At 35.8% G+C, this 69,897-nt stretch overlaps 9 protein-coding genes and 2 pseudogenes across 24 annotated transcripts; 10 read left to right on the top strand and 1 right to left on the bottom strand.

Moving 5' to 3' along the window:
• Nucleotides 1-1,265: 1,265 nt before the first annotated feature.
• Nucleotides 1,266-8,036, bottom strand: LOC127153930 (uncharacterized). 5 transcript variants are annotated; one of them, XR_007825379.1, is made up of 5 exons: nt 7,825-8,029; nt 6,855-7,164; nt 6,384-6,686; nt 6,180-6,300; nt 1,266-3,340 (listed from the first exon to the last, which is right to left on the bottom strand). XR_007825379.1 is itself a non-coding variant. In XM_051095247.1 (4 exons), exon 4 carries the CDS (start codon nt 5,581-5,583, stop codon nt 4,996-4,998), a length of 588 nt encoding a protein of 195 aa, XP_050951204.1. In that variant the 5' UTR covers nt 5,584-6,300; nt 6,384-6,686; nt 6,855-7,164; nt 7,825-8,029; the 3' UTR covers nt 4,936-4,995. The 5 variants fall into 5 exon arrangements, 1 of the variants encoding a protein (XP_050951204.1); XR_007825381.1 differs by lacking the exon at nt 1,266-3,340 and having other exon boundaries at nt 4,936-6,300; nt 7,825-7,921; nt 8,007-8,036; XR_007825380.1 differs by lacking the exon at nt 6,180-6,300.
• Nucleotides 8,037-10,329: 2,293 nt separating this feature from the next.
• On the top strand, nt 10,330-13,891 carry LOC127153922 (gastrula zinc finger protein XlCGF57.1-like). The gene is made up of 3 exons (XM_051095215.1): nt 10,330-10,365; nt 10,896-11,073; nt 11,771-13,891. Exons 2-3 carry the CDS (start codon nt 11,019-11,021, stop codon nt 13,327-13,329), a joined length of 1,614 nt encoding a protein of 537 aa, XP_050951172.1. The 5' UTR covers nt 10,330-10,365; nt 10,896-11,018; the 3' UTR covers nt 13,330-13,891.
• A 365-nt stretch (nt 13,892-14,256) lies between these two features.
• Nucleotides 14,257-20,213, top strand: LOC127153926 (gastrula zinc finger protein XlCGF8.2DB-like). Of its 2 annotated transcripts, none has more exons than XM_051095239.1 (2): nt 14,257-14,395; nt 18,760-20,213. In XM_051095239.1, the coding sequence occupies exon 2, from the start codon at nt 18,765-18,767 to the stop codon at nt 19,758-19,760; it is 996 nt and encodes a 331-aa protein (XP_050951196.1). In that variant the 5' UTR covers nt 14,257-14,395; nt 18,760-18,764; the 3' UTR covers nt 19,761-20,213. The 2 variants fall into 2 exon arrangements, with proteins under 2 accessions (XP_050951196.1, XP_050951195.1); XM_051095238.1 differs by lacking the exon at nt 14,257-14,395 and adding an exon at nt 14,892-15,026.
• LOC127153397 (gastrula zinc finger protein XlCGF8.2DB-like) lies at nt 14,896-32,745 on the top strand. Its single transcript, XM_051094454.1, has 3 exons — nt 14,896-15,026; nt 31,808-32,315; nt 32,400-32,745. Exons 2-3 carry the CDS (start codon nt 31,813-31,815, stop codon nt 32,743-32,745), a joined length of 849 nt encoding a protein of 282 aa, XP_050950411.1. The 5' UTR covers nt 14,896-15,026; nt 31,808-31,812.
• Nucleotides 27,329-28,784, top strand: LOC127153396 (gastrula zinc finger protein XlCGF7.1-like; annotated as a pseudogene).
• Nucleotides 32,746-35,557: 2,812 nt separating the features above from the next.
• Nucleotides 35,558-36,322, top strand: LOC127153398 (gastrula zinc finger protein XlCGF49.1-like). Its single transcript, XM_051094455.1, has one exon. It carries the CDS (start codon nt 35,558-35,560, stop codon nt 36,320-36,322), a length of 765 nt encoding a protein of 254 aa, XP_050950412.1.
• Nucleotides 36,323-39,953: 3,631 nt separating this feature from the next.
• On the top strand, nt 39,954-42,883 carry LOC127153399 (gastrula zinc finger protein XlCGF8.2DB-like; annotated as a pseudogene).
• Nucleotides 42,040-49,277, top strand: LOC127153400 (gastrula zinc finger protein XlCGF26.1-like). Its single transcript, XM_051094456.1, has 5 exons — nt 42,040-42,117; nt 42,870-42,997; nt 43,227-43,916; nt 46,758-47,514; nt 49,187-49,277. Exons 2-5 carry the CDS (start codon nt 42,946-42,948, stop codon nt 49,275-49,277), a joined length of 1,590 nt encoding a protein of 529 aa, XP_050950413.1. The 5' UTR covers nt 42,040-42,117; nt 42,870-42,945.
• LOC127153921 (gastrula zinc finger protein XlCGF57.1-like) lies at nt 48,412-55,223 on the top strand. Of its 2 annotated transcripts, none has more exons than XM_051095214.1 (3): nt 48,412-48,498; nt 49,187-49,365; nt 52,155-55,223. In XM_051095214.1, exons 2-3 carry the CDS (start codon nt 49,311-49,313, stop codon nt 53,942-53,944), a joined length of 1,845 nt encoding a protein of 614 aa, XP_050951171.1. In that variant the 5' UTR covers nt 48,412-48,498; nt 49,187-49,310; the 3' UTR covers nt 53,945-55,223. The 2 variants fall into 2 exon arrangements, with proteins under 2 accessions (XP_050951171.1, XP_050951170.1); XM_051095213.1 differs by lacking the exon at nt 48,412-48,498 and adding an exon at nt 48,505-48,776.
• Nucleotides 55,224-56,963: 1,740 nt separating this feature from the next.
• LOC127153927 (gastrula zinc finger protein XlCGF8.2DB-like) lies at nt 56,964-59,571 on the top strand. 2 transcript variants are annotated; one of them, XM_051095241.1, is made up of 3 exons: nt 56,964-57,034; nt 57,685-57,872; nt 58,519-59,569. In XM_051095241.1, exons 2-3 carry the CDS (start codon nt 57,752-57,754, stop codon nt 59,235-59,237), a joined length of 840 nt encoding a protein of 279 aa, XP_050951198.1. In that variant the 5' UTR covers nt 56,964-57,034; nt 57,685-57,751; the 3' UTR covers nt 59,238-59,569. The 2 variants fall into 2 exon arrangements, with proteins under 2 accessions (XP_050951198.1, XP_050951199.1); XM_051095242.1 differs by lacking the exon at nt 56,964-57,034 and adding an exon at nt 57,161-57,297 and having other exon boundaries at nt 58,519-59,571.
• A 3,313-nt stretch (nt 59,572-62,884) lies between these two features.
• LOC127153923 (gastrula zinc finger protein XlCGF8.2DB-like) lies at nt 62,885-67,639 on the top strand. Of its 9 annotated transcripts, none has more exons than XM_051095218.1 (7): nt 62,914-63,050; nt 63,532-63,711; nt 64,000-64,041; nt 64,362-64,403; nt 64,725-64,766; nt 65,078-65,119; nt 65,776-67,639. In XM_051095218.1, the coding sequence occupies exons 2-7, from the start codon at nt 63,636-63,638 to the stop codon at nt 66,813-66,815; spliced, it is 1,284 nt and encodes a 427-aa protein (XP_050951175.1). In that variant the 5' UTR covers nt 62,914-63,050; nt 63,532-63,635; the 3' UTR covers nt 66,816-67,639. The 9 variants fall into 9 exon arrangements, with proteins under 9 accessions (XP_050951173.1, XP_050951177.1, XP_050951178.1 ...); XM_051095217.1 differs by having other exon boundaries at nt 62,930-63,447; XM_051095216.1 differs by lacking the exon at nt 63,532-63,711 and having other exon boundaries at nt 62,885-63,050.
• The last annotated feature ends 2,258 nt before the right edge of the window (nt 67,640-69,897 follow it).

Here is a 69,897-nt window from a genome sequence, read left to right on the forward strand (position 1 = left end):
TCTGGGAAAAATGCGCAAAACTGAATGTGAGGCTATATCTCTGCAATGGTTTGGTGTATTGAAATCAAACGTGGTGTGTATTTTAACAAGCATGACCTGAGGCTACCTGCAGTGTTTCGGCGCAGTTCCACCTAGTGGTTAGGAGATACGAAAAATGGTTATTTTTGCTTATAACTTATCAATGCTTTGACCAAAAATCACAAAACTCTTTAGATTCGGTGTATCGTGCCAAGTCAAACCGTACCCAATTTTCCCATGTCAGCCATTTTGAATTTTGTCAAAATTTTTTTTTTTTTTTATGAACGCATTGCCTTTGTGTCTTTGGCACCTTGCCCTGACGGTACTCAAAAGGTTTGGGGGCAGTGCCACCCTGTGGCCAAAAGTTATTAAGAAATGCAAAAATAAAATGCTAATAACCTTTGTTTACATTAGCCTTTTGTAATGAAACTGCTCTCAAAACATTCCTTGTGTCATGCAACATACATACCAATTATACCATAGTTGGCCAAACTGTCCGCTATTTTGATTAATGTTCAAAACTTTTTCGAACTCCTCCTAGACTGTTGGTCTGAATTTAACCAAATTTGACTCAAATCATCTTCAGACTGTGCTGACAAAAAGTTATAGATTTCGTGTAGATAAACCGTTTTCATACGCCACTACAAATTTGAGGCGTGATGCTAAAATGATTCTGAGGCTGTATCCTTGGAAAGCTTTGACATAATGACACCAAACTTTGTGTGTGGCATTATCACTTCACATTGAACACACCACATCGATTTGATAACAGCACCACCTGTTGGCCAAAAGTCATAACCCATTAAATCATATTCCTAGTGGCCGTTTTTATGATTTTTCACCCATTTTGACTAAAATTGTCTTAAAATGGCTTCAATTAGTAATTGCTTCAAGTGCTCTGATGCTTGCTGCCTTCGTTATCTAGTGCTTGGCCCCGTAATTGCTGCTTGCAGCTATATTTTCTCTTATTATTATGTGTAAAGTATTTTAATACTCCCCAACACTTAATACTTCATCTCTCAAATACATCCTGTGAAACCAACAAGCTTATAACCACACTGTCAAATTAGTGCAGAGACAACAGTGCCATCATATGAGTTAAAAAAAAAAAAAAATTATTATCAATCTACACACAATGTTCATTTAGTCAGTCATCTCTGTAAGGACATTACTGTGGCATAAAGAGACACATATAATCAGATAAAAAGTTTAATTTTCAGCAAATACATAATCAACATGTACAGAAAAATACAAATGAACAAACTAGAGAAGCTAAAAAGGTGGCAGCCAATCAGTATAATATCACATCATGAAACAATCACTGATCTGAATTAATACATCTTAAGGTCATAAGGTCCTTCAATTTCTCAGAAGTGCCCTCTGGTATCCATAAACTAACTTCAACATGGAAACATTAAAGATGCAATACTGAAACCTGGGCATATCTGGTGTCTGAATAGTTTGGTTTGACTGTATTTGTTTGTATTCCGAGTTGCTCAAATAGCAAAACTCTGCGATAGTGTTTTGAGACAGATAACAGCAATCAGAGGAGAGAAAGACGTCAAATTTACTGTCACTCCCATAGATGCTGTATTAGAAACACCCTTGCATTTGCATTAACTAGTTTTTTGTAATTAGGTTATATGATAAAAACTACACTGTTCTATCTAAAATACAAATCATTTTTGCTTGGCAATAATTTTTGTTATGTCGAAATAAATAAAATAAAAATAAAGTACAATTTAAACTAAACAAACCATTAAGTTCAATAGTCTAGAGATGACATTAAGCTGCTATTAAAATGAATCAGCTGTCTCACCTGGGCAGGTACAAACAAGGTTAAGAAACACTGGAAGGTAAAGCTGCTCATGGATGTTTACTAATAGCCTAAGCTAACATAACTAATAAAACAAATAAATAAATAAAAAAAAAGAAAAGAAATTAATTTTTGGTGCAAATCGCACCAAACGATTCACGGTTCATGATTTGGAATGATCCAAGCTGTTTTTGAGTCGACAACTCCTTGATTCAAATGATCCATTTGGAGTGAGTCTCCAGTGAACTGAATTCACAAGTAAGAACCAGAAATCTTGTGAGCGCACGACTGATGCTGCAAAGAGTACGTTACTAATTTTAGGTTTAATTGTTGTAACTGAAAGTCATATTTAGGTCAAAACAGTCATAATAAAGTAACATAGAATAAATAAAATAACTCATGCACGTTTATATTCTCCGCTGCTGTAACGTTAGCAGTTGTATTAAAATTCTGTGCATTTAGCCCTATGTTACATCTGTTTTTATATTGTTCATCAACAGCATACATTTTCATATTGTTTGGATCAACTAGCCGAGTAGAAAGATATGAATGTTTATTCATAACCATACTGAGAACAATTAAATACCGTTAGGCTGATGTTAACTGTTTTTTTTTAGATATAAAGTCCAAATATTTTTATTCAACCAGAACATATGGTGAACTACAGTAAGTATTAAAGTGGGAAGTGATGCCCTCTGGGGGCATTTGGTCAGTGGTGTTTTTTCACCACAGACAAGGTTTGAGAAGAAAAAACATCATTATGAAAATATAATAAAATTTTTCTTAAAATGTTCTTCCTAACTTCAGGCCTTATTGTCATATATAACTGTGATGTGTTGCAGAACTACAAGCTTTAAAACACTTTTTTTTCTTACTGGTAAAAAATTAGATGGTAAAATCTATCAGGTACATCGCAGTGTAAGCTTCACAGTAAACATTACTGCATCACTCTCATCAAAGTAGTCCATATCCAAAAAAAAAAAAAAAAAAAAAAAAACAGATCTTAATTCCATAGCGGTTGTTTTAGGAAAAAACTTTTACTCGAGTAAAATTGGAAAAGTACTTTTACTTGAGTAATATTTTATTGTACGTATCTGTACTTTTACTCAAGTCTTTGATTTGTGTACTTTGTCCACCACTGCGTAAAACAGGAGCTGAATTTAGTTCCAACCATATGCGTATGTGAAAATTTCTGATTTAGATGCGCTAAAATGAAGCATCTTTGCGTGATTCATCTTGTGTCATCATCATAGTTTATAATGGCCATTTCACACTGCACTGACAGACACTGACAACAGTAACAGACAAGTTTGTTGCTGGTCTTGGAACATCTTAGAACTGATGTGCTATGCTCAGTCAGTGTTGGCCTGTGTCGTTCGGGACGGTGTGAGGCCTTAAGCAAAGAAATGTCAACAGTTAATACTTTATGCAATGGGGTAGACAGCTATGTCTCTTGGCTTTGTCTGATCTTCTCCATCATTCTTTTGTGGGAACAGAGACACTCGTCTGGAAGTCATAAGAGAACATTGGTGAAAACGTGAATAAAGGAGAAATATGTAAAAAAATATATAAATAACTGTAAAGGCATCAGTAGTATCGTATGAACACTGGAGCCTCATGATCACGTAAGTATAACTGCATTTTCTTTAAAAGTGTGTATGATGAATGTTAAATAGGGTTGGGTGATGTCTATCAAATTGGCATCAGAGGATATCAGTGAAACAATGTGATAAACGAAGAAATTGGGGGGTGGAGGTAAAAAATGGATTGGCATAGACGAACATCTAATGTTGTAAAATGTGTGGTAAGTACTGCTGCTCCGTAGAGTACAGAGTACATGTGATCACAAATCTTGAAAGTGAAAGTAAAAAGCAAGCGCGCATTCAAAAGTGTTTCAAGATTTCAATCCCCTGCATATTTACAGAAGACCTCAGATTCCTACAATTTATATACAGTATAATATCCTGAGCATAACAAACATATCTTACCATATCCTGAGCTCCCTGTTTACTAACATTTATATCAGCATTTTCCATCTCTTCCTCAGTCTGGGCTGTTTGATTGTAACACATTTCTGAAATTAAATGAACCTGAATCTGATTATAACAAATTGCTAGCACTGTTACAGTTCTGTCTGTTTGTTTTCTTGGTTTCTCCCATTGTCTCCCCCCGTCGATCTGTCTGATTTGGTTTAGTCCTTGTTAGCGTCATCTGGTTCACCTGTCTTTGTAATTAGCACACCCTTTATAAATCTGTCTTTGTCATTAGTTCCTTGTCGGTCTTTATTGTTGGTTTATTGTTTCTACGTGTGTGGATATTCCTGCCTGTTCCTGCTTGTGCTACCTGAAGATTATATTAAATATTGTTGCTTGTTATCTCGTCTCTCGTCTCGTTCCGTCCAGCACGCAGCGACTTCGTAACAGAAAGACCGACCGACTACAGTTTACCCGGCGTTATTCCCCTACGTTTATTTTTCGTCCTTTTTCTCGGTGTTTTGTTTCTGATTTATTATCATGGATCCCGCCGTTAAGATCATTATCCTGGAGCAGGAGAATCGCTCTCTCGAGGACCACAACAGAGACTTTGTGCACCTTGTGCCACACACACACTACCCGGACAGCTGCTTGTGCACGTTCTATCGTGTGGGACTGAACACCACCATCAAGGCGCAGCTGTCCGGGGAGGGTCCTCGAGAGAGCATCGCCGATTACATCGAGTGGGTGCTGGCGTCCTGTGGATCGTCATGGACTGTCGACATCGTCGAGAAGGACGTCAGCCCCACTCAAGACCCAGAGCCCAGCCAACCATCACCCCGACACGCGGAGTATGAGCCCGAGCCCACCGCAGATGAAGAGCCAGAGCCAAGAGCGACAGAGCCAGAGCCTGACACGTCTGACCAGGTGCGAGAGCCGGACACTACTTCCGCGAAGGTGGAGTGCTGCGTGGAGCAAGAGAGGGCTATGGAGAGCCCTGCCCACTGCACCACCGCTGGGGGTGAGCTTGAGCAAGACTCTGGGGATTTAATAGACTTCTTTACTGAATTATCTACCTGTTATGATCATCCTGTCTGCCTGGAATTCCCTCCCACCCACCCACCCTCTTCTGTCTACATCCATGTCTGTCTGGCCACCGCTGTCCCCTGACAGCCCCTCTGCTCACCCTCAGCCCACCACCTGTGCAGTGGGCTCGCCGCGGGTCTGCCAGCTTCCATCGGTGTCAACGCTGGAGGATCCCTCAGCTCCGCCTCCAGCCTCAGAGTCCAGAACTCCGCCTCGGCCCTCCGACCCTGCGGCTCCACCACGGCTCTCAGCTCCCTCGTCTCCACCGTCGCCCGTCGGTCCACCAGCTCCACCGGGCTCCCTCGTCCCTCCGGCTCCGCCTTGGTCGGTCGTCGTCCCGCCATCGCCTCGGGACTCCACTCCTCCGGCTTTGCCTCGTCGCTCCATCCCACCGGCTCTGTTGGGCTCCTCCCTCCCTCCGGCACAGCCTCCATCCTCTGTCGCTCCGGCTCCGCCGCGGACCTCCGGATCTCCGCCTACGCCTCGGTTGCCAGAGCCTAGGGCTTCGCCTTGGCCCTCCGGATCCTCGGTGTCGCCCAGGATCTTCGGCTCTTCGTCTCCGCCTCGGGCTCCTCCGCCAGCTGCTCCGCCTCTGTCGGTCGGCCCCATGGAGTCGTCAGCCCTTCTTCCACCATGGCTCCTCCCTCCATCGGCTCCACCGTGGGTCATCATGGCTCCGTTCTGGGTCATACTAGGTTCCTCCTGCTCCGGGTCCCTCCTGTTTCCTCCCTGGCTCCTCCCACCTTCGTCGCCCCCTTGGACTCTGTTGACTCTGGTTTTTGTCCCCCTTCCGGGGTTCCGTCCTCCGCCGAAGCCTCCTCCCCCATGGACTCTGGTTTTTCTGTTCTTTTTTTTCGCCTCCTAATCCTCCTAATTGTTTTGTTTTCTACGACGCGAGGACGCGCCTATTCGGAGGGGGGCGTAATGTTACAGTTCTGTCTGTTTGTTTTCTTGGTTTCTCCCATTGTCTCCCCCCGTCGATCTGTCTGATTTGGTTTAGTCCTTGTTAGCGTCATCTGGTTCACCTGTCTTTGTAATTAGCACACCCTTTATAAATCTGTCTTTGTCATTAGTTCCTTGTCGGTCTTTATTGTTGGTTTATTGTTTCTACGTGTGTGGATATTCCTGCCTGTTCCTGCTTGTGCTACCTGAAGATTATATTAAATATTGTTGCTTGTTATCTCGTCTCTCGTTTCGTTCCGTCCAGCACGCAGCAACTTCGTAACAAGCACATTTGAGCATATTTTTGCAAGATTATTTTTATGAGCTGTAAGTAATACTTGCACCTTTTTTTTTGTCGATTAGACTTTAAACGGCGACAGACCATCAGCACAACTACAACTATGAAAGCTAACAGCAGAAATACAGATGATGTCACTAGTATTACAAGTGAATGTTGGCGAAGTTCTGCAATGGATAAAGCAAAAGCATCATTAGTGTAGATACACTTAGTATTTATCAGGCAAAGAGATGCTACAAAAGGAACAAACCTGAACATGTCATACAGTGTTCAGTGATGCTGAGGTGTTTAGTCCGGTTGGTGAATGAATAAGCCACAACACAGCTGTATGAATCATCCAGACACTCAATCTCCAGAGGTAGAGAAGGACTGGTATTGAGTTTGGATACACTGACGCTGGACAATAAACTGTTTCCTTTGCACCAGGAAAGAGTCACATTTCTCACATTCACCACTGAACACAGCAGGAGACATTTTGGGACTGATGAGCATCCAGGTGAGGATGAAGAACAATGTGAATAGTCTCTGATGACATTGGGAATGGGAAGGGGAGCTGCAAAACATATCAGAAAAAGTAACATTTATCTATTATTTCATGTATTGTTTCAGTATTTGTTGGTCATTTCGGCTGCTGTATTGTGTATTTCAATTTGATTCTATAACAGAAACATTTCTACATACTCTGTTCAGATTAGAATTGTACATTTGTGATATGACTCACCATACAAAGTAACATTGAATCTCTTCAGTAAGACTTTTGAACAGCTGGTAAAGTCCACGATGTTCAGATCTGATGTTGCTGATGGTCAGAGATCCAGTTTTATTGTCTATATGTAGTTTCTCTTTGAATATCCCATCATTATTGACAAATACAAATTGGTCCCTTTTAATAATTTCTGCTATATGAATACTTCCAAATGTCCACAGAATCTGATCTTCTGTCTGTATTTTAATGTTGGTCTTTAAAGTGACAGAATCTCCCTGAATCACTGGCACTGTCTCTACTCCATGTATCTCAACACCAAATACACCTGAAACCGAGATTTAAAATAAATCAGTAAACAAAGCAAGCATAGCAAATTTGACTTAGCTGAAGAAGATTAGCAAATTTTTTCGGGGGGCATTTTTACGCCTTTATTAAGATAGGACAGTGTAGTTTGACAGGAAGCGAAGTGGGAGAGAGAAGGGAGTGGGTTTGGGAATGGTCCATGAGCCAGGTTTCGAACTCGGGTCGCCCGCAGCGCAATGGCACTATAGCATTTTTTAATTTTTTTTGTTAAGCCAAATCATCCTTTTTACAGACTGCAATGTCGCAATAATAATAATAACAATAATAATAATTTGTGTGTTTGTACAAACAAAATGTACGTTTATAACCATATATTACTCTTTAAAACTGATGTGATGGAATTTCTAAGGCTGATCCCCTTCCCTAAATTTTGTTATTTATTTATTTTTGGAAAGCTGTGAAATCAAAATAAGGAGCTTTTGCTGTTGTAGCAAACAAGAAAACGAAAGTAATATGTTTATGGCGTCTTATACAAATATATGGTTTTTCAAAGGCAACAGTTTTGCAACAGAAGGATTATTCAAATTGTTTCTAACTTAAAAAAACTGATTCGAGATTCAGAATCATTCAGAATTGGTGTCTCAACATTTCAACCGCATTCATGAAATGAAATTCGACTTACCATACAACAGGCACAAGTAGATCAAAACAGTCTCTGAAATCATTCTGGGAAGATGCCTGAACAATCCGTGATAAATAAAGCCCTCATAATGCACAGTCTTCTTATCATGGAAACAGAGCATAAACGTAAGATTTTATGAAAACATATAAACTGATTAATTTCAATATTCTGAAAATGCTTACGCCCCGTAGAAGGAAGAAGTAAACGCTGGCACTGACATACCTTAAGTAAACCTTGACTTGTTGCCAACTGAACTTTGCTTCTGTTGATTACCTCATAAAAGTGTGCGCTGAGGCTCTGCTGTCTTTCAGTGGTAGTCGTTGGAGATGACTTTTAAACAGAAGCACTTAAGCACTGTAAAAGGTTTTGCCACAGACTTAAAGGGGAGGTGGGTGGTATCCTGTGGCACCTGTGAGCAGACCAGGAACAGGCAGGAGAATCAGAGTACTGATTCAAACAAAGTATCTTTAATAAAGAAAGGAAAGGAAGTGATGTGTGGCCAAGAATGGTGATGCATACTCAGAATTTGTGCTCTGCATTTAACCCGTCCAAGTGCACACACACAGTAGTGAACACACACCCGGAGCAGTGGGCAGCCACTTTGCTATTGCTGCGGCGCCCGGGGAGCAATTGGGGGTTCGGTGCCTTGCTCAAGGGACTCACCTTGTGGTATTGAGGATGGAGAGAGTGCTGTTTTCCCTGCTGGACCTGGGACTCGAACCCCTACCAGTTAGGCCACGGCTGCCCCTAATAATAAACTCAATGAAACATATGAGACAGACAAAAACACTCTTTACCATAGACGAGAATGGAAAAACACAGGGAGAACTGAGGACTTAAGTAACAGACACAAATGAGGATAACTGAGACAACAGAATGAACTAATCAGAACACAGGGAAAACTAGGTTACATAGAAGAAAACAAAACCCTTTTGGACTGTTATGATAGTTATTGTTTAATCTGACTTTCCTCCCCCCTCATACATGATCTAGTACTTACACATTAACTTTTCTCTCTCAGTCTTTATAAAACAGGCTACATGACACAACCTCTGTGGGCCTTTATTTTTGATGAGTATTCTTAATACAGCACATTTTATAGAGTCTTTAACATGTAATATTTCCTACATTTAAACTCGTTTAACAAACGTGTTAGTAAAAATCTAATATTTAAATGAAAAGTCTAAACAACCAACTCTATCATCCCGTTTTGACCGTAACTGAGCTGGATGGAAATGTGAGCCTCAGAACGCTGCGTTTCACTTATAGCCCGGAAGATGCTGTGACTGATTCTCATTTGTTCATAAACAAATAATGCACAGCATTGAGAATATATTTTAAGTCATTAATCCCTTGCTTGCTTTTGTATTCATACTCCCTGTTCTGTTCATTTATTGTTTCTGTACTTTACTGTCAGACTGAACAACGCGACTAAGGCCAAGCTGTCAAGAGAAGGTCCTCGGGGGAGCTTCGCTGCATTTGTGGAGTGGGAGCCAGTAAACTGTGGATCGTCTTTTACCATTGGCCTAATAGACACAGTAGATTGATGAACCTTCCAGAGGATGATGACAAACATTTTATATCAATAAACGTAAAATCAAGAATATATTAGAAATTATGGTTTAAAAGGTTACATGTAATGATTACTGTTATGGACAATGAATGATTCTGAGAAACTGCCACAAATATATTAAAAAAGTAGCACATTAAAAAATAATTAACATTCACAAGCACAATGTTGTAGTTCACATTTAGGAATAAATATGAACCTCCAGAGTTAGAAGAAATCAAAGATGACTGCATAGACTACCCTCTTTGAAATATATTTATAGTACGTTTATTGTGATAATCACAGACTCTCTGTTCTACACTACTCTCTGATAATCATAGAAACAAATTTATTTTCTATAAAAGATAAAAGCTAGATTTAGTGGTTGAGGAACATCACCCGAGGTGCATATTTGGTAACAAACTTCATGTCAGAACTGGAGAGTTGCTCACAGACTGAAAATATTTATTTATTATTATTATTTAAAAACTATAATAAAGGCTTAAAACTAAACTATTGTATTCATGTTACTTGTTCATAGCCATGAGATGTTGCTACAATTATTGTTGCTCTCAACAATATATATATATATATATATATATATAATTTATGTTTAATTAAATGTTGCAATGCATATGTACTTTAATAGTTGGTTCTTTGCTAAATTACCATAGTCATTGGTTCATGTAGTTTATATAGGCTAGTATAATATCACTGATCTAAAACATTCTAATAAGCAACTGCAATTACATATGGAACGTGTCACAATAAGGTGTTGAGCAATAAAATGACTCTCCCACATAAATGGGAGATATATATTGGACTCTCCCATATAAATCAGGATGAAAACAACATCCACGTGTCACACACGTAGTGTCAATGGTCCATTCAGCAAATAGGTGGCGGTATTGCACTCATGTGTCTATGATCCGACGTAAAACAAAAAGACGACGTCACCACTAGCGTCATCAGTCAGCGTTGGGTGTCCTGAGGTAAGACGGTCAATACGCGGTGCTTCATATTACTGTACAATTATAAAAACAGTCTGTTAATGCAACATTTTACGGAGTCATTCTGTGTCTTTTTATGTGGTACAGCGCTATTTTTGCGTCTTTTCTGGCGTCTGCTGTCTGAAATAAACATTCAGCCTAGCAGACAACAATATGAGGAACTAATGCGAAATACATTTAAGATGTATGATTTTGTGTTTTTATGTTCGTATGTTTATTATTTTGATTATTTGGAACAGTAATGCTATTGTTTTTTGAATGCCACTCGATCAAAAATCAAAGTATGATCTGTGAGGGCAATTAAAGGGAGTCGAACTTGATTTGTTTTTAAACAAATTCACTTATTTTACGTATTTATTATTATTATTATTTTATTTTTTATTATTATTTACTTGCCTGTGGGTTAATTATTTTTAACATTATCTATTTTGCCATGAATAAGCTTAATTGTAACACTCAATTTTTTGATAAAAGCATTGATTTGATAGCTGATTTATTTTTGATTTCGGCAGTTCTGTTGCTCCCACCACACTGCAGTTCATCTACAGTTCACAGCGGTTCACCAATAAATGCTGGAATGTTCCTATTAGCCTAAAATGTGAAGAAGATAAAGTTTGTGAAAGAAAATTGAAATCATGAATGACCCAGAGCCCTGCGGAATAAAACAGGAAGATATTGAACAACAAATAGGTTGGTGTTTGTTCTTAATTCTTTAATAAGGTTATAATACTAAAAGCTGCAAAGCCCCTCCAAAAATGTAATAAAATAATATGAGCAGTTGATGTCTTTAACTGTTGTTCTGAAAAAACAAAAAAAAACAAAAAAGTTAAATGCAGTTTTGAAATATTAGTCTTTAATCTCTAATTCTGATATCTTGTAAAATTCTCAGATTGTTTAAAAATCATAAAAAGCTTTTTTTTTTGAAAATGACGTTTGCAAAGATAAATGTGATGAAATTAATTCAATGAAATAACCTTGACCATTTAAATTATAAAATATTATTATAATCTTACCATTTTACTCTTTTGAAAAGCTTTTTTAATCTGCAAAGTCAATGACTGATTGAAATTTTTGTTCAACATTTCAAATAAAATCAAACTTTCCATTTAAATGATAAAATATCTGTGTTGTTTTGTTTTATATTTATTTACAGCTGTTTGACTTATTTTACTCTTTTAGTAGTTCTCAAAAAAAAGTTCTATTCGTGCCTGCAATATTTAAAAATAATAAAAAATAATTCAAATGAATGCATTATAATGTTCATATTTCTAAAATTCAAGTTTTTTCCCTTTTTCACAGTTCTTTCTTTGATTATTTCATTTAATTTATTTAATTTTTTTTTTTATAACCTTTCAAAAAGTTTGAACTTTGTTTACTTTCATTTTAGACCTGATTGAAGAGAACAAGGAGATTGAAGAGCTCATTGAAGCGGGGGATAATCAGGTCAAAACTGAAGATACATCATGGAGTCCCTCATTGAAAAACGACAATATATGTTTCACTTGCCCTCAGTGTGGAAAGAGTTTCTCATGCAAGCAAAATCTTGACCTTCACATAAAATTTCACCGTGGAGGGAAGCCATATGCATGTGATGAGTGTGAGAAGATTTTCACAATAAAAGGAAACCTCACTGAACACATGAAAATTCACACTGCAGAGAAACCACAAACATGTGACCAGTGTGGGAAGAGTTACCCACAAAAACGAAACCTTGAGGAACATAAGAAAATCCACACTCTGGAAAGGCCATACAAATGTGATGAATGTGGGAAGAGTTTCCCATATAAAGGAAACCTTGATGAACATATGAGGACCCACACAGGAGAGAAGCCGCACAAATGTGATCAATGTGGGAAGAGCTTTGCACAAAAAGGAAACCTTAACGTACACATGAAAATCCACACTGCAGAGAAGCCATACACTTGTGATCAGTGCGGGAAGAGTTTCACACAAAAAGGAAATCTTAATGAACACTTGAAAGTCCACACTGGAGTGAAGCTGTACACATATGATCAGTGTTTAAAGAGTTTCACACAAAACGTGCCTTTTAATGATCACAAGAAAGCTGCAGAGAAGCTGCACACGTGTGATCAATGTGGGAAGAGTTTTTCACAAAAAGGAAACCTTAATGAACACATGAAAGTCCACACTGGGGAGAGACCATTTGCATGCGATCAATGTGAGAAGAGATTCACACACAAAGGTAACCTCAATGAACACTTGAAAATCCACACTGGGGAGAAGCCGTATGCATGTGATCAGTGTGGGAAGTGTTTTGCACATAAAACAAACCTTAACGAACACATGACAATTCACACTGGAGAGAAACCACACACTTGTGCTCAGTGTGGGAAGAGTTATGCACGAAAAGGAGCCCTTAATGATCACATGAAAATCCACACTGGAGAGAATCTGCACAAGTGTGATCAATGTGGAAAGAGTTTCAGAAAGTCGGGCGTTTTTAAAGTACATCTGCTTACTCATTCTAGAGAAAGAGTATTTAGCTGTGATCAATGCGGTAAAAAGTTCTTTAGGGCAGATTTCCTGAAGGATCACTTGAGAGTTCATACTAAGGAGAGGCCTTATGTATGTTCTTTGTGTGGAAAGGGTTTTAGACAGATGGGTACTTTAAAAATACATCAGAAAAGACACAGTGGTGTGAAGGATCATGTTTGCTCTGAGTGTGGGAAGACTTTTTTTACAGATGGTGCACTGAAAGTGCACCAGTCAGTTCACACTAGAGAAACACCTTACAAGTGTTCACACTGTGACAAGAGCTTCAAACGGTCTGAATATCTAAGAATACATGAGAGGATCCATACTGGGGAGAAGCCATATCACTGCCCACCATGTGGGAAAAGTTTCACTCATTTTTCTTCTCTAACCAGTCATAAAAAGAAATGCATGTCTGAAATTACAGCAAGTAGTTCGAGTTCTGACCTGTAAGACCACATCAAACAATTCAATTGCTAATTTATTTATCAAAGATTATTAATGAACTGATTGTTGATTATTTCAGATGAATATTTTTTCCTATTAATCATTTTATTAACATTATTATTTTGCAATTCTATATTTTAATATTTTTTACTCTTTTAGTTATTACCTTTCTCTCGCAATGCTTGCTATTGTAAGAGATAAGAGAGGTTTTTAACGTTGCAGGACAATGTTGCAAAGCAGTGCTCTTATTGTTTTTGGTATAATAGCACTTGTTGGATTTGTACTGGCCAGACTAAGTCTGAGCTTTTAGACACTGGCATTATAATAAAGTCTGAGCATTGAAACATACACAACTATGATTGTTCAATAAACTCTGGTCTTTGTATTGTCATCACTCTGTCTCCTGTTTCAGCTCTTACCTGTCTTTCTCAGTCAAACTTTCAGGCTGATAGAAGAGGGTTAATAAAGTTTTGGGTACCAGACAAATCTTTCTTTTCAGAGGTTTTGCTAGTTTTGAACACCAGACAAAATAAAATAAGATATTTTCTGACAGGGATCCGGCATCAGATCTAATATATCTGGTATTTCTAATGTCTTACACTGCTTTGCTTAGAACTAAAAAAAAAAAAAAAAAAAAAAAAAACACATTTCCTCTTTTATAATTCTAGATTATAGGGACGCATTTTACTGGTTTTACAGTAGAACATGTACTTCCAAGTTGAAAAAGGTATGAAGAACAAAGGAGAAACATGATGGAAGAATTAAGAGACGGGTTGTCTGGGACACGTATAAAAGATACACTGCAAAGTGGTGTGAATGGACGAGGCAGAAGGCATATTTTTAATTTCTTAATGAGAACTGGTCTGGGAAATAAGCAGGAGGGAATAAATCGGAGTAACATTTCACTAGAATATCCAGAGGGTGGCGGTAATGCAACGCTTTCGGATGCTCAAAGAAGAAGAAGAAGTCGTGATTGTATATGCCTGTGTGATCAGCATCTAAGGATCTGGAATTCCTGTCATTTGGATGCTCGTTCGTGTTTTGGTGTTCAATGTTGGTACATAACCATCAAGTAAGTTTTTTCAAACTCTATATGTTTTCAACCATGGTTTATCTTTGTACGTTTGTATGGGCAGGACGGACATGCAACGATTCACGTTTCATCGCATGATATAAGCAAGATGTACAACGCAAATGATGCTAAATACAATGTTAAATGTCACAGTTTACCTTGTAATCGGTCTGTCAGCTGTTAACTTTTGATACTGCAGAAGGACTAATCAGTATATTTGCCCATTGATGATTTGAGAAATTGCATTGTTTGTGAATGGACCTGGATTTAATATGTATTACTGCCAAAGTCATTTCGTGTGATCAGACCAGTTGTTATATTGTCTACAATCTGACTGTTATTTAAAGATGATACTGAACATGTTATTGTTCTCGATTAAGATGTGACTGATTTCTTTTGTGAATATATACTTTCACTAATGTTAGGTTTATGTTATTTTTAGACTAATATTCAATGCAATTTGGAAAGAACCAGTCTCATTCTTAGCAGTCTTGGAGCCTATAGCGTTCTTCCTGGGGGCAGCCGTGGCCTAATGGTTAGGGAGTCTGGCTTGTAACCGAAAGGTTGCAGGGATTGAAGGTGGGGGGAGTGAATAACCAGCGCTCTCTCCATCCTCAATACCACGACTGAGGTGAGTCCAGAGCCCCGGGCGCCGCAACGATAGTAATATGGCTGTGTTCACTCTGTGTGTGTGTGTGTGTGTGTGTGTGTGTGTGTATATGAGTGCTTTTGGTTTATATATCCTGGTGGGGGACTTAAACCTGAATACACACATACTAATGGGGACTTGTGTCACAATGGGGACCTAAATTGAGGTCCCCATGGGTACAAAAGCTTATAAATCATACAGAAAGAGATTTTTTGAGAAAGTAAAAATGCAGAAAGTTTTCTGTAAGGGTTAGATTTAGGGGTAGGGTTAGGGTAAGGGGATAGAAAATACAGTGTGGACAGTATACAAACCATTGTGCCTATGGAGAGTCCCCACAAAGATAATAAACCAGACGTGTGTGTGTGTGTGCGCGTGTTTGTTCACTGCTCGCTACTGTGTTTGTGCACTTGCAGGGGCGTCCCCCCATACGTTCTGGGAACCTATCGGGAACGTTCCCGGAACGTTCCCTGTAGGTTTCCAGAATGTTCCCCTAACCTACAGGGAACATTCTATTTACGTTAAGAAAACTTTCCTGGCTAACCAATAGGGAACGTTCTATTTATGTTCCTAGAAGGTTCCCTGAAAGTTCTCTGAAGGTTCCCAGAACGTTCTCCTAACCTCTTCACTCCGATACCGCTGCTGTATGTCAGCACTCCCGCATCCCGTAGTAAGTAGCATGGAAGACGAATGGATGTGGACCGCAATAATCACTACTACAAACCATGTCTTGTTTTAAACTATTGTTTAATCCGTACAGATATTTAGAGCACATTTAGCCATCATAAGGCGCATTAAATGACATCAGATTATCCTTTAATATCCTAGATTTGTTTTATTCGTTAATATATAAGATTAGAAGTACCAAAACCCAGATTTTGTTTATTAAAGTACCAAATAACACTGACTTCAACAAAATATTAGATTTTAAAAATGTGAATTTTATTTTTACAGACACTGAAAACGAATAACATTTATTTGACTTTACTTAGAATAATATTACATTCGTTTCTTACCACTGAATTAACGATGATGTGCTTCTCTCTTTTGGTCAGTACACAAAACTTCTCCGTTAACATCATGTTCTCTTCAATTGGACGTGTCAAATTTCCCTGCAATCACAATATTTACTCTCGTATATATATTAATTATAAGTAATTATTCATTAAAGAGATCAATCAACGAATGTTAGTCAGTCAGTAAAACGAAATGACCGTTAATTTTTAAATTACGCGAGTGCGCGGCTTTCTGTGGAAGGCGGGATTGAGCGCGTGCTAGAGAAGCGCGTGCAGATCAGAGGCGCGCAGAAAAGAAATATACAAACAAACCCAGTGTTAATGATATGATTTTCTGACTACGCTTAACCTTGGCTTAATTGGAATTATATTATAATTATAATGCGATTTGACCACTTTGATGTCTACACTTTATTAAACGCTTATTTCAGACATTTATTTTTCAGAAAAAATTGTTTGTTTATGATGAAAAAGAATACATTTCAGCATTAGAATGATCAGAAAGATCTGCTAAGTTTTTATTAGTTTACACGGATATGACAACTAAAAATAACCTGCAGGGAACGTTCTGGGAAGGTTCTTTTTAGGTTATAAAAATAAAACTTAAAAACAACCTGCAGGGAACGTTCTGGGAAGGTTCTTTTTAGGTTATAAAATTAAATAAAAAATAACCTGCAGGGAACGTTCCTAGAATGTTCTCATTTGGTTCCCAAAAAAAATAAAATAACCAAACGGGAACCATAGGGGAACGTTACAGGAACGTTCTGTGTTTGCTGAGTCGTTGGGGCTAATCATTTGGGGCTCGAGCACCGAAAGATTTTTCTTTAGAATGTTTTTGTATGGCTGTATGATTTCCGAGGAATTCGGAATGTATTTAAATGAATTAATCAAAAGCCGATCATTACACTTCGCAACACTTCGCGACATAGGCTAGTATCTGTAAATATTATGACGCAAAATACCATTTAAAAATAAATTATCTGCGTGTCTTATTATGAATGAATGGTGCAGACGCAGGCGAGGTTTCCTTTACTACACACAAGCGCGCGTCATGCTCGCGGTGATTTCAGCGTCTACCATAAAAAATGCAAGAACAACATCTCCAGAATTGCTCTGAGAGTACTTCGTAGGCAGTTCACTATTTCATTTGAGTAAACCAGGTTTTAATCACAGAAATATAAAGGTATTCACGGAAACCCGTCAAAATAAAAGTTCGGTTTAGCTTGTATAAAGACTGTGGCAGAAATATATTACTATCATTCCGTAGAATGTATGTACCTACCGTAATACTACTACTACTACTGTTGAAAAATTAATAAAACTTTGTTACACAATATTTCCATCAATTTTATTAGTACGTCCCCTTTATTTACAAAAATAAAATGTAATTTTCATGAATTAAAAGATAAATTAATATTTTATGCCTTTATTTTATAACCAGAAAAATTTAAATACACAATAGAGAAGACTGTTGAAGAAATAAATTATGCATTTAAATAAATAGACAAATAGACCACTACTAGCCACTGATGCTTTGCCACCAGCCCCAGATGTTTTCAAATCCTAGAAACGCCCCTGTGCAACTGGATGGGTTAAATGCAGAGCACAAATTCTGAGTATGGGTCACAAAGGAAGGGACATGTCATGTCCTTTCCTTTTCTTTTTTTCTTCCTTTCCAACAAATAGGCTTCAGTCCGCTTGTTAAGTCTGACATCACATGTCACTGCTACACTTTTACAGTATACACTCAGTATGATATAATACTACCAAAAAAAAAAAGATAATCCTCCCCTTTATACAGAAATTCCAGCCAGACAATGAAAATATACATATAAATAAATATAAAAATTATTTGTGTTTGGGACACTGTGAGGACAGAGACTGTAGTGAACACTATAATATACAGCATTCCAATTTATGCTGTTCAAACCACAGAAAAAAAGCATGTGGAAGCTGCTAAATCATATAGAGAAGGACTTGTCAAAATATTGCAACCTTACTTGCTAAGTTAATAAGTGGTAAAGATACATATGATACATACATGCATATGAATTAAGATGAAAGCCTTATATTTCACCTACCTGACCAGAAATGAATAGAACAAACACAAATGTTGTCAAGATTCTTGCCCTGGAAATCCTGGTTTAGTTTGGCCAACCACAAACACCTTTTGTTCCTTAGACAGTTTTTTGCACTCTTCTGCTTGATTTGTTATAACTTTTGGCAGTCTGTAGTACTCCAAATGTTTTTTTCTTGGTCTGACCGATTAGTACAGCCCAAAACATGACAATAACTGACCATCAAATTAGCAGCAATAATCAGCAAAATGTGTTATATGTTTCATTCAGTTCAGTGGCATTGTTTACATTCAGTACCGCAATATGACAGATTGATGACACGTCATGAAAACACTCTATACACTTTGTTTTCTCCTGATTTTCATTTCAGATAAATTGACTGTGTTATATGAATACTGGCCAAGTGTTTGTAGTCAGAATATTTTAGACTAAATGGGACAACAAACGCTGTGGAGCCCAGTAACCTAAGTAGCGCTACCCCTCATACTTAAACAGAGAAAACATCTGTGAAAAGAATGAGAGAAGTAGCTCCAGCTACAGTGTTCATCTGCTAGATGCATCCAGTTTTGTTTAATTACCACTACAGTGCCAAAAGTTACATATATCACTTCACTTTCATTTCAGACCTGATGGGGGAGAATGAGGAGAGTGAAGGCATGAGTGAATCTGAGGAGAAACATCATCATGTCAAAACTGGAGAAAAATCATTCAACTGCCCTCTGTGTGAAAAAACATTTGCACGCAAACAAGGTCTTAGACTTCATATGAGAGTTCACACTGGAGAAAAGCCATACACATGTGATCAGTGTGGGAAGAGTTTCACACGAAAGGGAAACCTTAAAGATCACATGAAAGTCCACACTGGAGAGAAACCACACACATGTGATCAGTGCGGGAAGAGTTTTTCACTAAAACACAACCTTAACACACACTTGAAAATCCACACTGGAGAGAAGCCACACACATGTGATCAGTGTGGGAAGAGCTTTGCAGTAAAACGTTTACTCAATGATCACATGAAGATCCACACTGGGGAGCAACGGCATACGTGTGCTCAGTGTGGGAAGAGTTATACCAGAAAAGGAGCCCTTAATGATCATATGAAAATCCACACTGGAGAGAATCTGCACAAGTGTGTTCAATGTGGAAAGAGTTTCAGGAAATCAGGCGTTTTAAAAGTACATCTGCGTACTCATTCTAGAGAAAGACTGTATAGCTGTGATCAGTGCGGTAAAAAATTTTCTAGGGCAGATTTCCTGAAGGACCACCTGAAAGTTCATACAAAGGAGAGGCCTTGGGTATGTTCCTTGTGTGGAAGGAGTTTTAGCCAGATTAGTAATTTAAAAATACACCAGAAAAGACACAGCGGTGTGAAGGATCATAGTTGTTTTGACTGTGGAAAGACTTTTGTTACAAATGATGAAGTGAAACAGCACCAGAGAATTCACAGTGGAGAAAAACCTTATACGTGTTCACACTGTGAAAAGAGATTCAGTCGGCCACAATATCTGAGAATACACAAGAGGATCCACACTGGAGAGAAGCCGTATCACTGCCATTCATGTGGGAAGAGTTTCACTTATTTTGCTTCTCTAACCGGTCATAAAAAAAAAATGCATGTCTGAAAGTACAGCCAGTATTGTGAGTTTTGATCTGTAAGACTGCATCAAATGATGTTGATAATTGATTAATAAAAGATTATTAGAACAATCACCTCATTGTTGAATATTTCAGATTATTTATTTTTATTTTTATTTATTTTATTGTTGTAATTGTTGTATTATTATTCTTCATTTGTCATTTTATGTTTTTTATATATTACATTACTTATTATGTTACTTACTACCTTTCTCTTGCAGTGCTTGCTATTGTTGTTTAATTTTACAGTTGAATGGTTTGTAAGAGATAAGAAAATGTCTTTGTTTCAAAGTTTTTATCGTCGCAGGACAACGTTGCGAAGCTTTGGTATAATAACAATTGTTGGATTTGTACTTGTTTGTGCTTTAAGACATTGGCATTCAGATGAAGTCCAAACATTGAAACATACACAACTAAGTTTATTCAATAAACTTTGGTATTTGTATTATCATCACGTAATCTGCTGCATCTCTTGTCTTTCTCAGTTTCTCAATTTCTGATGTCTAAAACCAACTGCTATAATAAAAATAATATCCCCGTTTTCAAATCGCACCAACAGAGGCCGCTCCCATGATAGTTGATTGACATGAGCGTCTTACCTCAGACCCGCCTTACATCAGCTGTAACAGTCAGACCTCCATTGTTTTGAATGCCGGAGCAGGGATGTAAGTTACACAAGAATATCTTCGATTGAGGTGTTGCGTTGCTGGATGTAATAATGAACATAGTGATCGTCATTTACTCCTGACATCTGAGCTGCTGAAGATGCAGTGGATTACGTTTGTTTGTGAAGGGAATGCACCTCCCGATCTACATAAATGTGTCTATGTTCATGCAAATCATTTGTGATCCAGCTTCACCTACAGCTGAAGTGAGTATAAGGGTTTTTTATGAATCTTTGCAATGTGGCCTTTCCTAATAACGTGCTAGTTAGCAAGTTTCGTGGCTAGATGTGTTAAATGCGGCTAAAGTAAACAATCTCAGAGCTCATACTGACAAGGTAAAAAGGGTGTTGTTTTACACTATCATTGAGAATTTTTAAACAAAGTATATTATAGACTTTTCCTTAAGACCCTAAAGAATCAACTTGTGGAAAATGGGCATCCGATGAACCTTTAATGATCTCCAGATGTGAGGGCAACTGTTTTTAATATAGATGGATCACCGAGGTTAACCTGTGACCTCCAGGATTAAATATATGAGATGTGATATACGCCATCTCTTTTTAATATTGGTGGATTACGAGTTTCGTTTAAATTGGAGCTTTGTTTAAATTCCGAGGTTTAAATTTAAATTAGCCGTGTCAAGGTTCGAAATTTTCAGGCATGTTTTTAAAGTTTGTACCCATACTTGTGGGTAGTACCTGGCTGAAAAATTAAATTTCAATTTAATTCTTAGAAAAAATAAGGCCAAAACATGATGTTATAAAAGAATCATGTTGACAAATATAGTTGCCCCCCACCCCATCCCTGCACGATAACACCATTCAGGAAGATTTCAAACTTTGTTTTTAATTTTTAGTTTAGTTTTTGCCCCCAAATCAAGCATTGTACATATTATTTGCATAACATTTTTTTTGTTTGTTTTTAAACAAATAAGACATGAGATTTGGTTGGAAAGGAAGTATGAATACACATGAGAGGATCCATCATGGAGGAAAGTCCTCTCGTCTAATCAGTTAAGGAACTTGTGAAAATCCACAATAGAGACACTGGAGAAAGATCATGTCTTCGTTGGGCAACATCTCAGAAGAACCACCTTAAGGTTCAGCCTCATGTGGATCTTGTGTGGACTTTTTTTCTTGCAGGGTGCAACAGAAAAGAGACAATGTGTGAAGGATGTTTTTTTTTCAGAAACTGCACAACACTGGAGAAAAACCTTATAAACATTCACATTGTGACAAGCAAAAACAGTTCTAGACCATAGTAATTCAGTTAAATGTTTGTTTCCAGTTGATTTGGTCAATTAGGCTGATGTTGCAATGTGATGTAATAATAAACAGTGATAACACTTCTAACATCCATGCCAGGGGTGCCTGATTATGACAAAAATCATAATTTCTGACCGCTTCACTTGATATTGTAATTGTGTTGATTACAACATGTCACACATTCAAATCAGAGACATAACGCAGATGTACCCTTAAAAAAATATTGTGAAGAATAAACTAAAAATGAATTCAAAACGCTTCTATTACACATGATATCTAAACAAAACATTTTTGTAACATCAAATTAGTTCACAGACATTAAAAAGATATTTAAAAAAATAATCATTTGACTTAACCCTCCAGGGTCTGAGAGTGTTTTAGGCACCTTTGACATGCTGACATTTGACATTTTTATCAGTTTTCTATAAGCATATGAATGGATAATACACCGTATTCAGCAAGTGGAGAAAAATAACATGTGAATAGCATGTATGCATAATTTTGTATTTTTGAGAAAACCTTTATTTGTGGTTAGTGAAAAAAAGTCACAGAAATAAGCCCATAAAACACATACAGAACATTTGTATACAATATAATATAATGATTTAACTCTACGTGAGGGAGTGTCAATGGCCATGAATATTTATGTGACACCTTAGAGACAAAGGACTCTCCCCTAATGGGCCATCAGTGTGTAATGTGACTGAGGCAGGTAAGAGAATGTGAGGAGATTTAATGGGGTTACTGGATATTTGCATTTTATTTACAACACAGCATGATCAAAAGAATGATGACACATTATTAAGCACACTAATGTAAACGCAGAGTCTTGAACAGATCCTGTTCAACTGTTCAAACAAGTAAATCATATTTGGTATTTTCCAAGCTGTTGCTTCTTTTTTCCATGTATTCGAGAGAAAAATTAACCTTATGTAATCATAGAATATCAGTCTAATGTAGTTTTATTGTAGAACATTTTATGTGGTATATTAGATTCAAATGAAAGTCAGGATTCATCTGTGGTTGCAAGTATGGTCAAATTAAAAAATAAAAATAAAAAGCATATATACAGTACATACACACACATGTTGTCTTTCCATGTTATATGGGGACATTCCATAGGCGTAATGGTGTTTATACTGTACAAACCGTGTTTTCTATCGCCTTACACCTACCTTATTGTTGTGAATTTGACGCATTAGTTCTCTTTTTTTCTAGCTTTTTTTCCTTTGTAATACATATCCCACAATTCTTAGTCAACTTCATTTAAGGTGAACTCCATATATGAAATACCACATTACCTATGTTCCCCTGCTTAAGGTCTATAAATAGACCTTACTTGCTTCCTTTGTTCCTTTCTCCTGTTGGTGAGGTGTGGGTGTTTGAATGGGCACCCAACCATGTCCTTTGAGTCCTTTCCTTTGGATGTGTTAAGTAAGTTCGTTTTGCATAGTTTGAATTTGTTTATTTGTGTTTAGTTGTTTAATCATTATGTGGACTATGTACAATATTGATGTGTATTGATGCGTTGTTTGTATGATTTTAATTTCTTTATATATTGTTTGTAGTGACCAAAAACCATCCTGTTTATCCTGGCCATCCACTCCATCATGTTTATCATGGTATTCCGGCATCATGTGAATTCCTGCATTGCATTTGATGTCAATGGCTAAAGATGTACTATTCTTCAATTAAGTGGTATTAAAGAGAGCAAAGGACTGTGTTTTTTCCCCCCAGTGTTTTAATCAGACACCCCACCAAGTTCTACAAGTTGTAACGAACTTTGGATATTTAACAACATATATCACAAGAGACTGTGTACACTTTTACTTTAAAAAAAAAAAAAAAAAAACTCATTCTGCATGATTTATAAGCCTGTTTCCTCATAGGGACCTCAAAAATGTCCCCACAAGGTCAAAATTTACCTGTATTCAGTGGCGGAGCCAGAGGGGTGTCCAGGGTGGCACTGGACCCCCCTGACATCCGATTGGCCACCTTGGGTGCCACCCCAAAATTTTATTTGCTGCTGGCAGTTCCTAATGCTGATTGACATCTCATTTGTCTAAAGAAGTTTTTGAATTTTGCCGGCAACGCTGCTCAAGATATTTTCAAATCAAAGACGAGCCGAAGACAAGGGCATGGTTTCAAGGTAAGCCGAATAATAAAACATCATATTTGAAATACGTTTTATAGTTTATTATAAGGTTTGTTTGCTGAGTAACGTTTATTATCCGCTGTGTAAGTTAACGAGGCGCAGACGATATTAGTTAACTTAATGAGATTAGAGAGATCAGTTCGCACTTTAGACAGTTAACGCTATACTTCATCTGTGCTAGTATTGCATGCACATACCATGTATGTAAGTTATTATATTAAATTTACGATGCCCAAATATTTTGCTAGTATGGGGAAGTAATGTTAGGCTAGCTGTTTGTGAGTTAAATTTAGTTGAAATGGAATAGCCAGCTCATATGCTTTCTTCAGAATAATGTTATTTAGATCGGTTGCTGATTTTAATGTGCAGGTATGATAATGGATATTTTTAATTAGGATAAATATTTTTCTTACTGGATCAGATGTAACCAGACTGTAATATTTTGCACAGGGTCAATTAAACATGAAAAGAAAGGGCGAGATATCAGACTTCTTTATAAAGAAGCACAAACAGGCAGATCAGGTTCAAACAGACCCGACCCTTTGCACTGGATCGCACAGCAGCTCCATACCTGAGACTAGTCAGAGTCAGTGTGGTCAGACTTCAGGTCCACCAGCAGGTCAGAGCATCTACTAGGCAATCGCATGTTTCAACCAATGTTAGAATTTAAGCTGAGCTTCAGGAAAGTTCAACTAAAAAAATCAAATCCTGTCATTACTTATTAACTCACAACAAAGTGAGTAGATGATGAGTAAATTATAATATTTTCATATTTTGAATTATATGTTGGTAATGAAATAGATTTGGGTTTTCTAAACACTTTCATTGTGTTTGTGTGCATCTTTGTGGCATATCAGGATACAAATTTGTATAATGGTATGAGTATGACAGGTATTTCAGGAGAAGGTGACTTATGAGGACATTGCCCATGCCCCCATTTTTCAAAAGGCTTATAAATATTTTTAAATGTTCCCTGTGAGGGTTGGATTAGGGCAATAGAAAATAGTTTGTAGAGTATATAAACAATGGAAACCTATAGAATGTCCTCACAATTCACAAAAACGTATGCGTGTGTGTGTGTTTTCACTATTCTATGGGAACTAATGGATTGTGTTGTAAATAGATGTATCAAGGGATGACACAGAGACCTCTGGCTCTGAGCAAGACAGTGACAGTCATCAAGCCCCTTCCAGCTGCATTAAGCACCAGATTTGCTGTTCCAAAAGGACCCAGTGGTAGGCCAGACCTATATTTTAAACTACACATTTTAGTTAGCTGCTGTCAGTTAGCTGATTTGTTCCCTTAATTGTGCAATTTTCTTAATTGTACATTTCCATAGAGATATGATGCATTTAAAATTATATTTTATTTATTATTTCAACTTTATGAGTACAGTGCGTGTGTGTGTGGACCCCCTGAAATAGCAGTGGCCACCCCCTGGCCACCCCATGTAAAAAATTGTAGCTCCGCCACTGCCTGTATTACTATCCTTGTGGGAACATTTGGTCCCCATAGCCTGGTAAATACTAGGTACACATACACACACAAACATGATCATCATTTTTAGTCACATTTGTAGAGTACAAAAACAGTTTTATATCTGAGAAATTAAAGCATGTTATATATTTGAGCATATTCTCGATCGCAAACAGAATATTAAAGTAGGATATCAGCAAATTATTCTTACGTCTGAATTGTACATTTTAGAGGGACATGCTTTTCTCTTTTTAGCCTGTAAAAAAACTTGTGGATTAACATCATGTTCTCTTCAATTATGCGTGTCAAATCTCTCTAAAAGCATATTCACTCTCATATCTGTATTAATTGCAAGTAATTATTCAATAAAGACACTGACGAACGTTATGTAGTCAGCCAATAAAATAAAATGACCGTTAATTTTTAAATCACGCTAGAGCGCGGTTTTCTGCTGAAGACTGGAGTAAGCGCCTTCTAGAGAAACGTGTTTAGATTAGAGGTTCGCAGTAAATTAAGATATAAGCGATCATAGGAATTATAAAACAATAAATTTCAAAGATTGTATCTTTTTTTGATGTGTTGTTTTATTCTTCTCAGATTGTGAGAAATAATGCTATTATAGAGCAGTTTTATAGCAAAATACTTGTGAGATGTATGATATTTCATCATGTAAGCAAAGTCAACAGCGTTTACAAGGTGTTTGGTTTTATTTCTGTATTTCTATATATTTATATATGTTTCTATATATATATATTTATATTTATATTTATATTTATATTTATATTTATATTTATATTTATATTTATAGTCAATTCTAGGGCTATGTTTAGACGTCTGTTAAATTTTCACTGACAGCCCAATGACAACCTTATTTTAGCCTAGACGTCTGGGCTGTGTTTCAACGGCTAATATACGTTTTTTAGACCAAAAAATTGCTTGCTGGGTGTGGTAATTATATGGTTGGTAAAAGAATAACAATTAAATGAAATGTTTAGATGATTAACAAACAAGACATAAGTAACTTATGTTATGTAACTTATGATTGCTTAAAAATATATATGTTTTAAAAGTTAGGTAATGCTGACGTTTGAAATAATGATTGTTAGATATCTTGTATCTATTGAAATTTAAGTCTCAGAGTTGTTGCCATCTCTGAAAAGCGTTCTTTTTTTTTTTGACTGGACATGACGTCATCATGCAAAGATGAATGTGATGAAATTAACATTTCCAATGAAATCCAACCTGACCATTTAAATGATAAAATATTATTATAATCTTACTATTTTATTCTTTTGAACACTCTTTTTTTTGTTAATGTACTAGGTCAATGACTGATTGATTAATTTTTATTCATTTCAAACAAACAAACAAAATTTTCTGTACTGCAGCTTTAAAGCAAATAATATCCAGGTAACTTTCCATGAATTGGGCACAAAATGGAACCTAATTTCTTACCAAATATTATCTAAATCTGTTTTGTTCTATATTTATTTATATCAACTTCACAATTTTTGGAAACATATCACTTAAAATTTGAACATTTTACATCCCTGATGAAAATATAGTTAATGAAATATATAGTTTGTGCCTTTAATGTTTTTATAAAGAATAATTCAAATGTATGCATCAGAATGTTCATATTTCTAGAATTTCATTAAGTTTTTTCCTTTCACGGTTCTTTCTTTGATTTAATTTAATTTATTTATTTTTATAACTTTTTAAAAAGTTTGATCCTTGTTTACTTTCATTTTAGACCTGATTGAAGAGAACAAGGAGATTAAAGAACTCATTGAAGCAGGGGAGAAACATCAGATCAAAACCGAAGTCCCTCAATGAAAAACGACAATATATGTTTCACTTGCCCTCAGTGTGAGAAGAGTTTCTCATGCAAGCAAAATCTTTACCTTCACATAAAATTTCACCATGGAGGGAAGCAATATGCATGTGATGAGTGCGAAAAGATTTTCACAATAAAAGGAAATCTCATTGAACACATGAAAATTCACACTGCAGAGAAACCACACACATGTGACCGGAGTGGGAAGAGTTACCCACAAAAACAAAACCTTGAGGAACATAAGAAAATCCACACTCTGGAAAGGCCGTACAAATGTGATCAATGTGGGAAGAGTTTCCCATATAAAGGAAACCTTGACAAACAGATGAGGACGCACACAGGAGAGAAGCCGCACAAATGTGATCAGTGTGGGAAGAGCTTTGCACAAAAAGGAAACCTTAACGTACACATGAAAATCCACACTGCAGAGAAGCCATACACATGTGATCAGTGTGGGAGGAGCTTTGCACAAAAAGGAAACCTTAACGTACACATGAAAATCCACACTGGGGAGAAGCCGTATGCATGTGATCAGTGTGGGAAGTGTTTTGCACATAAAACAAACCTTAACGAACACATGACAATTCACACTGGAGAGAAACCGCACACTTGTGCTCAGTGTGGGAAGAGTTATGCACGAAAAGGAGCCCTTAATGATCACATGAAAATCCACACTAGAGAGAATCAAGTGTGATCAATGTGGAAAGAGTTTCAGAAAGTCGGGCGTTTTTAAAGTACATCTGCTTACTCATTCTAGAGAAAGAGTATTTAGCTGTGATCAATGTGGTAAAAAGTTTTTTAGGGCGGATTTCCTGAAGGATCACTTGAGAGTTCATACTAAGGAGAGGCCTTATATATGTTCTTTGTGTGGAAAGGGTTTTAGACAGATGGGTACTTTAAAAATACATCAGAAAAGACACATGTTTGCTCTGAGTGTGGGAAGACTTTTTTTACAGACAATTCACACTAGAGAAACACCTTATAAGTGTTCACACTTTGACAAGAGCTTCAAACGGTCAGAATACCTGAGAATACATGAGAGGATCCATACTGGGGAGAAGCAGTATCACTGCCCTTTATGTGGGAAAAGTTTCACAATTTTTTCTTCTCTAACCAGTCATAAAAAGAAATGCATGTCTGAAATTTCAGCAAGTAGTTCGAGTTCTGTAAGACTGCATCAAACAGTTCTATTGCTAATTGATTTATTAAAGATTATTAATTAACTGATTGTTGATTATTTCAGATGAATATTTTTTCTTATTAATCATTTTATTAACATTATTATTTTGCAATTCTATATTTTAATATTTTTTACTCTTTTAGTTATTACCTTTCTCTCGCAATGCTTGTTATTGTAAGAGATAAGAGAGGTTTTTAACGTTGCAGGACAATGTTGCAAAGCAGTGCTCTTATTGTTTTTGGTATAATAGCACTTGTTGGATTTGTACCTGCCAGACTAAGTCTGAGCTTTTAGACACTGGCATTAAGATAAAGTCTGAGCTTTGAAACATACACAACTAAGATTGTTCAATAAACTCTGGTCTTTGTATTGTCATCACTTTGTCTCCTGTTTCAGCTCTTACCTGTCTTTCTCAGTCAAACTTTCAGGCTGATAGAAGACTGTTAATAAAGTTTTGGGTACCAGACAAATCTTTCTTTTCAGAGGTTCTACTGGTTTTGGACACCAGACTAAACAATATCAGATATTTTCTGACAGGGATTCAGCATCCGGCATCAGATCTAATATATCTGGTATTTCTAATGTCTTACACTGCTTTGCTTAGAACTAAAAAAAAAAAAAAAAAAAAAAAAAAACATTTCCTTTTATAATTATAGATTATAGGGAAGCATCTTACTGGTTTTACAGTAGAACATGTACTTCCAAGCTGAAGAAGGTATGAAGAACAAAGGAGAAACATGATGGAAGAATTAAGAGACGGGTTGTCAGGGACACGTATAAAAGATACACTGTAAAGTAGTGTGAATGGACGAGGCAGAAGACATATTTTTAATTTCTTAATGAGAACTGGTCTGGGAAATAAGCGGGAGGGAATAAACCGGAGTAACATCTCAGTAGAATATCCAGAGGGTGGCGGTAATGCAACGCTTTCGGATGCTCAAAGAAAAAGAAGTCGCTATTGTATATTCCTGTGTGATCAGCATCTGCGGATCTGGAATTCCTGTCATTTGGATGCTCGTTCGTGCTTTGGTGTTCAATATTGGTACATGACCATAAAGTAAGTTTTTTTTCGATTTCTATATGTTTTCAACCATGGTTTAACTTTGTACGTTTGTATGGGCAGGACGATTTTTACGTTTCATCGCATGATATATGCAAGATGTGCAACGCAAATTATACCAAATACAATGTTAAATGTCACAGTTTACCTTGTAATCGGTCTGTCAGCTGTTAACTTTTGATACTGCAGAATGATTAACCAGTATATTTGCCCATTGATGATTTGAGAAATTGCATTGTTAGTGAATGGACCTGGATTTTAATATGTATTACTGCCAGAGTCATTTCGTGTGATCAGACCAGTTGTTATATTGTCTTCAATTCGACTGTTATTTAATAATGATACTGAACATGTTAATGTTCTCGATTAAGATGTGACTGATTTCTTTTGTGAATATATACTTTTACTAATGTTAGGTTTATGTTATTTTTAGACTAATATTCAATGCAATTTGGAAAGAACCAGTCTCATTCTTAGCAGTCTTAGGCTATGTTCACACTTGGCGTCTTTTTCGACAAGAAAAGGTTGACAACGGCGCTTTTTTAGTAAAAAAAATAATCTGGCAGCGTTGCAACCGAGGGCGTCTTTTGTTGCTATAACAACAGCTGCAATCGTATGAACCTCGAGAAAAGAAGAAGCTCGCTCTTGCGCTGGTGTTTTATTTTTTAGCATTTTTGCCCTTTACTTGATAGGGCAGTATTTAGACAGGAAGCGATGTGGGAGAGAGGACGGGGTTAGGGAAGGATCTGCAAGCCCAGACTGGAAAAAGGGACGCCCGAAGCGCAGCGGCGTTCATGTTAACTTTAAAAACCGACGCGCGGCTCCGATAGCCTTGTGGGCAGCGCGTCGGTTTTTGAAGTTAACGGGGAGGAGAATGTCGGTTAACAACAATAAAATAAAAGTCTATCAACCTGCACCATCTCCATTTTTTTCTTGTTGTTATGGAAACGTCAGTTCTGACCAAGTGGCAACCTCCCGGTCTCCCTCTTGAAGCCAACACGTAAGTGACTAAAACTGCAATTCATCGACTGGCCGCTAGAGGCTGGCTGCAAAAGGGAGTCAATCCCATAGACTCCCCATGTTAAAATGCCCAACTTCACAGCAGAAAACAATATGTTTTCAGCCTGGTACAAAAAGTGATTTTGGTCTATATAGCTAATTTTGCCCTTCATGTCAACTCTGAGGGGGGTGAATTTTTTTATAACTCATCCGTTTAATTTATATTAAGCCTTAAAGTTCTGCATAATTTAGGGCGTGGCCACTTGAGTGACAGGTGGATTGCCGCTGCTGTCACCACCGTCGTGCTAGGCGGGCGTGGTTTCAGCAACCAGCTCCACCCACGTCCCGCCTCTTTGCCCATTTTCGATTATCCGGGAGTGACGTACAATGACGCGATTCCAAGATGGCGACGGCCGACTCCTGCCCACTAAGAGCTTCAGAAATGCTCTTCAGAAACCTACGAGTGACATCACAGACATTACGTCCATGTTTTTTACAGTCTACGGTTCTGACTACTCGCTTGTCATTGGTCAACTGTCAAAAAGGCGCTTGACGTAGGGCGTTCTTTTCAGAAAAGTTGAACTTTTTTCAACTTGAAAAGACGCTCTGAACTGCAGAAAAAGGCGCCGGCGGTGGCGTTTAAAAAAAGCGCTCATGACTTTTTTGAAAAGATGGTTTACTCCATAGGATTATAATGTAAAACAGACGCTGGCAGTTTGAAAAAAGACGCCAAGTGTGAACATAGCCTTAGAGCGTATAGCGTTCTCCCTGGGGGCAGCCGTGGCCTAATGGTTAGGGAGTCTGGCTTGTAACCGAAAAGTTGCAGGGATTGAAGGTGGGGGGAGTGAATTACCAGCGCTCTCTCCACCCTCAGGTGAGTCCGGTGCCCCGGGCTCCGCAACGATAGCAGACTGTTTACATTCAGTACCAGCAATATGGCCGATTGATGACATGTCGTGAAAAAACTCTATAGACATCGTTTTCTCCCAATTTTCATTTCAGATAAATTGACTGTGTTATATGAATACTGGCCAAGACTAACAATTTTAGTGTGTATTTAATCAGTTATGTGCAGACCCAAAGCACAAATGTAGCCTATATTTTGCTTGTCCGTGTTCCTCTCCATATCGGAGCACATGCATTAAACACTTTAAACTTTTGGTATGCCTACAATAAGTGTTTGTAGTCAGAATATTTCAGACTAAGTGGGACAACAACGCTGTGGAGCCCAGTAACCTAAGTAGCTCTACCCCTCAATACTTAAACAGAGAAAACACCTGTGAAAAGAATGAGAGAAGTAGCTCCAGCTACAGTGTTCATCAGCAAGATGCATCCAGTTTTGTTTAGTAACCACTACAGCGCCAAAAGTTACATATATCACATTACTTTCATTTCAGACCTGATGGGGGAGAATGAGGAGAGTGAAGGCATGAGTGAATCTGAGGAGAAACATCATCATGTCAAAACTGGAGAAAAATCATTCAACTGCCCTCTGTGTAAAAAAACATTTGCATGCAAACAAGGTCTTAGACTTCATATGAGAGTTCACACTAGAGAGAAGCCATACACATGTGATCAGTGTGGGAAGAGTTTCATACGAAAGGGAAACCTTAAAGATCACATGAAAGTCCACACTGGAGAGAAACCACACACATGCGATCAGTGCGGGAAGAGTTTTTCACTAAAACACAGTCTTAACACACACTTGAAAATCCACACTGGAGAGAAGCCACACACATGTGATCAGTGCGGGAAGAGCTTTGCAGTAAAACGTTCACTCAAAGATCACATGAAGATCCACACTGGAGAGAAACCGCACACTTGTGCTCAGTGTGGGAAGAGTTATATACGAAAAGGAGCCCTTAATGATCATATGAAAATCCACACTGTAGAGAAACTGTACAAGTGTGTTCAATGTGGAAAGAGTTTCAGGAAACCATGCGTTTTAAATGTACATCTGCGTACTCATTCTAGAGAAAAGCTGTATAGCTGTGACCAATGCGGTAAAAGATTTTCTAGGGCAGATTTCCTGAAGGACCACCTGAAAGTTCATACAAAAGAGAGGCCTTGGGTATGTTTCTTGTGTGGAAGGAGTTTTAGCCAGATTAGTAATTTAAAAACACACCAGAAAAGACACAGCGGTGTGAAGGATCATAGTTGCTTTGATTGTGGAAAGACCTTTTTTACAAATAATGAACTGAAACAGCACCAGAGAATTCACAGTGGAGAAAAACCTTATAAGTGTTCACACTGTGAAAAGAGATTCAGTCAGCAAAAATATCTGAAAATACACATAAAAAGAAATGAATGTCTGAAAGTACAGCCAGTATTGTGAGTTTTGATCTGTAAGACTGCATCAAACGATGTTGATAATTGATTAATAAAAGATTATTAGAACAGTCACCTCATTGTTGAATATTTCAGATTATTTATTTAGATTTTTATTCATTTTATTGTTGTAGTTATTATTCTTCATTTGTCATTTTATGTTTTTTATAAATTACATTACTTATTATTTTACTTACTACCTTTCTCTTGCAGTGCTTGCTATTGTTGTTTAATTCTACAGTTGAATGGTTTGTAAGAGATAAGAGAATGTCTTTGTTTCAAAGTTTTTATTGTCGCAGGACAACGTTGCGAAGCTTTGGTATAATAACAATTGTTGGATTTGTACTTGTTTGTGCTTTAAGACATTGGCATTCAGATGAAGTCCAAACATTGAAACATACACAGCTAAGTTTATTCAATAAACTTTGGTATTTGTATTATTATCACTTAATCTTCTGCATCTCTTGTCTTTCTCAGTTTCTCAATTTCTGATGTCTAAAACCAACTGCTATAATAAAAATAATATCCCCTTTTTCAAATCACACCAACAGAGGCCGCTCCCATGATAGTTGATTGACATGAGATCTTACCTCAGCTGTAACAGTCCGACCTCCATTGTTTCGATGCCGAAGCAGGGATGTAAGTTAGACAAGAATATCTCCGATTGAGCAATTGAGGTGTTGTGTTGCTGGATGTAATAATGAACATAGTGATCGTCATTTACTCCCGACATCTGAGCCGTTGAAGATGCAGTGGATTTCGTTTGTTTGTGAAGGGAATGCGCCTCCCGATCTACATAAATGTGTCTATGTTTGCGCTTTGTTTAAATTACGAGGTTTGTTTGAATAGGCCGTGTCAAGATTCTAAATTTTCAGGCATGTTTTAAAAGTTTGTACCCACACTTATGGGTAGTATCTGGCTTAAATATTAAATTTCAATTTAATTCTTAAACATAAGGCCAAAACATGATGTTATGAAAGAATCATGTTGACAAATATATAGTTGCCCCCCGACCCCATCCCCACACAATAACACCATTCAGGAAGATTTCAAACTTTGTTTTTAGTTTAGTTTTTCCCCCCAAATCAAGCATTGTACATATTATTTGTATAACATTTTTGTTTTTAAAAGATGAACTTGCTTTAAAGTGTGAATAAAAGGTTATCAAATGTAGTTTTATACCTGTTGTGTTCTGACGATGTCATTTACTTTTTTCCCTTCACCCATCCTTACGGCCTCTTCTTCCCTCCTGGCCATATGACTTAGAAGTATCAAGATCTCAAGTTACTATTAAAGATAAAGTACTGAAGGACAAATAACCAAACATTTTCGGACTATGCAGCTCACTCTCCCCGTTGGTTCGGCTATATCAGAAATTTCAGTTATGAGAATGAGAAACTGGCTCCGATATTCAATGGCACAGGACAGATTCTCAGATCTTTCTCTACTGCAAACAGATAACTGTTTGACTGAAAATTTATCAGAAGAAATAGAAAGAAAGGTCATCTACGCAATTCGTAAAAAGAGGCGGCTTTTCTACGTTAGGTATGTTTATTTTTTACTCTTAATTCTTAATATATTTTAATGTAGAACATATGGTACATAAATATATGAATGTAGAACATATAAAAAAGTGCTCGTGGTTCGCCTACCAGTGGACGCTCACCCACACATAAAAGTGAATATCCGCCTATGCTGCCAACTATTTGCCGGGGGTGGGAGGTTGGGGGGTCTATGCATCCCTGCCTCTCCTGAATAATTTTTATCCCCCTTGGAGATAAAAACATCCCGCGAACCCGCTCCTAAGTCCCGATTTAAATAATACGATTCGCGATACGCGCGTTGACGTCCCGTTCAGAATAAAATGATTCCCAATATGTGCTTTAATGTCCCGTTCTGAATCAAATGATTCGCGATCAGATTAGAGCGCTTCGAAACAGTGAATAATTTTGCGACGCAATGGTTTGATTCGGAATGTCAAAAGCTCAGTTGATACTGTGTTCTTTGTTCGCTTTTTCTATATTATTTATTCGTTGTTTGAAATGAAATGATTACAATTAATAGGCCTAACTCACAAGGTTTTTATTAAATTGTGATCACGTTAGACACAGTATCCGTCAGTACACTTCATGACATTATCAGATTACACTAGCATTAGGTTACTTACGCTTTTGCCTTACTGGAGTTGGGGTAACCTCCGCCTATGGAGAGAGAAAAAAAGTTTTCGAAAGCATCCCCCCTCTTCTTTTTTCGCAGATCGCACCCTGTAATCATCAATCACAAGGAGAAACCGAAACAAAGATATACAAGATAAACTCTGATATATAAAACGTAAACAAAGCAGCGCTTGCATACCATTTTGAATATCAGTTATGTTGCTAACTTTCTTCATTTTAATCAGTTTTGTTTTTATTCATACTTTTTTATACTTTTTATATTTGATTTTTTTTAATTGTATGATTGTCTGTCTATTTGTTCATATGGCAAATAAAGGTAATGGTAAAAGTAGATTCAGTTGTTTAGATTTGACTCATAAACAAAGCAGAAACTCTTAGAATCTTTACATCTTCATAGATGGATAAATAAAATACAAACACTGAAATTGTGTGGATTAATGAAACCATCAATTTAGTAACTGATTTATTATGGATTTTGGCAGATCTGCTTCAAACATGCAGCAGTATACCTTTATTAAATCTCCTCCCACAGCAGTTTACCTTGAGTAAAGCTCCTCCCATGGCAATTCACCAATAAATGCTGGAATATTCTCATCAGGCCACAAGTGAAGAAAATAGACTTCATGAAAGAACTTTAAGAACATGAGTGATCCAGAACCCTGCAGAATGGAACAAGAAGATACTGAAGAACAAAGGAAATACTCTGGAGAGAAGCCACACACATGTGATCAGTGTGGGAAGAGTTTTGCACTAAAAGGAGGCCTTAGGGTACACAAGAAAATCCATACTGGAGAGAAGCCGCACACATGTGATCAGTGCGGGAAGAGTTTTGTACAAAAAGGACAGCTCAAGGAACACATTAAAATCCACACAGGAGAGAAGCCACACACATGTGATCAGTGTGGTAAGAGTTTTGCATATGCCATCTCTCTTAAAATACATCTGCGTTCTCACTCTGGAGAAAGAACATTTTACTGTGATCAGTGTGGGAAAATGTTTGTTTCAGAATTACATTTAAAGAGCCACCGGAAAGTTCATACAGAGGAGAAGCCTCACATGTGTTCTTTGTGCGGAAAGAGTTTTAGAGAGCTGAGTGTTCTTAAAGTACACCTGAAAAGACACAGAGGTGTAAAGGATCACATGTGCTTTGATTGTGGGAAAACTTTTACTACACTCACTGAACTGAAACTGCACAAGAGAATTCACAGTGAAGAAAAACCTTACAAGTGTTCACAATGTGACAAGAGATTCAAATCGTCAGAATATCTGAAATCACATGAGAGGACCCACAGCGGAGAAAAACCTTACAAGTGTTCACACTGTGACATGAGATTTGGTTGGAAAGGAAATATGAATACACATGAGAGGATCCATCATGGAAGAAGGCCCTCTCGTCTAATCAGTTAAGGAACTTGTGAAAATCCACAGTAGAGACACTGGAGACTGATCATGTCTTTGTTGGGCAATATCTCAGAAGAACCACCTTAAAGTTCAGCCTCGTGTGGATCTTGTGTGGGCTTTCTTCTTGCAGGGTGCAACAGAAAAGAGACAATGTGTGAAGGATGTTTTTTTTTTTTTCAGAAACTGCACAACACTGGAGAAAAACCTTATAAACATTCACATTGTGACAAGCAAAAAAAAAAAAAAAAAAAAACAACAGTTCTAGACCATAGTAATTCAGTTCAAATGTATGTTTCCAGTTGATTTGGTCAATTAGGCTGATGTTGTAATGTGATGTAATAATAAACAGTGATAACACTTCTAACATCCATGCCAGGGGTGCCTGATTATGACAAAAATCATAATTTCTGACCGCTTCCCTTGATATTGTAATTGTGTTGATTGCAACGTCACACATTCAAGTCAGAGACATAACGCAGATGTACCCTTAAAAAAATATTGTGAAGAATAAACTAAAAATGAATTCAAAACGCTTCTATTACACATGATATCTAAACAAAACATTTTTGTAACATCAAATTAGTTCACAGACATTAAAAAGATATTTAAAAAAATAATCATTTGACTTAACCCTCCAGGGTCTGAGAGTGTTTTAGGCACCTTTGACATGCTGACATTTGATATTTTTTTCAGTTTTCTATAAGCATATGAATGGATAATACACCGTATTCAGCAAGTGGAGAAAAATAACATGTGAATAGCATGTATGCATAATTTTGTATTTTTGAGAAAACCTTTATTTGTGGTTAGTGAAAAAAGTCACTGAAATAAGCCCATAAAACACATACAGAACATTTGTATACAATATAATATAATGATTTAACTCTACGTGAGGGAGTGTCAATGGCCATGAATATTTATGTGATTCGCACCTTAGAGACAAAGGACTCTCCCCTAATGGGCCATCAGTGTGTAATGTGACTGAGGCAGGTAAGAGAATGTGAGGAGATTTAAATAATGGGGTTACTGGTTATTGGTTATTTGCATTTTATTTACAACACAGCATGATCAAAAGAATGATGACACATTATTAAGCACACTAATGTAAACGCAGAGACTTGAACAGATCCTGTTCAACTGTTCAAACAAGTAAATCATATTTGGTATTTTCCAAGCTGTTGCTTCTTTTTTCCATGTATTCGAGAGAAAAATTAACCTTATTTAATCATAGAATATCAGTCCAATGTAGTTTTATTGTAGAACATTTTATGTGGTATATTAGATTCAAATGAAAGTCAGGATTCATCTGTGGTTTTTAAGTATGGTCAAATTAAAAAATAAAAATAAAAAGCATATATACAGTACATACACACACATGTTGTCTTTCCATGTTATATGGGGACATTCCATAGGCGTAATGGTGTTTATACTGTACAAACCGTGTTTTCTTTCGCCTTACACCTACCTTATACCTAAACCTAGCCCTCACAGGAGACTGTGTACACTTTTACTTTTTTTAAAAAAAAAACTCATTCTACATGATTTATAAGCCTGTTTCCTCATGGGGACCTCACAAATGTCCCCACAAGGCCAAAATTTACCTGTATTACTATCCTTGTGGGGACATTTGGTCCCCATAGCCTGGTAAATACTAGGTACACATACACACACAAACATGATGATCATTTTTAGTCACATTTGTAGAGTACAAAAACAGTTTTATATCTGAGAAATTAAAGCATGTTATATATTTGAGCATATTCTCGATCGCAAACAGAGTATTAAAGTAGGATATCAGCAAATTATTTTTATGTCTGAATTGTACATTTTAGAGGGACATGCTTTTCTCTTTTTAGCCTGTAAAAAAACTTGGGATCAACATCATGTTCTCTTCAATTATGCGTGTCAAATCTCTCTAAAAGCATATTCACTCTCATATCTGTATTAATCATAAAGACATTGACAAACGTTACTTAGTCAGCCAATAAAATGAAATGACCGTTATTTTTTAAATCACGCTAGAGCGCATTTTTTTTTTTTTTTTTGACGTGTTGTATTCTTCTCAGATTGTGAGAAATAATGCCATTATAAAGCAGTTTTATAGCAAATATCCTAATTCATATAATCTGATTCTACTACAAACGCTTAAGCTATAAAGTGCGATTATTAAGATGAGATCTCTGCTCATGAGCTGGTTTAGTTGTGCCACTATTAACAGGCTAAAATGCTGTTTTTACTTCATTCATATGCTGATCTCTTTAGATCACCTGTAAATAGCCAGTTAAAGCTCATTTTGTTGGTGTCACATTGAGGCATGTGACTTGTCATACCTAGAAGACACAAATGTAATGAATCTATAATCTAATGCCAAAGCATTAATTTCTGTATAGCCTGTAATAAACCACGTTTCATATAAAAACAAGAAAACTGTAAAAACCTGTTGTTCTTCTGTTTTTTTTTTTTTTTTTTTTTTTTTAACATTATTCATAGTTTTTATATTTGGATTATTTTAATTGTGGTAATTATATGGTTGGTAAAAGAATAACAATTAAATGAATTGTTTAGATGATTCACAAACAAAACATAACTTATGTTATGTTACCTTTTCATAAATGAATAGATAAATACAAAACACAAATGCTTAAACTATGTGTAACTGATTCCGTAACTTATTTTGTAATTTATTTTAGATTTTGGCAGATCTGTATTTCCACCTTTGTGAAGCTCCTCCCACAACAATTCACCAGTGAAGCTCCTCCCACAGAAATTCCCTTATAAATGTTAGAATATTCCCATCAGCCTCAGAATTCATGAGTGAGAACATGAGTGATCCAGAACGAAGAGGTTGGTGTTTATTCTTGATTCGGCATTTATGATGCTGAAGAACATTAAGGTTATATATAACTTAATTTCAATTTGATATAGTGGTTGTAATTAAGCAAATCATAAAAGCTGTGAAATAACATTATATATAATAATATACCAAACACTTTTTGTGAACTGGGTAGAAACTAGAGCCTAAAACTGAATTTTTAAGCAAAGGATCAGTTAAAGGTACAAGCATTAATATTCATTGCGGACATCAGGAGGTCAGACAAAATATTATGAGCTCTTTATCTTGATTTGATAACTGGTTTACAATTTTTGCAACCAAGTTGCTAAAATTGTGAACACTTGGCAATACATTTTTACAACTATGACATTGAATGGTAGGGATTTTAGATTTTAAACAATGAAGTTTCATGAAGTTTCAAAACCATTGCAAATCTTTGGTTTTGAATCAGACATTCTGAGTGTGTATTGGATCATATCCGCATTTTAACACATATGATCATATGTATTGAAAAATTTGGTATTAACGCAAACCATTTTATAATGAACTACAATGCAAATAGTATCTGCCACTAAGTAAAAAATTGGATCCAATACTATTTGCTCTTTTGACTCTTTCTTATTTTTAAGGGTTTAATTGATAGAAGATAAATATATCCAATTAAAGTTACAGAGACATTAATTTATTTAAAAAAATCATCAAAACAATCAATATTTTCTATAGCAAATGTAATTTCTCTTTACATTTCTGTCTTTGAATTTATGATTTAAAATTAAACATTTATTTTCATTTATTTTAGACCTGATGGAAGAAAGCGAGGAGAGCGATGATCTGAGTGAAGCGGAGCAGAAACATGACGCCGAAACTGGTCATTTGAGTCGCTCACAGACTGAAAGCAATTTCTTACATAGAACAACAGCCAAAAAGCCCATTTGTCCTCAGTGTGGAAAGAGTTACGTGAACAAACAAAGTCTTAAAAATCACATGAGAGTTCACAGTGGAGAGAAGCCATATACATGTGATCAGTGTGGGAGGAGTTTCCCTGTAAAACAATGTCTTGAAGGATCACATGAGGATCCACACTGGAGATAAGCCATTTACATGTGGTCAGTGCGGGAAGAGTTTTGCGTACAAAAAAGTTTTAAAAGTTCACCTGAGAATTCATAGTGGCGTGAAGCCGTACACATGTGATCAATGTGGGAAGAGTTTCACACAGAAAATGAACCTTACTGTACACATGAGGACCCACACTGGAGATAAGCCATATACGTGTGATAAGTGTTGGAAGAGTTTTGCAAATCAAAGCAATTTTAAAAATCATCTGAATGCTCATTCTGGAATAAGACTATTTGTGACCATCAACTGTGATCAGTGTGGAAAAAGCTTTTCTGGGAAAAAAACCTTAAAGGACACCTGAAAGTTCATACAATGGAGAAGCCATACATGTGTTCTTTGTGTGGAAAGAGTTTTTCACAGTTGCAACATTTAAAAACACATCAGAAAAGACACAGCAGTGTGAAGGATCATATGTGCTTTGATTGTGGAAAGAGCTTTGTTACAGATGCTGCCCTGAAACAGCACCAGAGAATTCACACTGGAGAAAAACCTTACAAGTGTTCACACTGCGACAAGAGATTCAATCAGTCTGGATCTTGGAAAAGACATGAGAGGACTCACACTGGAGAGAAGCCGTATCACTGCTCTTCATGTGGGAAAAGTTTCACTCAATCATGTTCTCTATTCCGTCATACAAAAAATATATGTCTGAAATCACAAAAAGTAGTTTATATTCAGGTCCTGCACTTCAAGTGCAATACTGTGTCCTCATCAAACATGGCACAATATGTCGAGCCAGAAAAAAGAAAACAAAAACCCTCCATAAAATTTTCAAGTCAAGTCCAGCCACGAGCAACACGGCAAAGAAACATCCAAAGTTGTCAAAGCAAATAAAGTTCATCTTCAAAACCAACAGCTTCAAGCATAAAACTCAAATAGTGTGTTCTCCCAAAACAACATCTGAATTTTTTTTTTTTTTTTTAATTTTTTGTGTATATATAAAATTTCATTTATGATAGAAATTAAATCATTGTGCTTGTTATTGATTGTATCAACCATCTTTGATTTCATGGAGATCCTAAAGGGAAAAAAATGTGCTCTTGTGTTCATTTCAAGCTTATGTATACGGACTGAGTAGCTCCTACAGTTATTGCAAATTGTTCAGGAGTTATTAATAAAGCAAGAATTAAAACTTATCTTCTTGTATTGTCTATCATTTTACCAGTCTGGGAGTGCAGATTGAGACATTGCCACTGTGACTTACACAAGCACGTCGTATTTGTGAGGTAGGTAGCACTTTTAGTGCTGTCAGAGATCTGCAAATACAAGGCACTACCATTCGAGTCATCAAAAGCTAGTATATAAAATCCTTCACTAACTCTTAATCAAATTTTTACGTATAGCTATCAAAAACCTATTGTATTTTTACATATGCGTCCTCAATGTACACACAGGTCTTTTTTAAACTATTTTCCCACCATTGATAGAGTTTTTCTGTCATTTGTGACACAAGGCTTGATTTTGTCTGTTCAGATATTTATACAACAAAATATTTTGGGGGCCATGAAAGATTTGTGAAATAATCAAAAATGCTGCTGATATCTGGCAACTTTTTAAAACGCTGGTGGGGAACAAGTTATATATAAGATAAGATGTATGATAAGATCTTATATATGCTGACGCCTTCAAATCACCTGTAAACTGCCACTTAAATCTCTGTTGTCAACTATTAAACAGAATTTATAAAGTCTGTATTATGCATTTCATTTTTGCATTGAATGGTTTCGGACGACCTTTATTTTGATAGGGTTGTAATGTTTCCCGTTGTGTGCTTGTGTGCGTGTGCGCGCGCACTCTATCTTGTTCATGTTTTGTTACAGTCTGTGGTCCCTCTCATTGAAATGGTTGTAAGGTAATTGATTTTAACTCGCCATAAAACCAAGAAGAAGTAATTGATTTTAACCTTTCTCACCTAGTAATGATGTAAACTGCTTGTCATATTGGTTATTGCCTTTTTTCGTGTGTTTTACTTTATCTCTTATACTGTGTTTTATGTTGAGTGTAAACTTACCCATCCACCTTTTTCTTTAACGCTGAAGTATCCCTATAGGCGAGACTTCCGGTTCATTATCCGTTATAGGGAAATAACGAGTAGAATAACATTGTGCAGTAAACGGTAAAACTGTTTGCGCTACAAACCAGTGTGTTTATAGTTAAGATAATACATTAAAATAATATGATAAGACACAGCTAAACAGCTTGTACAGCTAAAAATAGCTGGACGCGGATGAGACTTGAAGCCAGACACACAAAATGCCCTCTTACGGGGAAAATGAGGTAGATTAAACATGTTTTAAAACATCAGTTAAGGAGTATCAGTTGTATGATGTTGCAGATGTTTCATGTGAAAACAGCAACAAAAAAATAAATAAATAAATACAAATCCAGCTAAATGACAAGTTAACTGTCAGTTGCTGATTTTGTTTACTTTTTAAATTAAATTTGTATTTATTAATATTTTTGTTTATCTCTGAAAATAAAAGAATGAAAATTGTTTAAAAAGCAGTAACTTTACATTTTGATAGATGGACATATAAGTAATTAAAAAAAATCATAAATGCTCAAACACCAGTTTTATTTCTGATTTATTTTTGATTTTGGCAGATCACTTTAAGTGAAGCTTCTGTCACAGCTGTGCTGGTATTTTCACCTCAGTCTACAAGTTCAGCAGATTGAGTTTATGAACAGCGCAAAGATGACTGATCCAGAACCCTGCAGAATGGAACACGAAGGTACTGAAGAACAAATAGGTTGGTGTTAATTCTTAATTCTCTAAAATAAATAAAAAATGCTCCAGAATTTTTACATTTTACAAACAAGGGTTTCTGTAATATGTATGTATCAAATTCATGGAAATTGATTTATATGTATTTTAAATAATCACAATTTTTTTTATTTTTTTTTTATTTTTGTCTTTTTTTTAAACAATTTACTGACAATGAATCCTTGCTTTTATTTTAGACCTGGTGAAAGAGAAGAAGGAGAGTGAAGATCTGAGTGAAACAGGGGTGACACATCATCATGTACCTTTCACCTGCCACCAGTGTGGAAAGAGTTTCTCATGCAATCAAAGTCTGAAGTTTCACATGAGAGTTCACAATGGAGAGAAGCTACTCACATGTGATCAGTGTGGGAATAGTTTTGTTCGAAGAGAAAACCTTAACAAACACATGAAAATCCACACTGGAGAGAAGCCGCACACATGCGATCAGTGCGGGAAGAGTTTCATTCAAAAAGTAACTTTTAAATTACATCTACGGTCTCATTCTGGAGAAAAGCCGTATAACTGTGATCAATGCGGTAAAAGCTTTTCTTATCCAGATTCTCTGAAAAGCCACCTGAAAGTTCATACACAGGAGAAGCCTTATACGTGTTCTTTGTGCGAAAAGAGTTTTCCACGTATGAGTGCTTTTAAATTACACCAAAAAAGACACAGCGGTGTGAAAGATTATGTGTGCTTTGAATGTGGAAAGACCTTTATTGCATCTGATAAACTGAAACGGCACCAGATAATCCACAGTGCAGAAAAACCGTACAGCTGTTCACAATGTGACAGGAGATTCAACCGGCCAGAAAGTCTGAAAACACATGAGATGAACCACAATGGAGACAAACCACACACATGTGATCAGTGCGGGAGGAGATTTACACAAAAAGGAGTCCTTAAGGATCACATGAAAATCCACAGTGGAGAGAAGCAACTTGCATGTGATCAGTGTGGGAAAACTTTTGCGCATAAAAAAAACCTTAACAAACATATGAAAATCCACACTGGAGTGAAACCATATGCATGAAATTAGTGTGGGAAGACTTTTGCACAAATAGCACCCCTTAATGTTCACATGACAATCAATGCATCGCAAACGCATCCTGTGCATTCATATGCGACAATACCACCAAAGATCATGTCATATGTTATGGGCTAAAATATTAATAATAAAACGTTCAATTAAAGTTCCTTACCTGACTCATTTTTGTACAATTGCTACTGAGTATCCAAATCAGCAAAACATATGCTAATTATGACCGATCATTGTTTACATTATCAGTCATCGCTGTGACTTCAGAAAACTTGTGTGCGAATCCCTATTTTTATTATGTATGTAGCTAGTCGTGTTGTAATGCTTAAATATAACAAATAATTTGAAATAACCCAATAAATTAATTAAATAAATCTTACTATTTGGGAATTAAGACAAATCTAGGGCTATCTTAACTTTGAGAAGTTATTTACGATTACGATAAAAAGATTCTTTTCAAGAATTGGAATTCTTCTTAAATTTTGACTTAAGAACAAACTTTATAAAAAGGATAAGAATATTCTTAAGAAGAATTTTTGGGAATACAAAATATACTTAACTTTTTTCTTAAGATTATAAGAAGAAATTGGCATTTAAGATGAAATTTCTTCTTAAAAATGTTTCGTGAATCCGGCCCCAGAAGGGACTTATAAAGGGACAATTGTAGAGAGAGCAGAAGGAACTTTTTCTTTTTATTGAGAGTGTTGTTTCCTAAGTTATGGCCTTTTCATTTGATAGCTGAACAATTCAAACACTGATTCTGTTGAAATTCATGCAAATTCAAATATAAATACCCTTTGAGATCCCTTGATGGTCCTTAGTAGTTTCTGTTTTCACTTCATTCATTATGCTGATGTCTTCAAAATCAGATTACCTGTAAATTGCCACTTAGCGCTCAATGCACTGGTGTCAACTGACTGTGAGACACACTATGCCAAACTATAATTGAACGTTAGGGAACAAAAGCTCAGCTAAATCTGTATGTTTGTTGATTGTTATTTTTCTTATTTGGATTATTTAAATATGATATTTTTGATATTCTCTTTATTTCTCTATATACTCGTTTTTTCAATCATGAAAATATAAAATAAAGCTTTAACGTTTATATCTCTTGTTATTGTTTTCCCTCCTGAATTATAATGTGTCCTGCATTTTGTAACTGAAAAAAGAGACTATAATACATTCTTGCTATTTCAGTAGCCTAAATGTCAGTATGTTAATCATGCAATGTTAGTTATGATAAATTACTAATGGCCTCAAAATTTAACAATATACAGTTTTATTATATGTCTTCTCTGTTTCCCAGCTTTCCAACAATTTTCCGCTTTACGCTCGAATCCAGTAGGTGGCGGGAATGTACTATTTAGGTTGTTTTGCTAACGGTCGCCTTCTATCGGCAACTTGCAGCAACTTTTCTGAAGTTAGAGCGCTTCGTGCACTTTAAAGTGTTACTGCCAATTCTTAATATTGAGCTCTAGTAACTACACGGTACGTTTTAAATCCATTATCAAACGTCAATTCGTATTATAAATGAGATGCAAGTTTGATACAGAAAAATATATAGCTCCATCGAGCTCGTCATTTTTTAAGTTTTATTTTCCTTTATTGAGATGGATGTAATTATTGGAAACTCGTATGGACACATACTGCGTTACAGTAGTTATTTAGTGGTTACTAAACGTCCTCCAACACAAAAAGGTAGTATGGGGAAAAAACCTAACTGAAGATGAATAACATTAAGTATTATTGACGTTTTATTCCTCTTAGATTGTGAGCAGTAATTACAAGAGTTTTATACTCTTTTTAGCAGCAACTATTGTAACCCAATTAATCAGTTTCTACCACAAACGCATAGTGATAATCATGTAAGGCTTGTTTCTCTATTAACAGCTGCTAAAACGCCTCTTTATTCCATCTCAGTAGTTCCTTTTCACCTCATTCGTTATGCTGATGTCTTCAGATCACCTGTAAACTGCCACTGAAATCTCATTTCCTTGATGTGTCATTGATTTCAATGATTAAAGCATATGTTCAAAATCTGATATGTGGCAGATCTGCACTTTTCACACATCAATTTACCTTCAGTAAAGCTCCTCCTACAGGAATTCACCTATAAATGCTGGAATATTCCCATCAGTCTACAAGTGAAGAAGACAGTTCATGAAGGAACACTGAGAACATGAGTAATCCAGAACCCTGCAGAATGGAACATGAACATGCTGAAGAACAAATAGGTTGGTCCTTGATTATTCATTAATGATGCTGATGAACATTAATTTAGCAGTTCATTAGTGGTAATGGTGAATGCATGTTTTGGTTGAACAATTTTGAAAGCTGTGAAATAAAATAGTAACACTTTCTATGAACTGGACACAAAAATGGATTGCTTCAAAGCAGCTACAAAATAGTAACATTTTCAAATTCTGCTGTAAATTTTGTTTTTATGTTCTTCCCCTTCACATTTCTCACTTTATTTTTGTATGATTTACTGAAAATTAAACGTTTCTTACTTTAATTCTAGACCTAATGGAAGAGAATGAAGAGAGTGAAGAACTGAGTGAAGCGGAAGAGAAACATCATATTGTTAAAACTGGAGAAAAGTCTTTCAGTTCCTCACGGATTAAAAATAATTTATTGAAAAGAAGAACCAAAACATCTTTAACCTGCCCTCAGTGTGGAAAGAGTATTGCAAACAAACAAAGTCTTGAAGTTCACATGAAAATCCACACTGGAGAAAGGCCGCACACATGTGATCAATGTGGGAAGAGTTTCGCACAAAAATCCACACTTAAGGAGCACATGAAAATCCACACCGGAGAGAGGCCACACACATGTGATCAGTGTGGGAAGAGTTTTACACAAAAATCCAGACTTAAGGAGCATATGAAAATCCACACTGGAGAGAGGCCACACACATGTGATCAGTGTGGGATGAGTTTCATAAAGGCAGACACCTTCAAATTACATCTGCGTTATCATTCTGGAAAAAGACCATTTACCTGTGATCAGTGCGGTAAAGATTTTTTTAGGACAGATGCCCTGAAGAACCACCTGAAAGTTCATACACGGGAGAAGACTCACGTGTGTTCTTTGTGTGGAAAGTGTTTTACTGAGTTAGCTGATTTAAAAATACACCAGAAAAGACACAGCGGTGTAAAGAATTATTTGTGCTTTGACTGTGGGAAGACCTTTTTTGATAGTGCTGAACTGAGACGGCACCAGAGAATTCACAGTGGAGAAAAACCGTACAAGTGTTCACACTGTGACAAGGGGTTCAGTCAGTCAGAACATCTGAAAACACACGAGAGGGTCCACACTGGAGAGAAGCCATTCCCATGTGATCAGTGTGGGAAGAGTTTCGCACGAAAAGGACATCTTAAGGGACACATTAAAGTCCACGCTGGAGAGAAGCCTTATGCATGTGATCGGTGTGGAAACACTTTTGCTTGGTTAAATTCTCTACTCAATCATACAAAAAACAAATGTCTGAATTCAGATTATGCAGTTTAACTTCAGATCTGGCCTTTTCAAGTGGAACGCTTACATTAATCTTATAATCTGTAGTTTATAATTATGAAATTGCAAATTTTGAAAACTTTTTGGTACTGAAGCTTGTAAACGCCTAATAAATGACATTTCACCTTACTGACTGAGATTGAAAGAGATGCCTGTCTGTCTGCATCATTAACTGTTTTACCTTTCAAATCCAGTATTATGTGAGAAAATTGGCAGTTTTATTTCTTTACAGAACTCTCCAGAAAATTTTGGGGCTTCATTACAAAAGGGGATTTTTCAACTCTTTTAAACGAGCAGCAAACTTATAATCCAATTTCTTTGTATAACACTTATATTTAAATTGAAAGAATTTTGATTATGACAGATTCAGTAACCACTTCACAATCATATCAACAGAAAATTTATTCCAGCATTACGTTTTTAACAGATGGCGTTATACAATGTTAAATGAAATTTGGTCTGATCTCTTCCACACAAATATCTATTGACAACAAGACAAAAGAAGTCATTTTGAAATATTACATTTAGTAAGAATATTTAAAGAATATTAATTTGGGAACAAGCACTTTCTTTGACAGAGGAGACAATTATCTTTTTTGTAAACGTACCATCTCTCAGAAAAAAAACAAAATGACAGAATATATAAATGCTTTTAATGTTATTTTTTATTGATCACAACTCAAATTCGCGTTTTCAGTATGTTTTTAATCTTTGGAAAATTTTTGTCTTTTTTATTAATAGTCCCTATGTTTTGTCTTTAATGGGTATAAAGAATGAAAATGTTTGTATAATTTTTGTTCGTTAGTTGTAACCCCCACTTCCCTCCTCTCCTGGCTTTTGGTTTTTGTTATTATCGCCTCACGTTGATGACGTCACCGCTAGCGCCATCACACAGCGTCGAGTCTTTCTGAGATGAGGTATGTAGTTCACGGTGTTCCGTTTGTTTATACTAACATAGCTTTTTAAAGTAACGTTCCACAGAGTTATTTCTGTATTGTTTTCATCTGGTGCAGCGATATTTGTGCGTCTTTTTTTTGGCGTCTGCTGACAGAAATAAACATTTAGCCTAACAGATGTGAGGAATTCGAAATAGATGCAGACCTGTGATTTTGTTTGTTTACGTTTGGAGCAATAATGGTATTGTTCACGAGTAATGATATTCATCACACCGGACCTTTTAAAACCACCACAAAAGGTACATACATATTAATATATAGAAAAGCATTTTGGAGGTTATAAAATATATGTTTTTTTTGTCGTGCTCTTAAAAAAAAGAAAAGAAAGAAAGAAAAAGAACAGTTTCTGTCTGTACAAAAGTGTATTTTACTATATGCAATGACTGTAGTTGTAATTTGACTATATTTAGGTTTACATGTCCATGATAAGGGTAAAAGGGAGTGTCACAATTACCTGCTGGTCAAAAAGAAATAATAATATTACAAAATAAACAAGACAGACAAAATATGTAAAATATGTGAATTTGTTTTAAAACAAATTACTTTAGATTTCATCAATTGGATATATAAAAAGACAAACTGCATGTTTAAAGTATGTGAATTAATGAAAGCATCAATTTGATAACTGACTTATTTTTATTTTCGGCAGTTCTGCTCCTCCTACCACACAGCAATTCACCTTTAGTGTAGCTCCTCCCACAGCGATTTACCAGAAAATGCTGGAATATTCCCACAAGTGAAGAAGACAGACTTATCACAGGAACACTGCAAAGATGAATGGTCCAGAACCCTGCCGAATAAAACAGGAAGATACTGAAGAACCAATAGGTTGGTGTTTACTCTTCATTTTTCTTTAAGGTTATAAAATGTTGAACATGCCATCAGATTTAGTGGTTGCAGTTAGCTGTGAAATAATCATTTAAATGGGGGCTTTGGCACTGCACTGATATTTGAACTTAGTGTAGGGGGAATTTACAGTCATACCCCATTAAGAGACTAATCTGCTTAATGAAGACCAGGAGTCAAAATGGAAGTTCAGTACGTTGAATTTACTGAAGACAAAAATCTTCACACTTCCATATGTTGTAAAGAATGAGTAAGAAGATTCAGTCAAACTTACTTAGAAACACATAAATACTACACCATGTTCTGTATACATAAGGAACTTTAGTAAGGGTCACAGGTGTATGGGATTATTTTTGTGCCAATAAGAATGAACGTAACTTTATAAAACTGAACGTAACTTTCCAATAAACGATCAAAAATATGCCACCGCAAAAGAAGAAAAACACAATGAAAATGAAAAAATGAACTCAGTCGCACAAATTTAACATGCTCTTCAAATATGCTTCATTCTTTGTTAATGATTTTCAAAGAATCGTTTTCGCGAATCATGGATTCTGAATGCGTTGCCACAACTTTCGCTTACGCTTCGCAAATTTTCGTTTGCTGTTTTGGCACAAACCTCTCGTGGGGGCGGGCTTAACAGCGATCTACTGTGATTGGCTAATGAGCTTTTGATGGACAGTTGCTCTCTGAACCGGAAGCACGGACGGTGAAGTCAGTGGCGCAATACGTCGTGCTTTGTTTATAGAAACTATCAGAACTGTTGCACACTGTACATGAATAAAACTTTTATCGATGTTATTGATTAACGTTACTTTAGCAACACGAACTTACTTCAAGCTGCCCTGAGGGACAAGCTGAGGTGGAAGATGATGCTGCTCCGTGTCTTTCCTGGGAGCTCATCTTTAGAAACTAAGAGACGACCGTAGGTGAAATACTAATAACATTAATACTTAATATAAACAAAGCACGACGTATTGCACACCGCAACAACTTTCCAATATGTGCGCCACTGACGTCACCGTCCGTGCTTCCAGGTCAGAGAGCAACTGTCCATCAAAAGCTCATTAGCCAATCAGAGTAGATCGCTGTTAAGCCCGCCCCTACGAGAGGTTTGTGCATATTTGAAGAGCATGTTAAATTTGTGCGACTGAGTTCATTTTTTCATTTTCATTGTGTTTTTCTTCTTTTGAGGTGGCATATTTTTGATCGTTTCTTGGAAAGTTACGTTCAGTTTTATAAAGTTACGTTCATTCTTATTGGCACAAAAATTATCCCATACAGGTGAGTCATAAATTCCAGAATGATCTCCAGATGAGGGAAGGTGAGGAAGATTACATTAAGCGTATTTATTAAATAAAAGTAATTAAGGTAATTCAGATGAAGAGAGATAAACACAAACTCTAACACAAGCAATACCTGGCTGACTCTGAACAAAAGAAAATGAGGAACTTAAATACACAATGACAATGAACTCATAGGTTTGATCAGAATGAATAACTGTAGCAACTAATGACTCGCAGGAACAGGAAACAGGTAACTAAAAACAACACCTAAATGTCCATGAAAATCAAAGTAAACACAGAGTGAGTCGTTATGAGATAGTGGTGTGGGGAATAATAGGTGTGGGGAAAAATTGATTCACATATGAATTGCGATTCGGTCTTCTGACGCGATTTGCATCAATTCACAAATTTCAAAAATTGATTTTCTAGTTAATATAATAATAATAATAATAATAATAATAGCATGATGTTGTCAGAACAAAACAGCAACAGCAGTGGACAATTTTCAGCAATAGGTTTCAGCAATAGTTCATTATATTAATTAATGATCTTTTATTATGGGAAGTATTCGGAAAGGGGCAGAAAATGAACAATGTGTTCTTCAGAGCCACTAAAGGAACATGGTTAGCTGCATAGTAGTAGCCTGTTACATTAGAGTACATAATATATATTTCACTTACCACATAAACAAAGAAATGTGAGATGATTGATAGGATGATAGTGAATGAATTTCAGATCATGAGCACCACTAACAAACAACTAATCTTGTAAAATATGTTGTAGTATAAGTAGGCCTACCACTGCTCCGTGTGAGTGGGAATCTCGAAAGTGAAAGTAAAATGCAGGTGTACATTCAAAAGAAGTTTCAGTGCCCCGCATATTAATAACGGCTCCCTGATGCCCACAATTTATGTACAGTATAATTAACCAATGATGTAATTGCAAGAGAAAGCATCGAAATATATTTTTTTTCCTCCCATCTCACATTTAGGGGTTTTGTAGTGTATGTAGTATTCTTTTCTAAAAATGGTATGATCAGATTCGGACACATCCCTAATGGAAAGTGTCAAATATTTTTGACTTATTTTTGTATTAAAATACTGGTATGATTGATGTCAAGTGTGCAAAATTGTGAATCGTGATTAAAAATAAAAACATTGTGAATCTTTTTTTTTTTCTTTATTATTATTATTATTAAATCGTGACCCCAAAATCGTGAGGTACTGAAAGATTCCCACCCCTAATTAATACGATTTTTTTTTTACATGTGATTTATGCCCGTATTGAATTAAAAGTAATTGGATGATCAATGTACCTGAATTCAAATGAATGCATTAAAATGTTCATACTTTTTAGTATTATGTTAGGGTTCACGTGTCCTTTCCATTTCAGGTTTTTAAATTATTATTATTATTATTATTATTATTATTTTTAAATGAAAATCACACTTTTGAATCCTTTGAACTTTTTTTGCTTTCATTTTAGGCCTGTTAGAAGTGAAAAAGGAGATTAAAGAACTGACTGAAGTGGAAGAGAAACATCAGGTCAAAACTGAAGAAAATTCCTTGAGTCCCTCAGTGAAAACAAGCAACAACATATGTTTCACTTGGCCTCAGTGTGGAAAGACTTTCTCATGTAAGCAAAATCTCGATCTTCACATTACATTTCATAGTGGAGGGAAGCCATACTCATGTGATCATTGTGATAAGATTTTCACAATAAAAGGGAACCTTAATGAACACATGAAAATTCACACTGCAGAAAAGCAACACTTCTGTGATCAGTGTGGGAAGAGTTTCCCACAAAAACAAAACCTTGATGAACATAAGAAAATCCACACTCTGAAGAAGCCATACACATGTGATCAATGTGGGAAGAGTTTCCCATTTAAAGGAAACCTTGACGAACACATGAGAATTCATACTGGAGAGAAGCCGCACAAATGTGATCAATGTGGGAAGAGCTTTGCACAGAAAGGAAACCTTAACGTGCACATGAAAATCCACACTAGAGAGAAACTTCATACATGTGATCAAAATGGGAAGAGTTTCACACAAAGAGCACCCCTTAATGAACACATGAAAATCCATACTGGAGAAAAAACGCATACATGTGATCAGTGTGGGAAGAGTTATGCACGAAAAGGAACACTTAATGATCACATGAAAATCCACACTGGAGAGAAGCCATACACATGTGATCAATGTGGGAAGAGTTTCAGAAAATCAAGTGTTTTAAAAGTACATCTGCTTACTCATTCTAGAGAAAGGCTATATAGTTGTGACCAATGCAGTAAAAAGTTTTTCAGGGCAGATTTCCTGAAGGACCACTTAAAAATTCATGCAAAGGTGAAGCCTTTTGTATGTTCTTTGTGTGGAAAGAGTTTTAGCCAGATGGGTGCATTAAAATTACACCAGAAAAAACACAGCGGTGTGAAGGATCATGTTTGCTCTGAGTGTGGGAAGACTTTTTTTACATATGGTGCACTAAAAGTGCACCAGACAGTTCACACTAGAGAAACACCTTACAAGTGTTCACACTGTGACAAAAGCTTCAAGCGGTCTGAATATCTGAAAATACATGAGAGGATCCATACTGGAGAGAAGCCATATGCATGTGATCAGTGTGGGAAAACCTTTGTGCATAAAGGAAATCTTAATGTACACATGAAAATCCATACTGGAGCGAAACCATATATATGCAATCAGTGTGGGAAGAGTTTTGCACAAAAATCACCCCTTAATGATCACATGACAATCCACACTGGAGAAAAACCACACACGTGTGATCAGCATGGGAAGAGTTTCAGAAAATCAAATATTTTTAGAGTACATGTACATACTCATTCTAGAGAAAGACTGTTTAACTGTGACCAGTGCAGTAAAAAATATTTTAGGGCAGATTCCCTGAAGCACCACCTGAAAGTTCATTCAAAGGAGAACCCTCATCTCTGTTCTTTGTGTGGAAAGAGTTTTAGTAACATGGATACATTAAAATCACACCAGAAAAGACACAGTGGTGTGAAGGATCAGGTTTGCTCTGAGTGTGGTAAGGCTTTTTTTACATATGGTGAACTGAAAGTGCACAGGACAGTTCACACTGGAGAAACACCTTATAAGTGTTCACACTGTGACAAGAGATTCAAACGGGCAATATATCTAAAAATACATGAGAGGATCCACACTGGAGAGAAGCCGTATCACTGCCATTTGTGTGGGAAGAGATTCACTCAATTATCTTCTCTACTCTTTCATAAAAGAAAATGTAGGTCGTAAATTACAGTAAGTTTAAGTTAAATCAATTAATGAATGATTATTAAAAACAAATAATGGATTGATAATTGCTTATTTCTGAGATTAAACTTCAGCTTTTGCAGTTAGTTAAAATGTTGAGTTATACCCATTCTAACTAATAAATAATACAACGAAACCACTCAGTTTTTGAAAATGTCTTTTTAAAATAAACTGTGTGTGTGTGTGTGTGCGCCTGGTATTCATCACGTTATGGGGACCAAATGTCCCCACAAGGATAGTAATACCAGTAAATTTTGACCTTGTCGGGACATTTGTGAGGTCCCCATGAGGAAACAGGCTTATAAATCATGCAGATTGAGTTTTTTTTGAGAAAGTAAAAGTGTGCACAGTCTCCTGTGAGGGCTAGGTTTAGGTGTAGGGTAGGTGTAGGGTGATAGAAAATACGGTTTGTACAGTATAAAAACCATTACGCCTATGGAATGTCCCCATAAAACATGTAAACACAACATGTGTGTGTGTGTGTGATATGTCAGGATGTAGGACCAGCAGATCTTAAACAAATTCTTAAATTTCTTATCCCACAATGGACATGTCTTCACTCCCTAACCAATGAACTCTACTAAAACTCTTTACAGGAAACAGAAATGAGCTACTACTAAATATATTGTTTAAACTAAGTTTAAGCTGCTTTGCAACGTTTTTTTTTTGTATCGTGAAAAGTGCTATACAAATAAACCTGAGTTGAATTGAAAATGATTAGTTCACCTCACGAGGCTTTAGCTCAGAGTCGTTTGTTTATCTCGTAATAGTCTCATGGGCTAAGGCTGTACAGTCTGCACTGGAAACTTTGGGTCTTAGTCATTCTTTTGTAATATGATGTGACGGCTGTATTGAATGCAGAAATTAGTTAATTCCTGATGACTGTCCGGGCTGGTTCAGAACCAGGATCTGGGCACCAGCCTGGGATTTTTTTGAGTGGAAAAGCACGGCCCGGTTTCCAGTTTGGCTCCAGCTCTTACATCAGCCCTGGTGGAAAAGCGGTATGAGTCTTCACTTTTAAGTTTCCTTAACCATACTCCCACCACTAATGATGACTTAATTGAGATCACCGTAAATTGCCACTTAAAGCTCATTTCATGGTGTCTACAAACTGAGGCAAGCTATATCACCATGAATGTTTAAAACCAAAACCAAAAAGCCAATGAACAAAAAAAAAAAACTAAGCGAAAATTAAGTTGTATATCCTTACGTTTTTCTCAAGTTTTTAATTTGGATTTTGTAATTATGGTATTTATAAAAATATATTATATCCAGAGTTCTGTTATTAAACTCTAGATGGCTCAGTCTGATTGTCTGACTCTATCTGACATAATGTCATCATCAAATGGTGCAGCTGATTGGTTCTCCTTTGTATCAGCAGCCAGATACTCGACTAGAGCTTGCTGTAGCAATTACAACATACCTCAGAAACCCTCTACCTTCTCCAGCTCCACCTGTATAGATCGACTACAGGGTGATTCATGTGCTTTCAGCATCATTAATAAAGAATTAAGAAGAAACACCAACCTCTTTGTTCTTCAGGATCTTCACGATTCAGGATAAAAAAATTTCATAACAGGGTTGAGTTAACAATGCTAATGTGAACAAATTGTTAATTGAAATTTAATTAAACCTTTTTAGCTACATTGAGTCAAAGACACGAGTGTGTATAGCTATGTTTTTAATGTTAACATTAAAATAATATTACATAATTTTGTAGTTCATCAAACATTTCATAGTTCTCACTACAAAACAGGGATTCTATCATTTAAAATAAGTTGAAGATCAGTGTACTGAATTCATAGAAACTAACAGGTTTCCTGAAGGTGTGTTCCTGTTTTCACTTCATTTATTATGCCGATGTCTTCAGATCACCTGTAAACTGCATTTAAACATTTAAATGGTGTCAACAGACTGAGACAAACTACATCATTACTAGACATGTTTTAACTGCTAAACCATATTCATGTAAAACAACCAAAAACCATTGAACAAAAACTCAGCTAAAAGTTAAAGTCTTTGAAGCTGAAGAACTCAATTGTAGTGTTATTTTTGGATACAGATTCCACACTTATTTCTAAATTTGTATATTCCTGTTTATATATACATATATATATATATATATATAATTTTTATTCTGTTTGTTATACTGTTAGTTTTTTATATTAAACATAAAATAATGAATGGAGAGACATCAAAACCAATGACATCTGACAAAAGCTGTCTCATAAATGTTGTTCCTTATGCTCAAACAGCATTAAAAAGGCAGCTCACTTGTGTCTAATGAAATAAGACAAGCAGTTTACAGTGCCTATATACAATTACTGCTAAATACACTATACTGAGCATATGAGAAGCCACAGGAACCTTTAAATCCATCACAGGTAAAAGCATGAATCTATAGCTAAATCTGAATTAAGTTTGACACAAGAAACATTAAAACATCACTTTGTTATTGTATTTTAATTATCATGGCAACATAAAACTATAATTTTTTTATCACTATGAATTTAATTACTAGAAAGTTGAACTATATTTAGGTTCATATGTGGTGATGTTTCACATGGTGAAATTTTACCTTTTTATAGTTTTTTTTTATAGGTTCTATATAGATACCATAGAAGCTGGGTTCAAGTAATTTCCAAAACTTTTCCAAGAATCACAAGTAAAAGTCACTTTGCTGTGGTAAAACACTTATTTAAATCGTTGTACATGTCGTAAAAGGTACAAAATTACCCAAAGGAACACACAACACTTGCAAACATTTGAACATTAAGTGTATATCTGTTCACAAAACATCACAGAGTGCAGGCTATCTCCAATTATTGTCCTCTTCTACTACTATTTATAATACATAACCAGACACAGTTCAGAACTGTAACTTGTAATTTTGTGTTCTAAACTTGTAGTTTTATTTCACGCTGTCACCGTGCGAACTAAATGAAGGTAATGAATAGGGTTAATATGAAAATGGTGCCGGTCCCTTTAAGAACGAGCGCCCATCAGAAGCACTAAACTGCTTCAATCATAACACAAGCAGACTAACGTTGCTCCGAAGAGGACCGTAGCTTGGTAAGTTTTCAAGTTTCAGTTTTAGTTGTTTATCAAAGCCATAGACTCTGAACTTTCAATCACCCCTTGGATGTTTACATAGCACGACTAGTGTACATTGTAGCTTGCATTTAGCATAGCGAGCGCAAAGCGCACATGACTGCCGTCATTGGACTCCTCCTCTTCGATCCTTCATCTCTGGATGTGAAATAGCCCATTATAATATCGTTTAGGACACTGACATCACCAGGATAGAGCAGTTTGAGGCGAAGGAGATCATTTAAGTGAGCTAATTCAGACTTCGATGTTCCGTTGCGCTCCGCAAAGAAAAAGAAAAACTTTGCATGTCGTAGTTCAACACAGGACTGGCGGGAAATGTGTATTGATACACCTTTATTAAATACGTTAACTGGTGTATTTTGATAGGTTAACTGTCTTTGCAGTGTTAAGGGAAAGCACCTCCGTAGCGCGTGTTATCAAACTAGAGAAAAACGGTCTTTTCAGCTTGCCACAATAAATCGCTTTTTTCCGGCACTAAACAAGTGAATTTTGCTAAGATATTTTCAGAGACGATAGACAAGATGTCATAGAATAATAATGTAACGAAACCCCAATTTTGACAGCAAATAAAATGCGTGAAAACATTAATAATTTACTTTTAATTTTGGCAGATCTGCTCCTCCTACCACACAACAATTCACCTTCACTGAAGCTCCTCCCACAGCAGATCAGCAATAAATGCTGGACTATTTTCCCATCAGCCTACAAGTGAAGAAGAAAGAGTTTAGGAAAAACATTGAGAACATGAGTGATGCAGAACCCTGCAGAATAAAACATGACGATACTGAAGAACAAATAGGTTGGTGTTTATTCTTGATTCTTCATTGATGCGGAAGAACAGCAGTTCATCAGAGTAGTGTAAAAACAAAACTAGGGGCTGTGAAATAACATGGCTAAAGTAAAAATTATATACAAGATACTTTCCATCAGCTGGATGCAAAATGCAACCTGACACATGAGTTTCTTTTTGTTTAGTTAAAAGAGAGATTTAAGAAAAAATAATCAACATCAGTAGTTTTATTTTATTTGGTTTTATTTTATATCTGGTTCACAATTTTTGCAACCATTTTACTAAACTTTTGAAAATCTTAAATATTTAAAATATTTTATAATCACACAACTGCGATTTTATTAATTCCTAAACATTAACATAAAATATCAACATTAAACAAAATGTATCAAATAAATAAAATTTGCTAGAATGGTTAACATGTCTGCAAATTTAGTGTAAATTAACCAAACTCTCATTTATAGTTACAGATAATTATTATTTTTTTTAATTATAAGATATTTTATTAAGTTAGAACTTTAGTAACAGAGTTGATGAATGCACTCAATGCTACACAAATGTTTGTATTCAATTGTCTACTTCTTGTTTTTACATCAGGGTTCACTCTCCTTGATTATGATTTAATGAAAATTAAATCTTTTTACTTTCATTTTAGATTTGATGAAAGAGAATGGGGAGAATGAAGCAGAGGAGAAACATCATGATATCAAATCTTTAAGTCACTCACAGACTGAGAATTTTTTTTCCCAGAAAAGAAGATCCCCCAAATCTTTCACCTGCCCTCATTGTGGGAAGAGCTATCGACATAAAAGAAACCTTAGTGAACACATGAAAACTCACACTGGAGAGACACCACACTCATGTGATCAATGTGGAAAGAGTTTTAGACATAAAAGAAACCTTGGTGAACACATGAAGATTCACACTGAAGAGAAACCACATACATGTGATCAGTGCGGAAAGAGGTTCAGACATAAAAGAAACCTTGGTGAACACATGAAGATTCACACTGGTGAGAAACCACACACATGTGATCAATGTGGAAGGAGTTTCAGACATAAAGGACACCTTAATGATCACATGAAAATCCACACTGGGGTAAAGCCACACACCTGTGATCAGTGCGGGAAGAGTTTTGCACATTTAAGTTCTTTTAAATCACATCTGAATTCTCATTCTAAAGAAAGACAATATAAGTGTGATCAGTGTGGTAAGAACTTTTTTTGGGCAAATTCCCTGAAGGACCACCTGAAAGTTCATTTAAAGGAGAAGACTCATGTGTGCTCTTTGTGTGGAAAGAGTTTTAGTCAGCTGAGTTATTTAAGAAAACACCAGCAAAGACACAGCAGTGTGAAGGATCAAAATGTGCTTTGATTGTGGGAAGACCTTTATTACAACTGATGAACTAAAACAGCATTTCAAGCTGTGACAAAAGGTTCATTTGGTCAGGAAACCTGAAATCCCATGAGAGAATCTACAATGGCGAGAAGATGTATCACTGCCATCCATTATTTTGTTCACCACCTTTTCATTGTCTACATTTGTTACTCATTTGCTAAACTTATTTCATTGTCCAGTTTTATTTAGAGCTCAGTATTTCATACTTTAAAATATATTGAAATACATGAAGTATCTGATTTGTTTTGCGCCTTTCCGTGTTTAATTTTTTTTCGACAGAGCTGCCTAATAAATTATGATTTATTCCACACATCAACACATCTGCATTAACTCTATTACCTTTATCACAATCCAATATCGCATTGTAATCCAAAACTGGATGTGCGCCATTAATTCTAGTGTCTGTGACCTGATTAAGTCAGAATAGTTACTATCCAACTCCATACAGCTTTTGCAAACTATATTGCCTTTATCTCACAACCTCCATAAGCTTTACACAACCAGAAAAAAAGAGTAGGCCGAATAAATATAAGCAGCTTGACTCAGTGTGCAGCTATTTTTGTTTTATATGCATATAAGACACGTTTTATGTTTTTATCGTTTAGAAGAGGAGCATTACCGCCACCTACTGTAAATCTTTCATCTTGCAACAAAGGTAAAAATGACAAAAAGTAAAACAAAACAAAACAAAAAAAAAGTTACACAGTGGACTAACAGCACTGCATCTAGAATAAAATTGTATCCTAATGTACCTCCCAAACGAAAAGAGTGTTCGAAAACGGTTTCAGAATTTTCAAAATTATTCAAATTTACTATGAACTCTCAAACTCCACTGTTGTGACGTGCCATTTGAAGTACCAGAAATTATCCAACTATGCTAAAACTATGCTAAAACAAAGTTTTGCAGTATGCACCTGTTTAAGCTTTTAGTGTAGCACTGTTTTGAACAATTAAGACTCAGTTGGTAATAACAAAGAGCAGTGGAACAGACTAAACAGACTCTTAGCACATATTAAGATATGTTGGAGATTTAAAAGAGTGATGAAGATAGGGAGCAGAATAGCTTTCAATCAGAGTTGGATAGTTTACTGTTTGATGGAATATTGATTATGCCAGTGTTTAATTAAAATATAATAATATAATTTAGTTTAATTAAAATATATTGATGTTTTTGATGTTGTGTCAAACGCTATCCTACAAATAAGAGTAAAACTCTTAAAACAACCTAAGTGCCCACAGACAAGTTTATTTACTGAACACAGGCAAGTTCAACATACAGGTTTTTGTGCCAAATCACCAGAGCAATAATTGATGAACTGGTTCAAAATCTCAGCTGGAAGTTACCCAGGAACAGGATAATGTTGTAAAACATTGAAGATACAGAAACACTGACACTGATTATAAGCTGTTATACAAATGAATGTGTTCTTTCCAAAGACAACCACAAGTCTATACAAGATGGTGCTTGGTTTTGTCGGCAGCTCTGTTTTGAAACGATGGATCAGCTCTTTCTCAAGTCTGGGCAGGAGGATATAAGAAATTGCCAGTGCCATAAGGAATTTATTGAATGTTTCTGACAAAATGTGGCTCTGTGTCAAGTTTATTTAAATTATTCAGTTAAAACAGATAAAACAATAACATCTCATTAAAAAAAGGACCAAATAATAGTAAATATAGATATGTAAAAACAAAGAGTTGTTATTTAAAACAAATTACTCTTGTACTTTTTATCACTGCTTCTCATACGATGCAGTCACAAGCCTTTTCACTGTTTTTATCCAAATTGCATTAAAGTTGTTAAATTATAGCCTGACGGCTGCAACCACTTTTACGGTAGACATGTTTGGTAGGGTGATTACGGTAGTTTCCAGCCAGCCTCAAGTCCGTAACGAATGGCATGGCATTTAGCTTTGGAGTGATTGTGGAATGGACTCCGAATAGATAACGCCAGATGTGTGGCTGTGACTTCTTTCTTTGAGGTAAATGCACGTTTTTTCGACAGTTGTCGTAGATGTTGTTAGGTAACCTTATGTGACAAGTGTTGTGACAAGTAGATATGTTGGTGTTTAAAAAATGATTTTGAATGATTATAGCACGATAATGATGGTGTTTTGAAATAAGATAAGCAGTGCTTAAATATACACTTGAAGACTGCTACTTTAGTTGCAGTCAGCTGAGTGTTTTGAGTGTTTTAGAATTACACCAGAAAAGAGACAGCGGTGTGAAGGATCATTTGTGCTTTTATTGTGGGAAGACCTTTATTACAGATTTTGAATTGAAACAGCACCGGAGATCTCACACTGGAGAAAAACCTTACAAGTGTTCACGCTGTGGCAAGAGATTCAATCACTCAGGATCCCTGAAATCACATGAGAGGATCCACACTGGCGAGAAGCCGTATCACTGCCATCGATGTGGGAAAAGTTTCACTCATTGTAATTCTCTGCTAATTCATAAAAAAAAACAAAAAAAAAAAAAAAAAAAAATGTCTGAACTAAAGTCTGAATTAATGTAAAAATGTAGTAATCATTGAGCTTTATTATGATTATTTTATTTATTTATTTTTGACAAGTATATGTTCCTGTGCTCAAATGTCTAGCTCGAGAAGCTGAAAAAGAGTCTAACACTTTTAAGTGGGACATGTGTCTGGTATTTATTTTAAAATTTTGTCTTCATTGTTGTGCTTAGAACATCTAGTTACTCCACCACTTATGACATATTTACTATGTGCATGTCATAAACTATCGTGTAGCTTTTCAACTGCAACCTATTTGCTTCTCTTCTTCTTTTGAGATGCTTTAGGTATGTTGTATTTCAATAAAAAATAAATAAATAAATAAAATTAAAAAACGTAATTTTGACAGCTCCTGAAATGGGTCATATCACTGATATTACCTGAACACTTAGCAATTTAGGTAAATAGAAAAATCTGTTGATAGGAGGACACAGTTTTTCCTTGGACGGAGCAAGAACACTGTAAGTTTCTAAAATGAATACACACAGTTCAGTTGTTGTTGAATGGTAAAAATCGCCCTCAGTGCAGATAAACTAAATGTACGAAGCAAAAATAATAATACATATATATTTTTGCACCTTATTCATTGTGCTGATGTTTCCAGATCACCTGTAAACTGCCACTTTGAGTTCATTTCAATGTTTTCAACAGACTGAGGCAAACTACACCATTACCATATTTCTTAAGCGCTAAACCATGTTTCATGTAAACCAAAACCGTTGAACAAAAACTTAAAGTCAATTGGAGAACTCATTTTTTTGCATACAAATCTTTACACTTATTTCTTAATTTGTATATTCCTATTTTTAGCCTCACAAATTTTATGTGGATGTTTTTGAGGTATTTTTTGTATATATGTGGTCTATATAGTCTATATATTTTCTCTGTGCAGAAAAGCAGAAAAGGTTTTTCAGTCAAAAAGTGTAAAAACCCCGCACCCCCGGAAGACGCCCACTAAAATCTACTGTTATTTGTTTATATTTGACATAAAACAATACTAATATTCTACACATAGCATTTATATATAATCTCTCTACGTGATTTGTAGTAAAGCAGAGTCAAAGTTGGGAGCAGGGGCGGAGCACTGATGGTGGGAAGTGGCGTAGATTCCGGAAATGGAAGAAGATACGGTTCATGCAGATAGTGGCGGCAATGTAAACAATGAATGGAACATAGTAGAAATTCGGAAAAGAAAGAAAAATTAGGGACAAATATCAGAAACGGACAAAGAAAAGGGAAATTACCCGGCAAGAAGAAGGAAAGAGGAGTATATGGTAAAGTTACTGCTAAAGTTTGTTTTCGAGTAACTGCCATTAACCATTCCAACCCAACAAAAACATTTAAAGAACTATAGGGACGATTGAATGTATGAAAACGTTGAGAAAGTTTATGTTGTTTTGGCTCTGGGAATAAAATCTCTAATCGGACAAAAAGTTGTATGCTCATTCGCTGCGCTGGGCAACGTATAAACCCTAAGTGCTGTAACTGTGGAGGAGATTACAGTGCAAATATATGGAGGATGTTTAGTGAGGAAAAATGCAGTGAAAGTCAAAAATGTCTGAATGAATGAAGGAATTTCATTTGCTGAGGCTCTGAAGAAAGTAAAACAGACACATAAGGTTACAGAGGCTACTAGAAAGTTGAACTATGGACATACTATGCTGCTGCATGGTAATTATAGTTTGTATTTGCTATTAAAACATAAATGCATAAAATGGGTGAAAACCTGTATAATTTATTTTTTTATTTTGCCAGATCTGCTCCTCCTCCCACATAATTTTTCGTCTTTACTGAAGCTCCTCCCACAGCAGATCAGCAATAAATGCTGAAATATTTTCCCATCAGTTTACAAGTGAAGAATGAAGAGTTTAAGAAAGAAAGACAGGGATCCAGGACCCTGCAGAATAAAACATGAAGATACTGAAGAACCAATAGGTTGGTGTTTATTCTTGATTCTTCATTAGTGATGCTGAAGAACAGCAGTTCATCAGAGTAGTGTTAAAAATAAATAAATAAATAAAATACAAAACACTTTCCACGGAATGTTTTGAAATGTAACTTTGGTAATAAGGCTGAATGCACTAAATACTATACAAATGTTTATATGCTGCTGTCTACTATTTGTTATTATATCAGGGTGCATTTTTTTCCCTTTCCCTTCATATTTCTCTCTTTGATTATTACTGAAAATTTAAGCTTTTCCTTTCTTTTTTTTCATTTCAGAACCCTGCAGAATAAAACATGAAGATACTGAAGAACCAATAGGTTTGTGTTTATTCTTGATTCTATTTTATTGATGCTGAAGAACAGCAGTTCGTCAGAATAGTGTTGTAGTGTTTTAAAAAAAACTGTGAAATGATAGAGTTAAAGTAAAAATAAAATACACAACACTTTCCACAAACTGGTTTGCAATGTTACTTTGGTAATAGGGTTGATGAATGCACTCAATACTATACAAACATTTATATGCAGCTGTCTACTATTATTTATATTAATTATATCAGGGTTCACTCTTATGTCCTTTCTCTCTTTGATTATCACTGAAAATTTAAGCTATTTTCTTTCATTTTTTTTTTTCATTTCAGAACCCTGCAGAATAAAACATGAAGATACTGAAGAACAAATAGGTTTGTGTTTATTCTTGATTCTATACTATTGATGCTGAAGAACAGCAGTTCATCAGAGTAGTGTTGTAGTGTTTTAAAAAAAAACTGTGAAATGACAGAGTTAAAGTAAAAATAAAATACACAACACTTTCCATGAACTAGTTTGCAATGTTACTTTGGTAAGAGGGTCGATGAACGCACTCAATACTATACAAACGTTTATATGCAGCTGTCTACTATTTGTTACTATATCAGGGTTCACTTTGTGATTTCCCTTTATATTTCTCTCTTTGATTATTACTGAAAATTGAAGCTTTTTCTTTTCTTTTTTCCCCATTTCAGAACCCTGCAGAATTAAACATGAAGATACTGAAGAACAAATAGGTTGGTGTTTATTCTTGATTCTCTATTGCTGATGCTGAAGAACAGCAGTTCATCAGTGTTTTAGAAAAAATGTGAAATGACAGAGTTAAAGTAAAAATAAAATACAAGACACCTTCCATGAAATGGTTTGCAGTGTTACTTTGGTAAGAGGGTTGATGAATGCACTCAATACTATACAAGAACATTTGTAGGCAGCTGTCTAGTATTTGCTATTATGTCAGGGTTCACTTTTATGTCCTTTCCCTTCATACTTCTCTTTTTGATTATTACTGAAAATTGAAGCTTTTTCTTTTCTTTTTTCCCCATTTCAGAACCCTGCAGAATAAAACATGAAGATACTGAAGAACAAATAGGTTTGTGTTTATTCTTGATTCTATATTACTGATGCTGAAGAACAGCAGTTCATCCGAATAGTGTTGCAGTGTTTTAAAAAACTGTGAAATGACAGTTAAAGTAAAAATTAAAAAAAAGTTAAAGTAAAAATAAAATACAAGACACCATCCATGAACTGGTTACAAAATGGGACCTGACACTTGAATTTCTTATTGTTTTCCAAAAAAAAAAAAACATACTTTCCGAAGAAACATACTGATTATCAAAATCAGGAACTCTGGCTAAATGTTATCTAAGTTTTCAGCTTTATTTTATTTTGTTTCATTTTATATATATTTATTTTATATCTGGTTCACAATTTTTGCAACCATGTTACTAAACCTTTAAACATCTTACACCTCAGGGCTTGCAAATATTTTACAATCACAGAACTGTGATTTTATAAATTTCTAGAAATGAACATAAAATATGAGAATTAAAATGTATCAAAAAATAAACTTTGCTAGAATTAACATAAGAGGCCTGCAAATTTAGTGTAAATTAATATTGAATGATGTTATTTTTCATGGTAACCGAGTTGATGAATGCACACAATACTATGCAAATGTTTGTGTGTAGTCTCTCTTTGATTATTTATGATTTACTGAAATTTAAAGCTTTTTTACTTTCATTTTAGACTTGATGAAAGAGAATAAGACTGAAGACCTGAGTGAAACAGAGGAGAAACTTCATGATGTCAAATCTTCGAGTCACTCACAGACCGAGAACATTTTTTCCCTGAAAAGAAGATCCAAAAAGTCTTTCACCTGCCCTCAGTGCGGGAAGAGCTTCAGACATAAAGGACACCTTAATGAACACTTAAATATTCACCCTGGAGAGAAACCGCACACATGTGATCAGTGTGGAAAGAGTTTCATAATTAAAGAACACCTTAATAGACACATGAAAATTCACTCTGGAGAAAAGCCATATACATGTGATCAGTGTGGAAAGAGTTTCATATATAAAGGACACCTTAATAAACACATGAAATTTCACTCTGGAGAAAGGCCACACACATGTGATCAGTGTGGGAAGAGATTCCTATACCAACATGGCCTTAAAATTCACATGAAAATTCACACTGGAGAGAAACCACACACATGTGATCTTTGTGGGAAGAGTTTCACACAGAAAGCACACCTTAAAACGCACATGAAAATTCACACGGGAGAAAAGCCACCCACATGTGATAAGCGCAGGAAGAGTTTTGCAGATGTACAGCGTTTTGAATTTCATGTGCATTCTCATTCTGGAGAAAGACCATATAACTGTTATCAGTGTGGTAAAAACTTTTCTTTGGCAAAATGCCTGAGAGAGCACCTGAAACTTCATTTAATAGAGGAGCCTCAGCCGTGTTCTTTGTGTGGAAAGAGTTTTCGTCATTTAAAAAAACACCTGAAAATTCACAGCGGTGTGAAGAATCATTTGTGCCTTTATTGTGGGAAGACCTTTATTACAGCTTCTCAACTGAAACGGCACCAGAGGATCCACACTGGAGAAAAACCTTACAAGTGTTCACACTGTGACAAGCGATTCAGTCAGTCAGGAGCCATGAGAGCACATGAGAGAATCCACACTGGCGAGAAGCCGTATCACTGCCATCCATGTGGGGGACGTTTTACTTATTTGCATTCTTTGCTCAGTCATAAAAAAAACAAATGTCTGAAATCATGAAATCATGTCTGAGTTCATCTAAGATCCAGCTCTTTTGAGTACAATGCTGTATTTTGACCAAACGTGACCCAATTATTTTGCTTTATGAATTTAATAATCATATGATGATTTTTTTTTAATATAATATTACAGTTATGTTACTCCACTACATAAATGCCTATCTTCTAATTCAATAAAGAGAGAAATCTAAATTTTTATAGATGTATTACTTTTTATTTTATATATAATTTATAATAATAAAATATTATAATTAGGGATGGGTATCTTTTACATTTTATACTGATACCGATAACGATACTGCTTATCGATACCAGTACTTTGTCAAAGATTAGACCTCTAGTGAGGAAATGTTGTTTTGGAGAGTTTTTTTTTTTCACCATTGCTACCCCAATCTCCTCATTTTCCAACCACTTTTCCAGATGTTGAAACTCCTCCTCAATTTGTCCAGTTCTTCTGAATGTGTGTTCACTGTATAAATTAATATCGATTTCAATATCAATATTTCAATTTACAATTTCTTTACGACTGAGGAAAGAAAGACATGAACATTTTGGATGACAAGGGGGTGAGTACATTATCTGTAAATTGTTCTGGAAGTGGACTTCTTTAACATCAATGTGCATACAGCACCAAGTTTGACAGATGAGGCAAATTCTGTAAACACTGCTTTGAAAAATAATGTTTTGTTGTTTTTTATTTCTTGTGCTTGCAAGTTCATTCAGACAATCAACTTTTGTGACACCAAATGCGTTAAAGTCACAGATCGGATGGAATTCTGGAAAGAAGGTGCAAAGAAAAAACATCAGCCTGAATACCATTCTGCTGTTTCTTATCGGAGAGCTTGTCAACTTTGATTGTCAAAATAATAAATATTTTTTAAAGAAGTCTCTTCTGTTTACCAAGCCTGCATTTATTTGATCCAAAGTACAGCAAAACAGTATTCTGAAACATTTGTACTATTTAAAATAACTTCTTTCTATTTGAAAATTTTAGGTGAATTTTTAGCATCATTACTCATGTTGAAAACAGCCGAGTACATTTTTTCTGGTTTCTTTGATGAATAGAAAGTTCAGTAGAACAGCATCTATCTGAAAAAGAAATTGGAAAATAAACAAATGATTTAAAATGATAAATATAATAAAATAATAAAAATCAAATCAAATCAAATTATAAATGTCTTTATCGTCACTTTTGATCAATTTAAAGCAGCCTTGCAAAATAAAAGCTTTTTTTTTTAAGATAAATGCTGATCTTTGGATATTTCTACTGATCAAAGAATCCTGAAAAAATGTACATATTGCTGCTGCTAATTATAATAATACTACTAATAATACATGTTTATCAGCATATTAGAATGATTTCTGAAGGATCATGTGATACTAAAGATGAGTAATGATGCTGAAAATGTAGTTTTGATCACAAGAATAAATTACATTTTAAAATGTTTTCAAATAGAAAGCGGTTATTTTATATTATTACTGCTTTCGCTGTCTTTTGGATCAAATAAATGCAGGCTTTGTAAGCAGAAGAGACTACAAATCTTACTGCTCAAAATCATTTGACTGGTAGTGTACTTACTTACTTTTGCTTTTCAGTATGTGTATGTTTTGCCATTATACAAAGTCCCCAGGGGACTGCGATGTCCCTTTTTTCTGCTAGTGTATCTGGTCGACATTTGTAATTTGTACTTTTAAAAAGAAAATGTTCAACAATTAAAAATAATGTTATTAGAACTAATGATCATGAAATGATTTATGATTTATGAATTATTATGATGATTTTATGGGGTTGGGGTGGGAAATCTTGAATTACAGTGCTATACCACAATTGGATTGTTTTTTTTACAGGTAAAAAATATTTAAATTATGTAAACATTTTTACAGTAACTTACTGGCATCCAAATGTACAGCAATCTTTTTACAGTGTAGGAGTCATTATGGACACAGAACACTCAGTGCACCTCAGTTTGTTAACACCTTTCTATCACAGCCAGACAGTTTTTCATGTTCTGAAGATGCTCTGATCCAGTTGTCTACTTATTAATATTCAGCCCTTGTCCTAGTCACTCAGATCTTTTCACTTGTCCATTTTTCCTGCTTGCAACACATGAAATTGAAGAACTGACTGTTCAGTCACTGCCTATTATATCCCACCCCATTGACTGGTGCCAGTGTAATATGTTGGTGAATAATTTCACTGCTTATTTGGAGGCAAAATATTTATATATGATTTCTCAGAGATTTCTGCATTTCAAATGACATAGAAAATGCATATCCACACAAATCCATACAGTGCAAGCTTAAAGGGGTCATCGGATGCAAACTTCACTTTTTCACGTTGTTTAAACATTACTGTGTGTTGGCAGTGTATGTACAAATCAAGCCTATAATGATAAAAATCCATGCAGTGATTTTTAATTAATCTGTAAAAATAATATCCCCTTTTTCAATTCGAGCTGTTCTCAGATGCCGTCACACCGACAGAGGCCACTCCCATGATAGTTGATTGACATGAGCTCTTACCTCAGACCAGCTGTCACAGTCCAGTAACTTTCCTTGTTTTGATGCTGAAGCAGGGAATTAAGTTAGACAAGAATATCTCCAACTGAGTGATTGAGGTGTTGTGTTGCTGGATGTAATAATGGACATAGTGGTCGTCATTTACTCCCGACATATGAGCCGCTGAAGATGCAGTGGATTACGTTTGTTTGTGAAGGGAATGTGCCTCCCGATCTACATATATCCGTCTATGTTTGCGTGAATCATTCGTGATCCAGCTTCACTTACAGCAGAAGTGAATATAAAGTTTTTTTTCTGAATCTTTGCGATCGCCTTTCCTAATAAAGTAGTAGTTAGGAAGTTTAGCGGCTAAATGTGGCTAAAGTAAACAAGTTCATCTTTCCACAGAGAGAAGAGAGGGGCGGGGTGAGCAGAGCTCATTTGCATTTAAAGGAACAAGCCCTTAGAATGAGATGATTTTTGCAGAGCTCATTTTGACAAGGTAAAAAGGGTGTTGTTTTACAAAACCATTGAGAAATTTCAATCAAAGTATATTAGAGACTTTTCATTAAGACCCTAAAGAA

This window comes from Labeo rohita, chromosome 22 (assembly GCF_022985175.1).
Source record: "Labeo rohita strain BAU-BD-2019 chromosome 22, IGBB_LRoh.1.0, whole genome shotgun sequence".
In the NCBI taxonomy this organism is placed as follows: Eukaryota; Metazoa; Chordata; class Actinopteri; order Cypriniformes; family Cyprinidae; genus Labeo; species Labeo rohita.

Excerpts from the sequence above, each read along its gene's own strand:
- LOC127153927 (XM_051095241.1), top strand. The coding sequence starts at position 57,752 with ATGCTGGACTATTTTCCCATCAGCCTACAAGTGAAGAAGAAAGAGTTT. Across the intron at positions 57,873-58,518 it reads CGATACTGAAGAACAAATAG|ATTTGATGAAAGAGAATGGG; the intron begins GTTGGTGTTTAT and ends CTTTCATTTTAG.
- LOC127153398 (XM_051094455.1), top strand. The coding sequence starts at position 35,558 with ATGAGTGATCCAGAACCCTGCAGAATGGAACAAGAAGATACTGAAGAA.
- LOC127153400 (XM_051094456.1), top strand. The coding sequence starts at position 42,946 with ATGAACAGCGCAAAGATGACTGATCCAGAACCCTGCAGAATGGAACAC. Across the intron at positions 42,998-43,226 it reads CTGCAGAATGGAACACGAAG|ACCTGGTGAAAGAGAAGAAG; the intron begins GTACTGAAGAAC and ends CTTTTATTTTAG. Across the intron at positions 43,917-46,757 it reads GTGCGGGAGGAGATTTACAC|ACAAACAAAGTCTTGAAGTT; the intron begins AAAAAGGAGTCC and ends AGAGTATTGCAA.
- LOC127153922 (XM_051095215.1), top strand. The coding sequence starts at position 11,019 with ATGAATGACCCAGAGCCCTGCGGAATAAAACAGGAAGATATTGAACAA. Across the intron at positions 11,074-11,770 it reads AGATATTGAACAACAAATAG|ACCTGATTGAAGAGAACAAG; the intron begins GTTGGTGTTTGT and ends CTTTCATTTTAG.
- LOC127153930 (XM_051095247.1), bottom strand. The coding sequence starts at position 5,583 with ATGACCCAGAACGGAGCCATGATGACCCACGGTGGAGCCGATGGAGGG.
- LOC127153923 (XM_051095216.1), top strand. The coding sequence starts at position 62,942 with ATGGAACATAGTAGAAATTCGGAAAAGAAAGAAAAATTAGGGACAAAT. Across the intron at positions 63,051-63,999 it reads GAAGGAAAGAGGAGTATATG|AACCCTGCAGAATAAAACAT; the intron begins GTAAAGTTACTG and ends TTTTCATTTCAG. Across the intron at positions 64,042-64,361 it reads AGATACTGAAGAACCAATAG|AACCCTGCAGAATAAAACAT; the intron begins GTTTGTGTTTAT and ends TTTTCATTTCAG.
- LOC127153926 (XM_051095239.1), top strand. The coding sequence starts at position 18,765 with ATGGGGGAGAATGAGGAGAGTGAAGGCATGAGTGAATCTGAGGAGAAA.
- LOC127153921 (XM_051095214.1), top strand. The coding sequence starts at position 49,311 with ATGAATGGTCCAGAACCCTGCCGAATAAAACAGGAAGATACTGAAGAA. Across the intron at positions 49,366-52,154 it reads AGATACTGAAGAACCAATAG|GCCTGTTAGAAGTGAAAAAG; the intron begins GTTGGTGTTTAC and ends CTTTCATTTTAG.
- LOC127153397 (XM_051094454.1), top strand. The coding sequence starts at position 31,813 with ATGGGGGAGAATGAGGAGAGTGAAGGCATGAGTGAATCTGAGGAGAAA. Across the intron at positions 32,316-32,399 it reads ACTGTAGAGAAACTGTACAA|CTGTGACCAATGCGGTAAAA; the intron begins GTGTGTTCAATG and ends AAAGCTGTATAG.